The sequence below is a fragment of the Neovison vison genome, chromosome 8 (genome assembly GCF_020171115.1).
Source record: "Neovison vison isolate M4711 chromosome 8, ASM_NN_V1, whole genome shotgun sequence".
Taxonomy (NCBI): domain Eukaryota; kingdom Metazoa; phylum Chordata; class Mammalia; order Carnivora; family Mustelidae; genus Neogale; species Neogale vison.
Genome location: NC_058098.1, coordinates 26434 through 87381, shown reverse-complemented (window position 1 = coordinate 87381; position 60948 = coordinate 26434). Strand labels below are relative to the sequence as shown.

Below are 60948 nucleotides of genomic sequence, written 5' to 3'. Positions count from 1 at the left end.
CTAGCACCTTGGCTCGAACGTCCCTTCCGTGTCACCCAAGCCAGAGAGCCACCGCCGAGAGTTACTGTCCATCACACAGTTTTTTTCTTTCTTTCTCACCTGTTGGCCCTTCCTCCCTGGGTCCCGGCTCTGCTGGTGCGTGGAAGTCATAACGCTGGCCTGCAGCTGTTCTCGGATCGCTCCCGCTCCAACACCCGGGAAGCGTGCGGGGCCTCCCACGCGCCTCGCGGACGGTCCGCGCCGGGGCCCACCGGCCGCGCCGTCGCCCCTTTAAGAGCCAGACTCGGGCGCACGCGCAGTCGGGCCGTTGCGCGCACAGGCGCAGTGGGGCGGCGGGTGTTTACGGCGGCGGCGGTCGGGAGGCGCAGCCGGGCTGCGGACGGGCGAGGGGCGCCGGAGGAGCTGCAGGTCGCGGCCTAGGCAGCCCGATCTCGCGGGCCGGCCGAGCCCGGAGGTAGAGCCGCCCTCGCCGCCGCCCTCGGCCCGGCCTGTGGCGGGCGGCGGCGTCGCTCCCCCCCACCCCTCCCTCCTCTCCGTCCTCCTCCCCTCCCCCGGTCCCGAGCGCCGGGACCCCTCCTCCGGGGGCCGTCCCCTCCGTTCCGGCGCCCCCCCGGCCTCTCCCCGCCTCCCCCCAGTTCGCGGACGTCTAGCTCCCCTCCCCCCACCGGCGTTCCCCAGCCTCCCCCGCGTCTGCCCTCCCCGTCCCCGGGTTCCCCCTCCTGCGTGTCCCCACGTCCCCCAACCCTCCCGGGGCGCGTGTCCTCTGGAGCGCGGCCCCGTCCCATGCGGCGCTCCGGGGGTGTGTCGGTGGGGGGGGCGTCCTGCTAACCCTCGGGCTCCCCGGGGCCCCCGCGGCCTCTCCCGGGGCCCCTCGCTGGCGCCTCTGGACGGGCGGGAGAGACGCGCGGCCCGCGCCGGGCGCGCCGAGCGGGAGACGTTTGCGGGGAGTCGCGCGGCGCGTGCAGGCGGGTCCGCGTTCGGAACAAATGACCTCGGACCTTTTCCGAAGCGACAGTCTGGGTGCACCCGCGGGCGCACCGGTGGAAGCTGCCCCTGTCGGTCTTGGGTTGCGAGTTCGGGGCCCGTCTTGGGTGTAGGGAGGACGGAACTTCCACTCTCCAGGGCAGAACCATAGGGGCAGTTGTTGCCCTTCCGACTGAGAAGTGGCTCAGAACCCCGGGACTCCAGGCCCCTGGAGAAGGTGGGTGGTTGGGGAAGGAGAGCTTGGCTGGCCTTGGTGCCGGCGCTTCGGGTTTTTCCGTGCCGACGTGTGCTCCAGCGTTGCCCCTCGGAAAAGTGACCCAGATCTCTGCCCGTCCCCTTTGTTCATCACTAGCCTGTCGTGGTTTTCTTCTTTCTTTCCGGCAGGGCAGTGGTCGAAGTCAACGGCTGCGGTTTGGGCGTCGAGTAGACAGTCAAGAATCGGTGCAGTCAGGTTCCTGCAGACAGCCCAGAACTTGGGGCTGTGCTCGGGTCAAGTAGAGCTTTAGAGGTGGAATGAGAGGGGGCCTCTGAGGGGATGGGGTCCGAGCGTAGGCCTCCTGGCCCCCACCTCAGCTTGTACCTAACCTGGGCCATCCCTGGGGGAGACAGGCTGTGGAGGTTCTAAGAACAGGTCAGTATTTGGAATTCTAGTTGTTAGAAAGCTTTTCTGTGTCGAGTAGAAATAATCTTCATCTAACGTGTTCCACGGATCCAGCTTCTGTCAGCTCCAGGAATGGTGTATACAAGGCAGCCTTTCTAGTGTTTGAAGAAAATCCCTCTCTATGAGTTCTGGTTTTCACGGCAAGTCTCTGTTTCTTTTAATTCTTCTGCCAGCAGGAGGTGTGGCTTTGGTTCTGTTTTCTGCTGGTCTCAGCGACCTGCGCCAGCCCCTGCAGTGACTGTAATCCAAGACAGCTTTCAGCAACAGCCGGCAGGAAACGGAAAGAAGAGTAGCGGGTTGTTACCTACAGAACCGGGAAAGCTGACAGCATACCTGGGGTCCCACAGTGAGGTGGGGGCCGTGAAGAGAGTTAGGGCTAGTTTCTGCTTGCATCGGGGTTGAGGGTGGAGCCTAGAGCTTCTCAGGCTTCCTTTTTACTGGGGAATATAAGACAAAAGAGGGAATGTGAAGCATGAGAAGAGAAAAATGAGAAGAGAAAAGACAAGTGGCCGGAAAGGTCTGTTATGGAAACCAGTTAAGAGCCGATTTCAGACCGAGGCCTGGCTCTTCATGGTGGCAGAGGTAAAGTGTTGATTCCTCAGCAATCACAGCTTAGGTCGGGTCCTTGCATTACAAAAAAGGCAAACTTTTCAGGGCTTGCAGGACAGGGTCCTTCCCCCCCAGCTCATTTTCCACATGAAATTACCTCGTCCGTATTTCCCTGAAGGAGTGACACGCGGGGTGGGCCGTGGCCCTCCATGTGTCATCTGACAAACGCAGTGTTGACTGGAACCGCAAACCCCCATGAGCGTGGCTTCAGGCTGGTTGACCTGGCTTTAGCCTCCTTGGCTGTCAGGCCTGGGACCTTCCCATTGCTGCTGCTGCTGCTGCTCACCTGTCTTCCCCACTGCCCTTTGGCAGTTGGTTTTGGAAGGAGCAGGGTGAGAATAAGGTTGTCCTGTTGGCCAGTTACCCCAGAGGAGTGAATTATACTGAGGATTGCGAAGTATAATCAAGTACAGCATCCAGAAATTACTTCTCATTACTTCCAACAGTTGGATTTGACTAGATGGTAGAGCCATTATTTGGTTGGGCAAGGGTATCTTTGAATCTGTTGTTGGTGTTTTGGGGTGGTCAGGAGTAAGCGTGATTGTACGCAGTGTGAAGAGAGGTAGAAGAGCAGGCAAAGTTAGTACTCTCAGACCCTGCCGATGGTCACACGCTTCCCACCAGCGGCAACAGAGAGGGCTCCCGCATCGTCACAGAGTCTGTCATTTGGGGCAAAGATTACCAACATGTTATGTGTTAAAGAATGTTTTTTTCTTTGAGAATTTGAGAATGTAGGCCTTCGGCTAGACGGTCGTGGGTTTGAATTCTAGTCTCTTCATGCACTGGTCTGTAATCAGGAGTAAAATGACTGCTCGGTCCCAATTTGCCTCAGTGTCTTGTGAAGCTAACCAGACCCCTGGGACTGGTGGGTGGTGTCTTTTTTTCCTAAAAAAAAGCTGAGTAAACTTTCAAAGTGAGGTGAAGTGGGAAGTAAGTGATAGATTAACAGTAGAAAAAATCAAGTGTACCCAGTATAGAGTTAGTGCTTGCTTTCTGAAGGTAGAATGAGGGCACTGACACAGGGCGGTAGGACATGGCGTGGAGAGTTCGATGCACCATGGAAGATGCATGGTCGCCAGGCCTTTTCCCACATAGACATTTGGGCAGCAAGCGCAACTTCACTTTTAGCAGTGACCTAAATTTTAAGATGACTGTCCTAGACTAGGGATGTAGACTATAGCCTCAGAAGTAAGTAGCTTATCGAAGATTAAGCTTGACCTCATTAGCAGTCCGTCCAGTTGGCTAAGTTAACTGGCCATGGACCCTAACGTAGCAAGGGCTCCAGAACATCTTGAAATGGGGTGAAAATCTAATAATTGGGCCATCCTGGTGATTTGGAAAGCTTCATGTTCAGGTCTAAAATTTTGATGATGAAGATGAGCTGTTCCAACCGTGAAATGTTAGAGCATTTATACTAAGCCCTAGGTTTCACATATTTTGTGTATTTGTTGTGAGAAGGTGAAGATTTATCATGAGTTCATTTATTTTTATTCCTGGGAAAACCTCTCCCGCCACAATTGCCAGTAGTGTGCAAGGGGTATGTGTATGGAAGCTGTTCCCCCAGTTTTTATGCTTCTTGTTCTGCTGTTAGAAATCCAGAGGATTGTGAGGGGGAAAGCAAAGATAAACTTTGTAATAATAAATTATAGTATGTTATTATGGAAGTGAATTAGAAAATGTGTCTTTGTGAAGTCTGGTGTTTTCTGTTTTGCCCAACAGTTTACATCAGGTGTTTTGTAAAATGTTACCATTTTATGTGAAGTAAAATAATTCTTTCAGAAAGAGTTACATGGGGGTACCTATAAAATTGGAGAAGATATTTTTATGGTGACGGTCCCTGTGAGTTAGATGGAGGCACATTGTATGTTAGCAGGTGGCTAAGAAGGGATCACACTGTTGCTTTTTCTTCTTGAAGGCAGTTGGGAAGAAGGTAAGCAGTGGACCTTCTGTTAAAGAGGTAGAGGTTGCATTACATACACTTCCAAAGGGGGTGTAGGGGTCCTTGGAGCAGTTGTAGCTTGAAAACAGATTTTGTATTTGTTAAAATAAAGTATCACCATTCATCCTGTAGTATTTTTGCCTGGAGTTTGTACATCCGAATATCCAAATGAACAGATTGAGTGGATTCCTTGACTTGATGTGTATGTGGGGGTGTAGAGGTGTCGGGTAAAATTTAGGACACCAGTTAAATTCGAATTTCAAATAAACAGTAACTTTATAGTATTTGTTGTTTACCTTTATTTCCTTTTTTTGCTTTTAAAGATTTATTTATCCCAAGTGATCTGTAGTACTTGAAGTATTCAAAGAGAGGTTGGTAGTGGGACTTTTGTAGACATATCTATATTCTTTTTATGCTTATCATTGACTCTGCCATATGTGAATATATCCCTTTTAAGGCAGATCCCTAGTCAAGATAATTTTAACCCTAAATACCTGACTTGTAAAATATCAAGTTCTTTCTTAAATGCTGTTTGCAGCTGTTGGATATGTGTTAGGTACCTCCAGTTCATTTGAATGCATTTGAAATTGTAAATTACAAGCTTCCGGATGGTTATCATGGAATTTCTTTCTGAATTTGGAGGGGGTGGGGTGGGTTAGGCAGTTGCTGATCGAATATATTCCATCTGTGATATTTTCAGAATTCAGAACTTGAGACTGGCATGTGACTAGAACCCTAACTGGTGTGCGCTGGCCTTCCACGCAGAGAGCCCTGCAGAAACGTTTGTATTTGTAGCGTTGCCCCCGCGCGCGATCTGGAAGATGGGGGGCGCGGTGAGCGCCGGCGAGGACAACGACGAGCTGGTGGACAACCTGAAGGAGGCGCAGTACATCCGGACCGCGCCGGTGGAGCAGGCTTTCCGGGCCATCGATCGCGCAGACTATTACCTTGAAGAGTTTAAGGAAAACGCTTACAAAGACTTGGCGTGGAAGCACGGCAACATCCACCTCTCGGCTCCGTGCATCTATTCGGAAGTGATGGAGGCCCTGGACCTGCAGCCGGGTCTCTCCTTCTTGAACCTGGGCAGTGGCACAGGCTACCTCAGCTCCATGGTGGGGCTCATTCTCGGTGAGTCTGGGCAGAGTGCGCGGAGCACCGTCTGTCTCCTGGTGCCGGGGAAGGGAGCCCGCCCGCAGCGTCTCTGCAGGGCCCTCGGCGGCGCGCCTTCTGAGCAGTCTTCTGCTCCGCTTTACGCACAGTCGTTGGGGGGCTGGTGACAGGGAGGCTCTGGGTTTTCTGGAGGGACCCCTCCTGTTCCCTTCCCCCTCCACCTGTGCCTCCCCTGTCTGTTCAGCACAGCAGAGGACCATGAGAATTGTGTAAATCAGGACCTTACGGTGATTTTTCGTTTTACGATACAGTCACGCAGCCTGCTTTGTCACTCTGTAAACAGAGACCAAGTTTAAAGTTCCCTGGAAGTTAAAGTTCTTCCAAGAAGTTTTGTTTTGTTTTGTTTTAATGCTCAAAAAGTTAGTACCTGTAAGGTGTTGTTTGTCAGTAAATTCCAGGGATGGGAAGGACTTCACAGGTTTTGCCTCTCTCCCCAAGTAAGTTGTGAGACTCCCCGTGGCGATGGGTGTTGTTTTTTTTTTTTTTTTTTTTTTAAGATTTTATGTATTTATTTGACAGATATCACAAGTAGATGGAGAGGCAGGCAGAGAGAGAGAGAGGGAAGCAGGCTCCCCGCTGAGCAGAGAGCCCGATGCGGGACTCGATCCCAGGACCCTGAGATCATGACCCGAGCCGAAGGCAGCGGCTTAACCCACTGAGCCACCCAGGCGCTTTTGTTCTTGAAGCGACAGTGCTCAGTAATTGAGGGTTTAGGTGTCTGTTTTTACTCTGAGATAGAACGGTTTTGCCAGAGGAGTAATGGGGGCTGACCTGCCCTTGGAAAGATTTCTGTGCGCAGGAGGCGGGGCTGGGGCTGCTGCGGCACTGGCGAGGGAGCAGAGTGTCTCAGCAGGGACAGTTGATTTTGTGCGTATGGAATGAAATTTTGGGTTCTTTATATGTTCATAGACTTTGGAATTTGATGAAGTTTTGAGACTGACCCTTTGACTTTAGGCCACAGGTTGCTGTCCTCAAATTTTTAAGTTTGTTTTTTGAAGCGATATGCTTTTTGAACTTAATTTGTCTTGGATTAAGACTGCTTTGTGAAGAGCCCAGGTGATGTATCCTTCTGGAATTAGTGAAAGGTCATTCAGTTCAGCTGAGAAACTGGGGGAGCTAAGGGTGAGATGCTGTTTGGTGGAGAGTGGGACGGGGCATCCAAGGGACTAGGTTAGAGATGCTCTGGGAAGGAACTGAGATGCTCGGTGCTTGCAGTAAGCCAGACGCGGCCTGTTGCCCTTGACATGCCCCGGAACTTCTCAACGGCTTCTCCTCTGTGAGCCCCCTGTTTGCTGGGAATGGGATCAGATGTTGGGTGGGGAGAGCTCTAAAGGAAGGGAGGCTTCTTGGGGGTCGCAGTGGGTACTCCGTGCTGCTGTGATGCATGTGAAGGAGGCGACTGGGCGTTTGCTTTCCCGGGTTGACACCTTGCACTGGCACGGCCGATGCCTCTGTGTGGACCCCGCGGGTTCTGGTCAGCTCAGCCCAGTGTTGCACACCACTTCAGGGCCGAAGACCGTGGTGGCCTCCTGGTGCCCGCAGCCATGAGGTCTGGAGTCTTTCATCCGACTCTTCTCTGGGTCCGGCTGCCTTCCCGCCTGGCCCTGAGCTTCATCCCTTTGCTGCTGCACTTGTGTGCAGGGGGCCTGAAGGTGCTGTGTGATGAGGGAGTGGGAAGCCCTCCTGCAGGGGTGGGAGGGCTTGGGGCCGGCTTCAGTGCCATGCCCTTGATGTCTCAGTCCTTACTCCTTCTGTGCCCTCCGTCCCCTCAGTCAGCGTTTTATTGGGCTGAGTCGGGGGCTCCGTGTTACTGCTCTCTTTGGTGTTAAGCTCCTTGGGGTTAGGAACTATGTCCTATGTCTGTTATGAGAATTAAGTGCTTAACAGGTTTTGATAAAGGATGGGGGCTAATGTAACTATGAAGAGTGGGAAGGTAAAGGTTTTCTTGGTTTCTGGCGCGTGCTCCTCGCCAGAGGGCGGTGGGGAGGGACGTCCGTGATTTGGCAGAGGGGCTTGAGATTGGACAATTTGAATTTGAGGTAATTCTTGAAAATGCTTCTCAGGTAGGGTGTGTTTCAGTGAGAATCATTCAGCAGCAGCTGTGCATTTGACAGACATTGGGAGAAGAGAGCCCCAGGTGAGCTGTCCAGGTAGAGGAGAAGGAGGCCTTGGCTTGGGGTGGGTGTTGTGCTGTCAGGGGACCAGGAGAGCCCAAGTGGCAGAATGTCAAGATACGGGTGCACAGATGGTTGCTCATTTTTCAGTATTTCTGTTGGGCCGTAGGGTTAAGTGCTGCACTGTGACTTGGGTATGTCCGCCCAGTAAATAAAGTTCTTCATGCCGTGTTGATTTTCCCATGGAGATATTTAAAAATGGCTGTGTAAGTTGACCTACAGTAAATGAACACGTGTGAGGTGTGGAGCTTGGTGACTTTTTGTGTACGTGTTCAACTTCATGCAGCTACTACCCAGAACAAGGTATGGAGTAGGACCAGCGCCCCAGAAGCTCTCCGGCTGTCCCTCCCCACGCAGAGAGGAGAGAGGACCCTTTTGTCCTCCGTCATCATAAATAAGTGTTGCCTGTTTTTGACCTTCGTATACGTGAATTCCCAAAACAGAGACTCACCCAAGCTGTCTGTATCAGGAGATCTCACCTAGAGGCAGTTTTATACAGAGGGAATAATACCTTTATTGTTAAGTGGGCTTATAACCTTTCTCACAGCTTTATTTCCAATTACTGATAAAATTCCTTTGATATAAAAAATGTTTCATTGTGGCTTGGTTATAGTTTATTTAAAAAAGATTTTGTTTATTCGTTTAAGAGAGTGAGAATGTGTACGTACACGAGTGGGGGAAGGGGCAGGGGAGTGGGAGAGAGCGTTTCTGCAGCAGACTCCGCACTGAGCACAGAGCCTGACATGGGGCTCAGTCCCAGGACCCTGAGATCATAACCTGAGCTGAAATCAAGAGTTGGACATTCAACCGACAGAGCCACTCAGGTGCCCCTGTTACAGTTTTATTTCAATGATGATCAAAAGCTGTTTGTGCCCATGTCTGGGTAGTTGGGGCAACCTCTAGTGGAACACAGTTCTGAGTCCAGTGTCATTTGGAAATAATGTCTTTCTTCTTTAATTCATTAGTAAGATCTTGAATTCTTGGTTGCAGATCTTGGCTCTTTTACATCTTCAAATAATTCTTCAAAGGTTTGAGAACAGAGCAACCCAGGCTTTGGAAAGCTGTGGCGTCGGTAATGTCAAAGAAACAAGTATTTACAGTTATTAATATTTACAGTGTGGTGAGCATAGTCTACCCTGCGTACTTAAAGATTTAGTTTGGGTGATTTAGGCCTGGTAATGTGGTAAGACCTCTAAACCTTGCGAATTTCTTCATGTAATTATACATGCTGAATCTGGTGCATTGCAGTGGGTAAAACAGAAATAAAGAGTAAGAGTTCTTGCCTTAGTTCTAAAAATTTTTTTATTCTGGAACATTTTAGGTCCTTTTGGTGTGAACCACGGGGTTGAACTCCATTCGGATGTAATAGAATATGCAAAGCAGAAGCTGGACTTCTTCATTAGAACCAGCGACAGCTTTGACAAGTAAGATCAAATACTACCCTTGGGTTGCTGTGTGAATTATAATTTAAACTTGATTAGACGGGAGAGAAAAGTTTATTAGTGTTCATATAACATGATTCAGTTTTGGCAGGAGAATTAGGTGTATGCAAAGCTGTTCTAATTATTTTCTTTTTTAAAAAAAAATTAAAAAAAAAAGATTTTATTTATTTATTTATTTGACACAGAGAGAGAGAGATCACAAGTAGGCAGAGAGGCAGGCAGGGAGAGAGGGGGAAGCAGGCTTCCCACTGAGCAGAGAGCCCGATGCAGGGCTCGATCCCAGGACCCTGGGATCATGACCTGAGCTGAAGGCAGAGGCTTCACCCCTAGAGCCCCCCAGGCGCCCCTCTAAGTATTTTCTTAAATATTTTGTGCTTTTGAGGGCTTTAGGTTTTTTAAGTATGACGCCAGGGTAAGGTAATTTTTCTCCAGTGTAATAGGAGAGGGAAATAGAATGTTTATTTTGCCCGATTTTCACGTTTCCAGCACAGATAATAATTTATCTCCTAATTCTTAAATAGAATTATTGCATTTGTATTTGGACAGTATATATAACTACCTCTTGCCATTTTTAAATAAGGCATTAAAGTTTTTATTTTAGGATTTAACATTTTTAGAAACACCAAATGTAGTTTTCTTTCATTTTATTGGTTTTTATGTTTTATTTTTTTAAAGATTCATTTATCTGAGAGGGAGGGAGAGAGAGCGAGCGAGTGCATACTTAGGCACATAAGTGCGGGGGCGGAGGGGATCTCACATGGACCCCACGCTGCGTGTGGAACCCGAAGCAAATGGGGCTCCATCTCAGAACCCTGAGATCGTGCCTTGAGCTGAAACCAAGAGTCGGACACTTAACCGACTGAACCACCCAGGTGCCCCTCATTTTGCTTGTTTTTCTTAGATCTTGAATAAGGTGATGATTTATAAAAACAGAGCAAAGACAGTGGTGATAGAAGTCTGTTATGTTTGTGGCGCTCACTTTCATAATATTTTGTTTGGGATTTCTAGGGTTCGGTTTATTAATGATACAATTATTTTGGGGGTCTGACTTGCAGTTTCTAACTCTGTCAGTGGTATTATGTGCAAGGAAAACGTAACCTGTGGGTAGTATAGATTTACTGTAGAGACTTGCTACAATGTGATATATTCAGTTACGGAAAACATTTTTTGCTTTTAGATTTGACTTCTGTGAACCTTCCTTTGTTACTGGCAATTGCCTGGAGATTTCTCCAGATTGTTCTCAGTACGATCGTGTGTACTGTGGGGCTGGTGTGCAGAAAGAGCATGAAGAGTACATGAAGAGTCTTCTCAAAGTAGGGGGCATCCTTGTCATGCCACTGGAAGAGAAGGTCAGATCCCTCTCATAACCGACACGCTTAACTGTTGGCCAAGGTCTGTTCCAAGAAGTCTCCGTGTGTTTTTCCCTGTTTGCTTCATGACAGCTCCCTCCGTTTCACAGATGAGGGCACGGGCAGGGACAGGTCATAAAGACAGCCCAGCTTGGGCCAGGGCCTGACGCAGGTAGGCGGCCTGGAGCCTGCGCTGTGAGCCTCACCTGTGAGCCTCACCTGCCTCGTCTGTCCTCTCTCCCTTCCCCCCGCCCCCGCCCCCCGCCCCGCCCGCAGCTGCTCCAGTGCGCCTATTCTGGTGTTAGGATGGTGTGCAAACGTCCCTCGGGTCCTTCGGGTCTAATTGCTAGGTTCTGTGACAGCGAGTATTATCCAGGAGTCTCTTCCTTCGGAGGAGTCTTGTCTCCGTCTGCTGTTGGGTCGTGTCTGTGTCTGTCTGTCGTCGCTGTTGCGCTTCTTTGAGAAAAACAAGTTCTCACGAACAAGCAGATTAATCAAAACTGAATTGGTCATCAGGGAGAATGTCTCAGTTACAAAGAACTAAGGAAAAATGGAAATGATAAAAATTAGGAGATTGTGTATTTTTGTGGCATTTTCTGCAATTTAAAAATGTTAGCATTTAATTTATTTTGTTTAAAAAGGAATCATTCATTGCTGAACATCCAGAACATACAAAAAAGAAGAAAAATCGCTCACAACCTTACCTTAAGCCCTGTTAGGGTCTGATGCTCGTAGTCAGTACCTTTCTAAGGAATCCTTGCGCGTACTGTTTAGAAGTTAGGATGTTTTCCTTAATTGATGAGATAATTTTAAGCCATTTAATATTCTGTGTCATCATGTTGCTTGTATTGTAATCTGTGGAATTGTTGACCATAGTGTTCTCTGGCTCCTGGAATTGCCCACGGGGCTGTCTGTATAACATTCTGTTATTTACTATTATATACAGACTGCAGTGACTATTGCTAAGTAAAACAAAATTTTTATCCATAAATATTTCAAAGTGTATTTATAAAAGATAAGTACTGTTTTTAAGGATATCACAAAACTGGTATCAACATAAAAAATCACCAGTAATTTCTTAGTATTTCAAAATTGCCAGCTAGTGTTCAGATTTTTCTAATTATCTCAGAATTTGCTTGAATAGTTTATTTGAATGGATCTCCATTTAAGATTTTCTTAAAAGTTTTATCTATTTATTTGAGAGAGAGAGAGAGAGAGAGAGAGAGTGGAGAGGTCCGAGGTGGTCTCCGTGCCGAGGAGGGAGCCCGGTGCAGGATTCGATTCCGGGACAGGATCCTGGCACTCCAGGATCATGACCTGAGCCAAAGGCAGTTGCTCCACCCACTGAGCCCCCCAGGCGCCCCTCCATTTAAGATTTATATCTTCTATTTGGTTGATCTCTCTTTCTTTCTCCTTTTGTTTGTTGGAAGATTTTATTTTTGAGTGATCTTTGCACCCAGCGTGGGGCTTAAACTCGCGACCCAAGAGCAAGAGTTGCTCCGCTCACCGAGCGAGCCAGCCCGGCACCCCGGCTGGTACAGCTCCTCAGTGTTTCATGTCCAGAGCGCCTCTTCCTTTCTTTGCGTCCCCCCGGCTCCTTTTTCTTTGAAATCAAGCGGTTTGTCTTACAGTTTCCTGTAGTCTAGATTTGGAGACTACCTACCTCTGGGGTGATGTTTAACATCTCTTTCTGCTCCTCATTTCACTAGGCGTTGTTAGTGGGACCCAGAGCCTCGCTTAGTTTCCCGCTGAGGGTGCGGGAGCCCTTGCCGGCGTCACAGAGCGCGCGCCTGCTGTCTCGGTCTCCGACGTGGGCAGTGCGGCTCTAACCTCAGTAGGGGCTGCGGGACAGTGCATGCTGATCCCGTCGCGTCTCTTCAGCTGCTGCCTTTAGCCCTGGTCCGCTCTTTAAGCTGATCGCAGCGTAGTTAGCGTGGGGTGTTCCGCGCGGCAGATGTGCGTGGCGCCGCCCAGGCTCAGCACCGCACGTTCACTCTTGGTCTCCTTCCCCTGTGTCCCCATCCTCTCTGGTGACCCTGTTTGTTCCTTAGGAGTGCTTCTCGGTTTGTCTCTTTTTACCCTTTGGTCAGTTCCTGTGTTCCCTAAGCCCCACATATGGGTGAAGGTCTGTGGAATTGGTCTTTCTCTGGCTTATTCTGCTTAGCATGATGTGCTCTGCTGCGTCCTGTCATGGGAATGGCCAGATGTCGTTCTTCTGGATGCCAAGTAACAGTCCGTCGTGTGTGTCTGGGCCTTATCTTTGTCTGTCGCCTGTCCGTGGACACCGGGGCTGCTGCGGATCACGCTTCAGGAAACAGGAGGGTGCGGTGTCCCTTTGAATTAGGGTTTTCGTATTCTTTGGGGAAATACTTAGTAGTGCAGGGCTGGCTTGTAGGGCAGCTCTGTTTTGAACTTTCTGAGGAGCCGCCGTCCTGTTTCCAGAGCGGCTGCACCGGTTTGCGTCCCACCCGTGGACAAGGAGGGCTCTTTCTTCTCGTGTCCTCACCAGTGCTTGTTTCCTGTGTTGACTCTCACCTTTCTGACAGGGCTGAGGTGGTGTCTCACTGTGGTATTTTTTTTTTTTTTTAAGATTTATTTATTTTAGAAAGAGAGAGAGCGTGAGTAGGAGGGACAGAGGAGAGGAAGAGAGAATCTCACGCAGACTCTGTGCTGGGTGTGGAGCCTGACGCGGGGCTCGATCTCACGACCCCGAGACTGTGACCTGAGCGGAGACCAAGAGTTGGGTGCTCAACCAGCTGAGCCACCCAGGCGCCCCTCATCCTGCGTGTGAGCTGCTTTCCCGGATGAGGAGTGAGGTGGAGCGTCTTCCCGTGTCTGTGGGCCATGTGTACGTCTTCTTTGGAGAAGCATCTGTTCGTGTCTTCTGCCCACTTTTAAATTGGATTATTTGGGTTTCGGGTGTTGAGTTGTGTAAGTTCTTTATGTAATTTAGATACTAACCTTCTGTGGGATGAGTCACTGCAAATATCTTCTCCCGTTCATACGTTGGCTTTTAGTTTGCTGGTTGTTTCCTCGGCTGTGCAGAAGCTTTCTCTTCTAATCCTGGCAGTTGATTTTTGCTTTTGTCTCCCTTGCCTGAAGGGACCGTCTAGAAAGTGTCACCACGACCACTGTGGAGACGTTACTGCCTATGCACTCTTCTAGGGTTTTTACGCATTTAGGTGTCACATTCAGGTCCCCAGTCCGTTTTGTGTCTTTGTGTCATCTTCAGTTTCTTTCATCAGTGTTTTATAAATTTCAGAGTAGAGATGTTTCACCTCTTTTTTAAGTTTATTTCTAGATATTTCATTATTTTTGGAGCAGTTATAAATGGGATTGTTTTCTTAATTTCTCTTTCTGCTGCATCATTAGCGTATAGAAATGCAATAGATTTCTGCACATTGATTTTGTATCTTGCGACTTTATAGTACCTGGAATACTTACATGAAGAGAAACACTCCTCCCAGTTACTTGGTTACCCTACGTACATGTTATAAGGAGAAGCTGGATAAATTCTGATTCTTAAGCTTTGTCTATCGGTTTCCTCAGTAATCTGGTTCTCTAGCATTTGTTGAAAGTGGTGACTAGTAAGATTTTATTTGGTTTCTAATGGCGGTGTGAATTCACGGATATAGATGTACTTAAAATTTTAATCATCGTATGATTCTTATTGAAACTTAAAATGTCCTGGCCAATAGGCACCTCTCCAGGTTGGCTCTTGGGCTCTGATACACCCTCATTAGTCTTTGATGGTTTTGTTACTTTCTGGTAAGAAAAGATACTCCACACTCATTTTTTGTATTTTTTACCATAAAGTTGGATTTAACTGTTTCTGAGGATCTCTGTTAATTTTAAGTTCATTGGGAATTGATGTTTAGAGAACACAGGGGGGCCCTTTGTCAGAATCTCTGATACCGGGTTGGTTTTCTTCAGTGGTGTTCTGGAGCCAAGAAGTCCCTTCCCCCCATACGTACTTGTGTTTCTGTTGGTTTGGCTTTTGGACACCAGAACACACCATGGGTTTATACTGGTGCTTCCTGCTCAAAGTCAGGACCAGAGGGTTTTCCTGACTTCTGCGCAGGTGCTGTGTCCCATGCTGGAGGCTCCCTGACGGCTGAGTTTGCCCTTCTCCTGGGGATGTACAAACAAACATATTTGAAAGTCCCTGGCGATAACGCTTCCCTGTGTGGTTGTGCTTCTAGCCCGACTTAGAGCTCATTTGTTTGTTTTAGGGATTGTATTTTAGGGTGTATAACCTCGTAAAATATTTATGGGGTTTCAAGATCGAAATAATGAATACTCACAGAATCTTTTTTCCATGTATGTTCTCTCCACTTCACCTGTAGGTAACCACTTTGTTTGTTCTTAGTTTATCTGTGTCCTCAAAAAATATACAAGCAAACGTACTTTTTCCATGACTTGACTTCAGTGAAGAAAGGCACATCTTTTCCATTCCGTATATTCATCCAGACATAAGAAATAGGAGCGGATAGTTTTAGGTTTTATACGTTGCTTATTGTTCATTTTATGGGTTTGGTATTTGGTGTAAGTGGAAATTCTTTTCTGTCCCTGTGTTGTTTATTCAAAAATATTCTTTCCTGGTGTATGAAAACGTGTTTTTCTTTTTTTCTTTTTTTTTTTAAAGAAATCTTTCTTTTTTTTTTTTTTTTTTTTTAAGATTTTATTTATTTATTTGACAGACAGAGATCACAAGCAGGCAGAGAGGCAGGCAGAGAGAGAGGAGGAAGCAGGCTCCCCACTGAGCAGAGAGCCCGATGCGGGCCTCGATCCCAGGACCCTGAGATCATGACCTGAGCCGAAGGCAGCGGCTTAACCCACTGAGCCACCCAGGCGCCCTGAAAACGTGTTTTTCTGATGGGCACTTGGGTTCTTTCCACCCTTTTGCTGTTGGCAAGCACTGCTGCTGTGCAGAGGCTGTGCAGGTGAATCTCTGGCTTAATCTTCCACTGCATGAAGATTATACACTGTACTTCAGGTGTAGTCTCAAGAGCAGAAGTGTTGGATCCGAGACTCCGTATTTTAACTTTGGCCCCTGCCTTAAAGGAGAGGAGCCTCCCATGCCCTTGCTGACGGCCGCCCGCTTGCTGCTGTCGTCACTGTGGGCGGCAGGTGACGTGTCCCCATTTTTGCTCTTCTTTCTCCGAATATTGTTTTAAATATTTGTTTTTATTTATAAAGATTTTATTTATTTATTTTATCAGACAGAGATCCCAAGTAGGCAGAGCAGCAGGCGGGGGAAGCAGGCTCCCCACTGAGCAGAGACCTCCCCCCCCCATGCTGGGCTCGATCCCAGGACCCTGAGATCATGACCTGAGCCGAAGGCAGCGGCTTAACCCACTGAGCCACCCAGGCGCCCCCAAATACATCTTTATTTAAATTGCTATTATTTCTTAAAAATATTAGAGAGAGAGAGAGTGCTCGTGCAGGGGCGGGGGGGTGAGGGGGACTGAGAGGGGGCGGCTGCTGGAGCAGACCCCCTGCTGAACATGCCCGACCCAGGCTCTCGGTCCCACAACCTGAGCTGAAATCAAGAGTCGGCTCCTTAACCGGCTGAGCCCCCCAGGCTCCCCTTTATTTAAAATTACTTGAGTAATCTTTGTTGTATCAGAAAAACACGTCAGTCCTTTTATTGGGATTGTGTTATCTGTGTACTGACTTGAGGATTGTAGCGGATTTTCACTATCCGTCTCCGTGTCTGGACCATGGAATATGGATTTATAGTTTTCCTGAATGGTTCACACATTATTTATCGATTGTATTTAGATATTTGATGTTCATTATAACTGGAACTTCTCCTTTAAGAAAATGTTTTTAAAAAGAAGTTTTTGCTTGTACGTAAGAGCGTGAGTGACTTACTGATGTTTACCTAGTACGTGCCTACTTAATGCTTTCACTTCCAAGGTTCATGATATAGAATCTTAGTTTTTAAGAGGATTTGCTGGCTTGGATATTTTTAGAGAAGAGAGTATATAATCTTAGCATGTCAGAGCTGAGCAGAAGATAGCTCTGTGACCTGAATAGGCCTTTCAGAAACAGGCACCATCACACAGAGCACACAGGAGGGCTGTGTTGTCTAATCAGGCTCTTCTGCAGGTCTGTGTGTGGTGGCGGTGACGTCACTCAGAAACTCAGTGCTGGAGCAAGGAGAAGCTCGGACAGAGGTGGCCGTGAGCCTGCAGCACTAGCTGCTCTTTGGTGTGTGGTCACGGTCACACAAGAAGGTCACGGTCGCCAGTTGTTCATGGTTTCTGTCCTCTGGAACAAACAGCCTGGGGTCCGGTCTAGACTGAAGCATCACTGCGGGTTGTCGTGAATGTCTTTAATGACTCAGACTTGAGAATGTCCGTGCCTCCTGCCTGCCCCTTACTAAGCATCACCCTCAGCCCTGGCTCTTGTGGGGGAGCCCAGGGAAGTGGTCTCGTCTGACGGACTCTTCTTGGTATTCTTTGACTTCTTTTCTCTAACGCACGTATTTCTCGTAAACAGGAATTAGGTCTGGAGGCTTTGAACATACCCAGGCAAAACACCCTTGCGACAATATTAATACTTCCTGGGTGCTTCATGTCACATCATGTTAGGGGCCTCTGTGCTCAGGTTATTTCATTATCAGTATCTCTGCGGGTTTGTTTTTTGTTTTTTTTTTAGTTTATGTGGAGGAATGATTAAATATAAACCGACAGTAGCCACATCTTGTGAATATTCTCATTTTCTCTTTGGGGCAGTTGACTAAGATAACGCGAACTGGCCCTTCTGCTTGGGAGACCAAAAAGATTCTGGCAGTTTCTTTTGCTCCTCTGGTCCAGCCCTGTCATTCGGAGTCTGGAAAATCAAGACTTGTCCAGTTACGTAAGTATAAAAATCCTTACTTATCTTTTGGATCTTTAAAAAAATCTCATTGGAATTTGAAGAGAGAGACAAGTTGTAAGGAGCCTTTTAATATTTAGGAACATTTTTCTACCCACTGAAACCTTACAATGTTACAAATGATTTTTAGATATTAAAAAAAGTAATCTGTTTTCAGTCCATTTTAGGTTGTTTTTGCCTTCTTTTAAATCTCCAGGAATTCTTTTTTGTTTGTTTGTTTTAAAGATTTTGTTTATTTATTTGACAGACAGACATTACATGTAGGCAGAGAGGCAGGCAGAGAGAGGCGGGGGGAAGCAGGCTCCCTGCTGAGCAGAGAGCCCGATGCGGGGCTCGATCCCAGGACCCCGAGATCATGACCTGAGCCGAAGGCAGAGGCTTAACCCACTGAGCCACCGAGGTGCCCCTCTCCGGGAATTCTTGCTGGCCATGCCATTGAAGGCGGGAGGCTCTCTTGAGAGGGAGTTAGTTCTGCTCTGTGGCGAAGTCTCACAGAGATATGTTGCCAGCACCGCTGGGCCAGGGGCTCTTGCAGAGTCACGGGACCTCTCCCTCCTCGGGGCTGCCTCGTGGGCACACGCTTCAGGTGGTGGGAGGCTTGCCATGGAGATTCATTTGGCTAGCCCTCTGTCTTCAACTCCTTCAGGATGGGGAATCAAAGAGCTGACATCAGGGCCAGCATTATCCATATACTGTTTTATAATTTACACAGAAATTTACACAGCAATGAGAATCCTAGTGATTTTATTGAAAATAAAACCATTCAGCATGGATTCTGCATTCTGATCATTTAGAAAATTTGGAAAATGCACAAAAAAAGGGAAAAAAATAACTGTAATCTCAAATCCAAAGATGATACATGTTAGCAAATTCCTTCCAGAAATTTTTTTTTTTCTTAAATTTGTGAGGAAACATTTATCAGATAGTCATGCACTGCCTCGGTCCCTGCTAAGTGGAGGTCACCTGCCACAGACATGGTCCTTGAAATGTGGCAGTGAGCAGTGGTACGATACAGAAAGGGGCTGAGAGGGGCCAGGGAGGGTTTGATAGAGGGTGGGACCTTTTGGGTGAAAGTGAATTCTCTGAGGAGCGGAGAAAGGGAGAAAAAGCAAGAGCAGAGGCTGCTGGGGACTTTCTACGTGCATGCCCTTCGGCATGGTCCGAGTGGGAGAAACGAGTCCACTGTGTGAGTTAGACTTGTCCTGGAGGCCGTGGGAGCCACCGTGTGTGTGAACTCAAAGATGGGGTGCTTCTGTCTTCTCGACGACCCTGTGGCCCGGCGAAGGCTGAGTTAGTCGTGTGCGTGCGCCCTGGGACTCTCCCCCGGAGAGGCTGGCGTTACAGGCAGGGCACGGCCTTCCGCAGCGCTGCCCGAGCGTCGGAAGGTGAGGCCTCGTCGATGCGTCTGCGAGGCTGCTCGGGGGTTTGGCTGAAGACAGGTCTCGTAGTGTGAGGGCTTGACCGGGTCTGGATAAGAACTGCTACAGCACGGAGGGCACCCCAAGAGGTTGGTTTTGAGACCAGAGCTCTGGAGCGAACGCTGGCTGATCAGTAGCCCGGTGATGTTGTTTCGGGCTCCCGAAGTGGACAGTTAATTGCAACTTTGTCTTCCTGGGCCAGAGTTTTCTAAAGTAGCGAAGGTGTTTCCATGGCGACGGTGGTCTCTGAAGCCGAAGGGATTCCGGGGCAGGCACATAGGCTGTTTCTGAGGGAGGACGTGGGCCTTGAGGGTTAGGGTTAGGGTATCTCTTGTGGATGTGGGTCTGGGGGGGTGCTCGGGACCCCGGCCAGGAATGGAGCAGAGCCCTGGGAGCCGCTGCCCAGTCTTTGTTCCTTGCACCATAGCATGGATGTCAAAGCAGGGATCGATGGGCACATAGAGTGGGGGAAATGGTAGAAATCAGCCCCTGAGGGAACACTGCTGGCTGTGGTGGAGAAGGGGCGGGCAGGAGAGACTTGGGCTAAGTTGGTTCCCTTCAAGCGGGACTTTGGGGTGAGCTAGAGAAGGAGCCCGTTCAGCGGACTGAAGGGAAAGGCAAGGAAAGGTGGGTGTATTGAGCAGAAAGTCCTGATTACGGTGTTGCGTAGCGGGGCCCATGCTGGAATCCATCCTGGACAACGGGGAGGAGACTTGAGCGGGAGAGGAGGCCTGGCATGGACACAGGGAGGAAGGTGCTGAGAGCCTGGGGCTAGGGGCTTCCCCGGGGTGCCGTGGAGCGGGCATTCACGGGATTCTGCGCAGGCCGCTCTGATTTGGGTAATAAATATTACAGACAACCTAAGAACCTTCCCTGTATTGTAGATCGTCACCTTTTTGGGAAGAATTTAGGTCTTGGAATCCCGCATCTTCCTCGCTTGCTCCCCTGCTGTGATCTCTTTCTCTGTCAAATAAATAAATAAAATCTTAAAAAGAAGGAGTTAGGTCCTGGAGGGGAAGAAGTGGTAGTGGCTCTCAGTGTAAGGTGCCTGAACGCACAGCCCTTAATTCCTCCCCTTTAAGAGAAAAGCTCTCCTGTTGCCATACGCGTGCATTAACCTGAGCTGGACTTGGATTACCAGATTCTGTGTCTCCTCGGTGTGCGCTGGAGTTCTTGTACCTACTTAGATTTGCTTTTCTCTATTAAAAAAGGAACAAATACTCAATTTGTAAAGTACCGTGGAAATGTACAGATAGATGAAAGAATTCTGGAGCCCCACATTCACCGGGTTCCCCTGGTGAGACAGAACCGGGAATGCATACCGTCAACCGAGTCACGAACCCAGGTTCGTCCTCTGCTCCCACTGACGACACAGACGCCCGTGCATCCTTCACTTACAGGAGCCCGGGGTAGCGCGTTTGAAAGCACCGTTTGAGACGGACACACGCGTGCGCCTTCGAGCCGCCCCTGTGTGCGGGACAGCGGGACAGCGGGCGTGCATGGCCGCGAGGGACGGTTTTCCAGAGGGAGGCTCCGTGCCGTCTGGTCCCTCACGGACGAGGCTGACACGTCTCCTTCTTTGCCCGCAGCGCCGCTGGCCGTGCGGAGCCTCCAGGACCTGGCTCGAATCGCCATCCGCGGGGCCATCAAAAAGGTCATCCGTCAGGAGACCGGGAGCGGCAGCGGAACCGGACTGAAGAACACGCCCCGGGCCAAGAGGCGGAGAGTGCGCCGTCGCCGCACGGACACGGTCGTCTTTTTGGACAAGGAGGTGTTTGCCAGTCGGATCTCCAGCCCCTCCGACGACACCAGCTGCGAGGACTTGGAAGAGGAGCCGCGGCGGGAGGAGGGCAGAGCCTCGCCGGAGGTGAAGCCGGCCCCGCCGGTGAACTTCCTGCGCGAGAAGGTCCTGAGCCTCCCTCTGCCAGACCCCCTGAAATACTACCTGCTCTATTACCGGGAGAAGTAAGTCTGTGGGCGCCGCATGAGGTGCCGCCGAGGCCGCCCTCCCACCCCCACCCGGGCCCCCGCGGGGTCGCCGGGCACACGCCGAGGGGAAGGAGAGTGCGGTCCCCTCCACGTTTGTGTGTTCAGTGTGTTCTTGGGTTTCCTCTAGAATTCCATTCGTCGGTATCATTTCAGTAGACGTAGTCTTTGACAAGCAAAGTGCGTAGGGGAATGTTTTCTCAAAAGGGAGAGAATCTCCTGGAGAAGGGTGTTTGCTTTCTGCTCTGGTGAAACTCGGACATCTGCACGCAGAGACCCACCCGAGACACACGTGTGTGCGTTGCCCGTGAAGCAGGGAAGTTGAAATGAACCCGCGTTGCTCCTAAAATGTGTGAAAGAAAGCACAAGGTTGCGAGTGTGTAACCTCCTTCCCAGACATGAGGCACCTGTGTCCAAGTTAGAGCTTGATGGAACCAGCCCGTGGAGCACTGGCGCTCAGCTCCACTAACCCTTGTAGTTTTCTGGAGGGGACCGTTACTGAAAAGCTCTCCCTTATTTTAAATAAATGTGATTAAATCTTATGTGAGTTGTCGATTGTGATTTTAAAGGAGGGAAATTGTCATGGGGGAGGAAGAGTAAAAGTGTCAACCTCCTAGATGTCTGTCCGGAATCCCAAAGTGATTTGGAGTGTTTTCCTGACACCTTTTCTTACCTTCAGAAGAATGAGCGTCAGATGATCCCTTAGGGGAGACTCAAGAATGAAGCAGGTGTTGTGTATAGTGAGCTGCATTACTTTTACCCCAAGGGTAGGGATGACCGTTGACCCAACCTTCACTATGCTAGTGGGTGTCTAAGGCATGGACGTGCTCAGTCCTCAAAACAGGGAAGTGTTTAAGCTGCAGGAAGTACAGTGGGGACAGTGTTACCGACAGCCTCTGCTTTTCCTTTTTTTTAACATCAGTTGGCTATTTGTCTGTAGTCATACAGGGTTTGTCTTTTATAACTCTGGGGAAAAAGACGTGTCAGTTTTCTAATTTTTCTTAATAACAAATATGTGTATTTTAGTAGCTCCATTGCAGTAAAGGAATGGTCTGAGCACCAGTGACTTGTGCAGTCTGCCTTCTCCAGGCCCTTTGGGTTGAGCGCTTTCTGTCGTTACCAAGTTCTGAGTCTAGAAGAGAAGGCCATCCTGTCAGATGGTAGAATGTTTTCAAGTTATTGGTCATTCCAAAGCATTGGTTCTTTTCAAACTTATTTTTGTTCTGAAAGAAAAGAATGGTATAAAATGTTAGCAAGAGACCCGAACTCAGAGTGCTGATGTTGGATGAGTCTTCTGGAGTCAATGCCTAGTTTTACCCCTGAGCTTCTTGGGGGTCAGAAACCTCTTTGTGGTTTCACCGGCTGAACCGAGTTCTGGTAGTTTGTTTCTTTATTTAATTTCTTCTTCTTCTTCTTCTTCTTTTTTTTTAAACTTTTCTTCCTTTTTAAGTAACTGTCATTTTTTTCCAGAGGATACTGTGTGCATGCATAGCTGGGAAACATGTCTGTTGCCCTAGATTTGAAAATGGAACCCTTTGTAAAGACAGTTATTTCATAGTCGTTTTTAACCTGGCATTTAACTGAAGGTCAGGCATCCTCGTCTCAGAGGCGTGTGGTTTATGTTCACTTGCGGTCACTTCCTAGCGTGCACATCTCTGCTGACATCATTCTAATCGATACGTGGCAGTCTCTGCAAGCGTGGACATTTGAAGCATAATGTCACATACACGGTATTTGTGGAATCTGTTACACCAGGTGGCTTGACTAAGGTTTTTAATTGTATGTGATTTTATTTTTTTACCACATTTTCCTTTCCACTGTAAAAACTTCATAATGCATAAGCCACGTTTTCCCCTACATATGTCAAACCTTTCTTAACATTGTGTTTGTATTTACATGTTGTCAGTTTGTGATGTTTAAACCAGAATTTGGTTAAAAGTATATGTAGATATATGTGAGATAGTTGGGTGTTTATCTTACACACCTAGAGAAGAACTGTAAATGGGTTTTCCTGGGCTAAAGTGTTCCTCACTGGAGCCCACAATGATGCAGTCCTACTGTCTGCTTCCCGACGGATGGAGTGTGCGTTACCTGTAGCCTCTGTACTGTAACCGCATTCTAGACAACTGTTGACTTGTATGTTTTGAGGAATGTGTATTTCTGTATGTGATTTTCGTCTTGAAAGTAGGAAAGCCATAGACATGTGCACAGGAAATAGCAAATGTACTAATACCGAGTAGGTAATGTAAACACCAACTGTGTGTGTAACGGTGCTTCCGTAAGTCTGGACCTTTCAGGGAATAAATGCCAGAAACTTGTAACAAAAATTTTAGTGAGCGGATATACATTGGGTGAACACAGAGGATATCAATAAATATAGTTATGGCACTTGGGCCTCTTAGCATGGCTTGTGTTTCCTGCGTGGGATTGAAATTCTTGAGTACATATTTTCCAAAAATCTTCAAAAATAAACTTTTTCTTTATTACAAACGAGTGTTTTCTCTCACTGTGTTATTACCTCATTCTGTACCATGCTAATACACTTCGGGAACACATCGTTATTTGTTTTTAAAGATTTATGTATTAGAGCTCGGGAACGAGCACAGGTCGGGGGAAAGGCAGACGGAGAGGGAGAGAGTCCCTCAGACTGTGCGCGGAGCGTGGAGCCTGACACGGGGCTGGACTCCACAACCACAAGATCACAAGCCCAGCCAACACCCAGAGTCGGGGCTTAACCGGTTGCATCTACCCAGTTGACATTATTTTTAGCTAAAGACAGTTAGTTTGGCAAAACAGAAAACGGGTAGCTCAGGCTCCAGGAGAGAACATGTGTCTGTCGTTAGTTTTTGGGACAGTTTTTCCATTTCGTGATAATTGGGTAACGGATAAGAGTTCGGTTTCAGGTTGGGTTTGGGCAGTCAGGGACCAGGTGCCAGGGTAAGGGTTAGGGTTAGGGTATGGGTTAGGGTTAGGGAACGGGTTAGGGTACGGGTAGGGTTAGGGTACGGGTTAGGGTTAGAGTACGGGTTAGGGTTAGGGTTAGGGTACGGGTTAGGGTTAGGGGTTAGGGTTAGGGTTAGAGGGTTAGGGTTAGGGTTAGGGTAGGGTAAGGGTTAGGGTTAGGGTTTAGGGTTAGGGTTAGGTTCAGGGTCAGGGTTAAGGTTAGGATTAGGGCTCGGGGTTAGGGTTAGGGTTGGGGTTAGGGTAGGGTTAGACAGGGTGAGGGTCAGGGTTAGGGTTATGTAGTGATTTGGGTTAGGTTTAGAATCAGGGTTAGGTTTAGGGTCAGGGTCCGTGTTAGGGCCAGGGTCAGGGTTAGGTTTAGGGTCAGCGTCGTGGTCAGTGTTATGGTCAGGGTTAGGGTCAGGGCCAGGGTCAGTGTTAGGGTAAGTTTTAGGGTTAGGATCAGGGTTAGGGTCAGGGTCAGGGTTAGGAATAGGGTTATTGTTAGGGTCAGGGTTAGGTTTAGGGACTGGGTTAGCTTCAGGGTCAGTGTTCTGGTCAGGTTCAGGGTTAGGTTTTTGGTCAGAGTCAGGGTTCAGTTCAGGTTCCAGCTTAGGGTCAGGGTTAGGGTTAGGTTCAGGGTCACCATCAGGGTCTACCCCGTGAGGGTAGGGTCTGGTGTTAGGGTTAGCGTTAGTGTTAGGGTGGGGTTAGGGTAGGTTTAGACAGGGTTAGGGTCAGGGTTTGGGTTAGAGTAGGGGTTAGGGTTTGGCCTAGATTCAGGGTTAGGTTTAGGGTCAGGGTCCGTGTTAGGGTCAGGGTCAGGGTTAGGTTTAGGGTCAGCGTCTTTGGTGTTACGGTCAGGGCTAGGGTCAGGCTCACGCTCAGGGTCAGGGTTAGGTTTAGGGTCAGGTCAGGGATTGGGTCAGTGTTAGGGTCAGGGTTTGTGTCTCGTTTAGGGTCAGGTTCAGCATCAGGGTATGGTTAGGGTTAGGGCCAGGCTCACTGTCAGGGTCTGGGTCAGGGTTAGGCGTTAGTGTTAGGGTTAGGGTAGGGTTCGGGTTTGGCTTCAGGTTTAGGATTTGAGGTTAGGATTTGGGTTCGTGTTGAGCTTTGGTGTTAGGGTTATGGGTTAGGGTTCGGGTTCCGGTTCAGATTTGGCTTAGTATTAGGGTTCTGGTTCGGGTTAGGATCAGGCCCTGAATGGTGGCTCTGGGCTGGCCCATCTGTCCTCCCAGTGCTGACCTTCCTTCTCCTTGGCCCTCTGTCATCCTGGATCCTCTCCACGTCCTCCTTAAACTATTATGAATGTCCCCAGGAGTAGGGTGGCAGGAGTGGGGTTCAGGAGGGCCTGCCGTGGTCCTGTGCCCCAGGCAACACTGAGAAAGGAGCCCCAGGACATTGTGTCATGAGGACTGGGATGAGGATCCCCTCCATCTCCTTGGGCATGAACACTGTTCCATTCCCTGCTGTCTCACAGCAGGAGCTGTGCCCAATACTACTGAAAACACGTCCGTGGCCAACCGAGCCAGAGTTTCTGGGGGTGAGTCCCAGGCTGAGCCCTCCTAGGTCATAGGTGGACCTGTGGCCCGGGATGGGTGCCGCTCTCTGGTATCTCAGATAGGGGTGCCTGTCCGCCTTCTCTCCAGGGGCCCTGCATTGGACTTCTGCTTCCTCACGTTCTCCCCAGGGCTGCTGGTCCCCAGACCAGACACCTGCCAGTCTGAGGGTGACCAGCACTGCCTCCCCAGGGTTTCCTTTGCCTGAGTCCTTCCCCGGGAGCTCCTGCATCTCCTGACACATTGTGCCTGTGTGCCTCTCCTCCCCCTTGATCTTGCACGTGTTTAGTCTCTGTCCCTGTCTCTGTCCCTGTGGGACCCAGTGACTTGGAGCATGGATTGGAGCAGACCCATGGGAGACCTTTCTCTAGCCTAGGGTTGGGAGCGACGCTTTTGCCCTCTGCGGTGTGTCTTCCAGCTTTCTGCATTTCCCTGGTTTCTGTGTGGGCCACAGGAGGAAACAGCCGTGTCCTGTCTGGGGACCGACTGTGGTGTCCCAGCAGGAACAGGGGCCTTGGCCCCAAGATTGTGCCCAGAATTCCTAAAGGGGTCCCTAGGAGGACATCTCCTCTGTAATCCATTGGGCATCTCAACAACCAATAAGGGAAATTCTATGTCAAACGGAGAGAAGAAACAAAAACCAAACCAAACCAAACCAAACCCCAAACAAGGGCCCTTTGAAAATAGGTGCAGACACAAAGGCACCTATTGAGGGATTCCACTTCCAGAAACCTCCAGAACACGTGCAGGACCAGAAAGAGAAAGCAGCTTAGGGCTTGCGAGGGGCCAGGCTGGGGGAACAATGGGCAGGAGGGCTTGGGCTCAGGGTCTCCTTTGGGGAAGGAGATATCCTGCAACGATGTTCCGTGGCGTGGTGGCCCAGCGTTGGGAATGCACTTCATGCTCAAGGCGTGTTCAAGGGAAAACAAGAACTTTTATTTAAAATAAATAATACACGGCATACAGGAGATGGACGGCGACGATAACGGTGACTCCATACAGGAGAGGAAGAACACAAGGGGAGGGGATGAGAGATTCTGGGGGGATGTCAAGGTCAGGGGATGGAACTGACGGTATTTTTCTGGGGAGATCTCCCCGCAGAGTTGTGGGCTCTGGATGCGGGTCTGGGAGTCCCGCAGGAAAAGGTGTAGGGGCAGGGGTTGGGCTAGGGGCGGGGACAGGGTCAGCAGTAGCAGCCATTGCAGGATCCAGAGCAGGAGCTGGGTCAGAGACAGGAACAGGAGCACAGGCAAGGGCAGGGAAAGGAGCAGGAGCAAATGATAGGGACTGGGTCTGGGGCAGGAACAGGGGCCTAGGCAGGGCCAAGGGAAGGGGCAGTGTTCCTGGCAGGGCCAGGGGAAGGGATGGCGGCAGTTGAAGGGGATGACGTAGGGGCAGGGGCTGGGTCTGGGGCAGGAACAGGGGTGCAGGCAGGGAAAGTGGAGGCCTTCCTGGCAGGGGCAGGGGCAAGACCAGGGGTAGGACCTGGGTCTGGGGCAGGTGCAGGGGCAGTGGCCCTGGCAAGGAAAAGAGAAAGGACAGGGGCAGGGGCAGGGGCAGACGCAGGGGCAGGGGAAGGGGCAGGAGCAGGAACTGGGGCAAGTGCATTGGTGATGACTGGTTCAGGGTCAAGGGCAGGAGCTGGGTCTGGGGCGGGAACAGGGGCCTAGGCAGGGCCAGGGGAAGGGATGGCAGCAGTTGAAGGGAAAGATGCAGGGACAGGGCCTGGGTCTGGGGCAGGAACAGGGGCACAGGCAGGGAAAGTGGAGGCCTTCCTGGCAGGGGCAGGGGCAGGGGCAGACGCAGGGGCAGGGGCAGGGCCTGGGCCAAGACCAGGGGTAGGACCTGGGTCTGGGGCAGGTGCAGGGGCCGTGGCCCTGTCAGGGAAAGGAGAAAGGATAGGAGCAGGGGAATGGGCATGGGCAGGACCTGGGGCAAGGGCAGGGGTGATGGCCTGTGCCAGGTCAAGGGCAGGAGCTGGGCCTGGGGCGGGAACAGGGGCCTAGGCAGGGCCAGGGGAAGGGGCAGTGTTCCTGGCAGGGCCAGGGGAAGAGATGGCGGCAGTTGAAGGGGAAGACGCAGGGACAGGGCCTGGGTCTGGGGCAGGAACAGGGGCACAGGCAGGGAAAGTGGAGGCCTTCCTGGCAGGGGCAGGGGCAAGGGCAGACGTAGGGGCAGGGGCAGGGCCAGGGGCAAGAACAGGGGTAGGACCTGGGTCTGGGGCAAGTGCAGGGGCAGTGGCCCTGGCAGGGAAAAGAGAAAGGACAGGGGCAGGGGCAGACGCAGGGGCAGGGGAAGGGGCAGGAGCAGGAACTGAGGCAAGTGCATTGGTGATGACTGGTGCAGGGTCAAGGGCAGGAGCTGGGTCTGGGGCAGGAACAGGGCCACCGACAGGGAAAGTGGAGGCCTTCCTGGCAGGGGCACGGGAAGGGGCAAGGGAAAGGGCAGGAACAGGGTTAGGACCTGGGTCTGGGGCAGGTGCAGGGGCAGGTGCCGGGGCAGTGGCCCTGGCAGGGAAAGGCGAAGGGATAGGGGCAGGAGCTGGGGCAAGGGCAGGGGTGATGGCCTGGGTGAGGTCAAGGGCTGGAGCTGGGTCTGGGGCAGGAACAGGGGCCCAGGGAGGGGTCGGGGAAGGGGTGGGCCCAAGGGAGGATCTGGGTCAAGGGCCAGAACAGGAGCACAGGCAGGTGCAGGGGCAGTGGGAGTCGCTCTGGCAGGGGCAGGGGCAGGGGGAGCGGCAGGAGCAGGGGTGGGGGCAGGAGCAGGAGCCAGCTCTCCCTGGACAGCATCAGCATCTCCGTGGGCAGGCGCCCGGGCACCTGTGGGCTCCCGGTCTCCCGCCGAAGTGACTCCAGGCACCATCTGCCCCTCCCGAGTTGCTGAAGTTGGGAGTGGGTCTAGCTCCTCCGCTGGAGAAGCTGGGAGAGGAGAGAAGGTCACCCGCGGGCCTGCCTCTCCCTGTGGCTTTGCAGAGACCGAGCACAGCCCGGGGTCTCCCGGAGAAGCCACAGCCACGAAGGAACCCTCCCCGGGACGTCTCCCCGACTGCAGTCCACCCCCTGGGTGCTCCGAGCCAAGTCGGGGCTCCCGGCCCCACACCAGCCTGTGGGGGCTTCTCCCTGTGGGGCCCAGCAGCGACCCCTCCCCACACAGCCACAGGCACCCCATCCCAGCCTTCTCACCCTCGGACTTGGCCTCCGTGCGCTCCGTGTCCAGGACCGCAGTCCAGTGGAGTCCCGCGGGCAGTGGTCTGGGAGGTAGCGGAGGCCTTCCCAGGACCGGGGACTCCGGGGTCGGGGAGGAGTGCGTGTCTTCCCGCCTCCTTCCTCGTTCATCCGTGGCCTGCCAAGGCAGAGACGGGGAGTGTGCAAGAGGCGTCAGAGCCCTGCCCGGCCGTACCCACCGTGCTGCTGCCCAGTGCCCCTGCTTCTCCCAGATCCCACGCAGCAGACCTGTGTGTGCACAGCCCCGCACCTGGGTCGGTGACCCGTCCCTGCAGGGTCTCAGGATCAACCCTGGGCAGAAGGGTGCAGCCCCCACACCCCGTCCCACCTCGCCGGCCTTAACCTGGGGTGAGAACATGACCTGCCCACCAGGCATCTGACCCCTCATCAGCCTGCTCCTGCTCGGGACGTCTCCACCCCCGATGAGCTCTCTTCACACACACACACACACACACACACACACGCACACACACGGGGAGGAGACCTAGGCCTACACGGGTCGGTCAGAAGGTGTGGGGCTGTCTGACTCGGAGCCTCCCGGGGTCACCTTTCGATTCTTTTTGCCAAAGGGCCAGAGTCGTCGGGGAAGCCTGACACGACCCGCCCAGTGAGGGGACGTGTCGGGCGGGCGAGCTCTCCTCTGCCTGCATCCTCTGGGCTTCGGTAGGCAGCAGCAGAACATGTCGCTTCCTTCAGGATCTGCCCATTAAGGAGCTGGGCAGGGGGCTTTGCTCTGGAATGTGGGTGCCTGGATACGTGGGTTCCAATTCCGTTGGGCTCTGTCGTCAGGGAAGTGAGGTCACCACTGCCTGGGGGCTCCTTACCGGACTTCCTGCTCCCACCAGAGCTCCCTGAGGGCGCCCCTCCCCCAGCTGCTCAAGGCTCCCCCTCCACCCCATGCCCTGTCCATCCAGGGACCCCCACACAGCCTCCCCACAGCCCCTGGGAGGCCTGGGTGCAGCTGTTGTCCCCGCTGGGGGGGCACAGAGCTGGGTTCAGACCGGGCTCCTGCTCCTGCCCAGGACTGTGAGCCCGCACACACCCTGCGGCTCTCAGGGCCTCCCCAGTCTCCACGTCTGCACACTGGGGTTGTTCTGGCTTCTCCTTCTAGGGATGCCTTCAGGGGTAGGACCTTTCCATTCGTTCCATCCCCGCTCTCCCAGGAGGCTGGTGCACACACTTGGCCAGGCACGGGTGAGCCAGGGGCTGGGCGGGGGCATGGAACACAGCCCAGAGGGGCCTGGATCTGCTCTGGGATCCAGGCAAAGCCACCCTCCTCTTGCCTGTATCCCATCCCCCGTGGCAAGTGCAGAGCATGGCTTCTGACCTTGGTGACACAGACTTCCCGGGGCTCCCATTAGGTTGAGGTCCAAGGGCCTTGACTGCGCCCATGTGCTGGCCAGCCCCCACAGGGGACCCTGGGCATTCCTGAATCCGTCCTCCCAGGGTGGATGGCCTGTGGGACTGAGAAGGGGACACAATGCTTGGCTGTCATTTCCCAGCCGATGGAGGAAAGTCTGGGACTTCTCCTGGTTTCCTCTCTCCTGTGTTCAGTGTCTGTCTCTGTCTTTGTCTTTGTCTCTGTGTCTGCGTCTGTCTCTGTTCGTGTGTGTCTCCCAGGAGCAGGATCTGTGGGCTCCAGGGTGGATGGGAGAAACCTCCGAAGTCTCCCTTGTCCCTGTTTCCCTCTCCTGGGCTGGTGCTTGGTTCATTGCTAAGTAAGGCCTTCTCACCCTGAGCAGGGCACTGACTCTGGAACCTCTTCCCAGTGGGGACCCTGAGGCTGCAACAAGGAGGGTCCTGCCCTTGCTCCCCAGTCCAGGGGTCTAGTGCTCTGCCACATTCGGCAAGCCCACAGTGTCAGCCCCCCGATCCCCCAGGCTGTCTTCTGCTCAGAAGGACCTCGAGGGAGTCCAAAGCATTTTCCCAAGACTGGGAGCACAGTGGGTCTCGGATAGAGATTCAAGGCCAACAGGCTCTTCTATAAGCCTGTGGGAGACTAGGGACACCCTGTCTCTATGGCCCCATTGATAGAAGAGTAAGGGGAGGCCTTCAGTGTTGTAGCCCTGTCCACACGGGGAGGGGGTACCTTTTCCTACTTGCAGTAGTCCAGGGTGGTGATGGACACCAGGCCCCAGACCCTGTCCCCACCCAGTGCCCTGGCAAAGCCCCTGGGCCCCTTGGGCCTCTTGACCATCAACCCTTCCTGTCTCCCCTCTCCATGTTATGGATCTCGGTTTTTGCCAGGAGTCCTGATGCCCCTGACCCCATGGCCCAGCTGTTTCCAACCTCTTTCTTCTTTCCCCCTTGTTACCCACCATTTTCCCAGGGTGTCTCCCCCTCTGACCCCTAGCTGGGCAGTGTGGTGTGTGTGTGCGTGTGCACGTGCACTCATGGGCGCGCTCAAACACATATGCCTCTAGCTGTCTGGAGATGCCCGAGGTCATGTCCCCACATGGGATGGAGTGGGTAGCTCTCCCCAAGGATCTGAGGAGCTCTCACCCTCCAAGCAAACCTCATGAGAGGGTCAGGGCTTGCCTAGGACTGGAGGGAAGCTCTGCTCCTTGGACTCTGTACCCGTCTTTTGTCCTGGGACAGTCCCTGCCTCTCTTGAGCCCAGGTTCCCAACTATCCCTGAGGATTGGTCATGGAAATGCTTGAACTTGGCCGTTGCTCCAGGGGTAGGCGGAGGTGGTGGAAAGGTGCACCAGGTACACAGACCTCCATTCTGAGAGGGCCAGGTGTGCACAGGAGACCTGCACGCAGCACTTGTACCATGACCCAGCCTTGCAGTGGATGTGTACGCGACCCATGGCTCTGTACCTGAGTGGTCCCTCATGTGCCCTCATCACTGCCAAGTGCTCTGTGACTTCAAAGTCTGCTGAGCATCAGAACCGTGCCTACCCTGGGAAGCAAGGCTCAGGGTGCAAGGCCAGGTCGGTTGGACATCTGGGGATGCAAAAGTCACTGATTTCCCCCCACCTAGCTGGTCTGGAATTCAGACTCCATTACAGGGCCCAGCTAAATGCGGGGTTGAGCCAGAGGACTTGGCGACATCAGTGGAGGCCTAGTCAGGGCAGGGCGAAGATCAGTCTACCCCTTCCAGTTCTCCTCCCCTCCTTCTGCTTGTCTTCCTGGCTGTGCCCTGGGACAGAGTTCTAGCCTGTCCCTGGATTCAGCCCTGGCTAGAGTCAGAGGGGTGGGAAGGAGGGCAGGAAGGAGGGGGTCACCACCAGGATGCCCAAGTGTGAGGGTGTTGTTACCGTAATGAGGGACCCTGTGGACACTCATGGATTTCAGCCCTTTTTAGCCATGAGCAGTGGCCCCAGGACTCGGCCCCTGCCCCATCCTTCACCCTCCATGAGGTCCCGCATTTCCCCCAGCCCAGTCCTTGTCTGCAGCCAGCCCTCCCTCCAGCCCCAGGAAATTCTGCTGCTCCAGGAGGCTTTAAACTCATTACAAGTTGGAGCCGCACCAGCCCTATGGGGCCTGATTTTAGGTCCTGGAGTCCCACAGTGAGGAGAGGTTATGTGGCACAGGAGCAGGGAGAGGGCAGAATGGACTCTCCCTGGGGGCCGTGGCTCCCTGGTCTGCACAGACCCTGTTGTGTGCTGGCCCCTAGGGCACCCATACTCCAGCTCCCAGGCAGGCTCTGGGAGGGAAACCAGAGTGTGGCTTGTGCTAGCTCAGACTGTCACTCTGTCCTTTAACTATAGCCTGTCCTGCCAGCGGGACTCCCTCTCCCAGTTGGTCAGCAACACCCTCAGAGCCAAGAACAGCCCATCATCCAGCTCAGGGGCCAGTGTGTGGCCGGGCAGGCAGGGGAGAGCTCACCCTGGGCTCAGGGAATCCCTGGCTGGGCTAATGGTGGCTCGGGAGGGCTGGCCTTCCAGCCCCTCTGCTGAGCAGCCCTGTGACTGGAGTCATTTGCCTCCCCTCTCTGGGCCTCACTCTCTGCCTCTGTGCAATGCAGTGATCCTGAGTGATTGATCACTCCTGTGGCAGGAACATATGGGATGCTGGTGATTGACCTATTGTGGGCACAGAGTCTGGATTGCAGAGTGCTGCGGGGGATGGTGCACAGTGTTGCCAGTGAGCACCCCTCCTCCCCAAGCCATTCAGCCCTTCCACGCAGCTGCCAGGCCCCTGGGAGGCCACACTCCTGACACCAGGTCCCTATGTGTGGCTCTTCCTCAGCAGTGGGACAGGGTGGGACCCTGGAACACGGGGTCATCTCCTCATTCTGAGGGCAGGAGAGCAAGGAAGACTTCCCTTGGGGTCCCCCAAGGCCATGTAAGAGGGGAGGTGGCTGCCCCCAAGCAGAACATTGAAAATCTGCTTCTGTTAGAGCCTGAGAACTGGGGTTTGGTTCTTTCACTTGCTGGGCTGACAAGACACACACGCTCTCCATGCCTCCTCCTTGAATGAAGAGCTCTCGCAGGGTCCTGGGCGTCCTGGACTTGGGAAGGGGGAGGACCAGTCCTCTCTCTGGCTCCTGAAGGAGACCTGTCGTCTCAAAGACAGGATTGTTTCTCGTCATGGTCCTGGGCCAGAATGGGAGACAGCCCCTTACGGCTCCTGACTCTGGGGCTGAGGGGGCCTTTCTCAGGTGCAGCAATGCCCACTGAAAGTGGGGGTTTCAGGAAGAACATATGCCTGGACCAGGTCCTGCCCCAGGGTGGTCGTTGCCTTCTCCAGGTCTGGAGAAAGAGGGACATCCTCTGTTTCTCTGGGCGTGGGGTCCTCTGACCCATGAGCAGGCACTGGAAGTTTTCCAGTCTGACTCTGGAAGTGCACCAGTGGGTCAATCACTATCCACACATGAACACGGACAACGTGCTAAGGAAGTGCCAGAGGTGATCCTGTGCAAATGGCCTGTGGTCGGCGGGCCTGGCAGCTTCAGTGCCCTCCAGTGGACCCCCTTTCCCTGGATGGGAATCCCCCTGGAGTCTCTGTCTTCAGCGCTCTCTTCCTGCTGGTTTCAGGACCAAGGGAGAGACTGGTGTGGCTTAGAAGCCTCCACCCCTGCCTCCCTCTTTTTGCACACATCACAGAAGGAAGTCCCATCTGTCCTCTGCTAGAGAAGGTGAATTCCTGGATCAGGTGGAGCTCAGGTGCCTGAGGACAGAGGGTCTCCTGCAGTTCCCCCGGAGAGAAGAGTGATGGACACCCCTGTCTGGGAGAATGGTGAGCAGCATCCTTCCTAGGCCACAGGGGCACCCGTCACCTGGCAGTGCTTATACTCCGACTCACCCCTGGAAGCTCTGGCACAGTTTTTCATAGATGTATTTTTTTAAAAGATTAATTTATTTATTTGACAGACAGATCACTAGTAGGTAGAGGGGCAGGTGGGGGGGTGGGGAGAAGTAGGCTTCCTGCTGAGCAGAGAGCCCGATAGGGGGCTTGATCCCAGGACTCTGGGACCATGACCTGAGCTGAAGGCAGAGGCTTTAACCCACTGAACCACCCAGGTGCCCCTCATAGATGTATTTTCAACAGAGTTCAACACAGCGGTGGTGGAGATAGCGGAGTAAACAACGCCAGTGCCTGTGGGGGTGGATGGTGCCTCAATTAAGCCACGGAGTCTTGATTTTGGCTCAGGCTGTGGGATCGAGCCCAGTGTAGGGTTTGTGTTCAGTGCAGTTTGGGCTCATGATTCTCCCTTCCCCCTCCTGCCTCTCCCACCACTCTCATGCCACACACTCTCTCTCTGAAATAAATGAGTGAAATATAAAAATGGCATCATACAGAATGTACTTTAAAAAAATTATAAAGAATTGAACATTGATTTTGCCATTTTAAGCATTTTCAGTATAAAGTTGGCAGTGGTAAGTGTGTTTACACTGCTGTGAAACAGATCTTGAGAGCATTTCATCGTACAATCTGAACATTATATCTTACAAATCTGAACTTCTGTTCCCATTGTTATTTGTTTTTCATGTAGAAAGCACATTTATTTATTTATTATGCTCAGTTAGCCACATATAGTACATTAGATTTCAATGTAGTGTTCAATGATTCATTAGTTGTGTATAACACCCAGGGCTCATCACAACACAGAGTGCCCTTCTTAATACCCATCACTGTGGTATCCCATTCCCCTCCCTTCTGTAAGCCTCAGTTTGGTTTCCAGAATCCAGGGTGTCTCATGGTTTTTCTCCCTCTCTGATTTCTTCCCACTCAGTTTTCCCTCCCTTGCCCTATGGTCCTCCATGTTATTCCTTACGTTCCTCATATGAGTAAAACTGTATGATAATTGTCTTTCTCTGGTTGACTTACTTCACTCAGCATAACCCCCTCCAGTTCTACCCATGTTGATGCAAATGGCGGGTATTCATCCTTTCTGATGGCTGGGTGATATTCCATCATAAATATGGACCATATATTCTTTATCCGTTCATCTGTTGAAGGGCATCTTGGCTCCTTCCACAGTTTGGCTATTGTGGACATCGCTGCTATGAACATTGGGGTGCACATGTCCCTTCTTTTCATTCCATCTATATGTTTAGGTAAATAGCCAGTAGTGCAATTGGTCGGTTGTAGGGTAGCTCTATTTTTAATGTCTGAGGTTCCTCCATACTGTTTTCTAAGGTGGCTGTACCAGCTTACACTCCCACCAGGAGTGTAAGAGGGTTCCCCTTTCTCCACATTCTTGCCAACATTTGTTGTTTCCTGTCTTGTTAATTTTTGCCATTCTAACTGGTGTTAGAATGTGGTGGCACCTCATTGTGGTTTTGACTTGAATTTCCCTGATGGCTAGTGATGTGGAGCACTTTTTCATCTGTCTTTTGGCCATTTGTATGTCTTCTTTGGAGAAGTGTCTGTTCATGTCTTCTGTCCATTTCTTGACTTCATTATTTGTTTTTTTGGTGTTGAGTTTGATAAATTCTTTATAGATCTTGGATACGAGCCCTTTATCTGTAATGCCATTTGCAAATATCTTCTCTCATTCCATGGTTGTCTCTTAGTTTTGTTGACTGTTTCCTTTGTTGTGCAGAAGCTTTTCATATTGATGATGTCCCCAAAATTTATTTCTTTTTTTGTTTCCTTTGACATGTCTTTTTCTTTTTAAGATTTTAAATTATTTATTAGACAGAGAAAGACACAGGGAGAGAGGGAACACAAGCAAGGGGAGTGGGAAAGGGGGAAGCAGGCCTCCTGCTGAACAGGGAATCTTATGTGGGGCTTGATCCCAGGAATCTGGGATCATGACCTGAGCTGAAGGCAGACGTTTAATGACCGAGCCACCCAGGTGCCCTTAGAGACGTGTCTTGAAAGAAGTTGCTGTGGCTGAGGTCAAAGAGGTTACTGCCTATGTTCTCCTCTAGGAATTTGATGGATTCCTGTCTCACATTGTGGTCTTTCATCCATTTTGAGTTTATCTTTGTGTATGGTGTAACAGAATGGTCCAGTTTCATTCTTCTGCATGTGGATGTCCAATTTTCCCAGCACCGTTTGTTTAAGAGACTGTTCTTTTTCCACTGGATATTCATTCCTGATTTGCCAAAGATGGGTTGCCCATAGAGTTGAGGATCCATTTTTGGGTTCTCTACTCTGTCCCATTGATTTATGTTCTGTTTTTTTTTTTTAAAGATTTTATTTATTCATTTGACAGACAGAGATCACAAGTAGGCAGAGAGGCAGGCAGAGAGAGAGAGAGAGGAGGAAGCAGGCTCCCCGCTGAGCAGAGAGCCCGATGCGGGACTCGATCCCGGGACCCCGAGATCATGACCTGAGCCGAAGGCAGCGGCTTAACCCACTGAGCCACCCAGGCGCCCTTATGTTCTGTTTTTGTGCCAATACCATGCTGTCTTGATGCTCACAGCTTTGTAATACAGCTTGAAGTCAGGCATCGTGTTGTGATGATCCCAGAGTTGGTTTTCTTTTTCAGCCTTTCCCTTGTTATGTGGAGTCTTCTCTGGTTCCTGTTTGTTCCAGCTCTTTGAAAAATGCCAATGGTGTTTTGCTAGGGATGACATTGAACTTGTAGATTGTCCTGGGCAGCATAGATATTTTGACAATGTTTATTCTTCTAACCCATGAACATGCAATATTTTTCCCATCTCTTTGTGTCTTCCTCAACACTTACTTTCATAAGTGTTCTGTAGTTTCTAGAGTATATAGCCTTTACCTCTTTGGTTAGGTTTATTCCTAGGTATCTTATGGTTTTTGGCGCTGTTGTAAATGGAATTGATTCCCTAATTTCTCTTTCTACAGTTACATTGTTAGTGTATAGAAAAGCAACTGATTTCTGTGCATTGATTTTGTATTCTGCCACATGACTGAAGGCTGTATGAGTTCTAGTAATATGGGGGTGGAGTCTTTTGGGTTTTCTACATATAGTGTCATGTCATCTGTGAAGAGAGAGAGTTTGACTTCTTTTGTCAGTTTGAATGCTTTCTATTTCTTGTTGTTTTCTGATTGCTGATGCTAGGACTTCTAGTACTATGTTGAAAAATAGTGGCAAGAATGGGGCATCTTTGTTGTGTTCCTGAGCTTAAGGGAAAAGCTCTCCGCTTTTCCTCATTGAGAATGACATGTGCCATGGACTTTTCATAGGTGTTTTTTATGAAACTGAGGAATGTTCCTCTATCCCTACACTCTGAAGAGTTTTAATTGGGAATATATATTCCATCACAAATGGGCTCATCCTAGAAGGGTGCTTTGAAGGTCTAAGAAGCACTATCCACTCCATGGGTGAGACCAGAAAATGAAGTTCTTCCCACTTGGAGCATTACTATTTGGGTCTTAAAGTTGTCTTGGAAATGTGGGAAACCTTGCATTTCCTGAAGTCCAAGCCTCAGAAGGTCTGAGAACAGCTGACCTTGTCAGGAGCCAGGCACAACTCCTCAGGAAGTGTTGGTGCAGGAAGGGAAGGGGCAAGGCTCTGAGGGTGGTCTGCAGCTAGAGGAATCCGGGGAAGGGGCCCTGCTTGTGGGGGACCCGCCCCAAACTCCGCCAATGCCTGTGCGGCCCAGCCAGCTGCAGCCAGCTGTACAGGTGGGAAGGGCCTCCAGGACCACCTGCAGTTACAGGGAGGCACCGGTGTAAGTTCTGGTGCTTGGATGCAGGCAGGAGTAGCAACCAATGGGCTTGGGGCACCACCCTCCCTGACCAGTCACCGTGTGGGGGTGGAGCTACCTCTCTGTGGGTGGGCCCGCAGCTGCCCCTGGATACAGCAGTGAGGCAGGAGAAGGCGAGATTGACCTGTGGGGGCTCCCTGGTGGGTGAGTACACGCTGGGGGCTGGGGTGGGGACCCGGGTGGTAGGTTGAGCTCCACGTGGGAAGTGGGGGTACTGGAAGGGGGCATGGAATGAGCTAATCCTGGGAACTCAGGTGAGTTCTCCTTTTTCCCTTGAAAGTCCCTTCTGCCCTATATCCGTTAATTGGCCATACCCCCCAGATCCTTGAACTCTAGGACGCCCACTCACCCCTGGTTTTGTGGGATGAGTTGTGGACATTGAGTCCACAGAGATGTCTGTGGTATTTCCCAGTGTTCCCCTGGAAGACTGCATGTAAGGATGGCACACAGTCCCCACGTCAGTGGGCGGCACCCCGGTCCCTGACACAGTGCAGGTAATGGACCTTGAGCAGCACCTCCAGATCAGCAGGGTCCCCCTGTTCAGGCACAAGTGTGGCAGCACCAAGCCTCAGAGCCATCCCCCAACTTCAGCATTGTGCCCTGTGTCCCTTGGAGATGGTGGTAATGGCCTGTAAGGATCATGCAGGTGGGTCCTCCAGGTTCCTGTCTCCCGCCCCAGGCACAGGTGTAGTGGAAACAGCCCCAGAGGCATCTCCTAATTTTAGCATTGTTCCCTGTGTCCCTCACGGATGGTGGCAATAAGCTGTCAGTATTGTGCAGGAGGGGCCTCCAGGTCCCTGTTCCCCCAGGCACAGGTGTGGTGGCAACAAACTTCAGAGTAGTCCTTCAACTTCAGCACCGTGCCTCATGCCCTGGGGTTGGTGGTCATAGCCTGTCAGGATCCTGCAGGAGCTTCCCCAGTTGGGGGCCTGGAAGCTGGATTAAAAATATATATGTATTAGACTGGTGACTAGAACAGGGTCACCCATTTAATTTTGGGTGGCTCATTGGGTTAAAGCCTCTGCCTTTGGCTCAGGTCATGATCCCAGGGTCCTGGGATCGAGCCCTACATCGGGCTCTCTGCTTGGCAGGGAGCCTGCTTCCTCCTCTTTCTCTCTGCCTACTTGTGATCTCTATCTGTCAAATAAATAAAATCTTAAAAAAAAAGATTATGATTATCTTTTTTAATGAAAGTATTGTTAAGATAAACTAGTTAAAAAACGTTAAAAGAGGAAAGGGTAAAAGTTAAAAAAATAGCAGAAGAAAAAAAAAGAAAATTTAGAAAAATTAATTAACTGCAAGACTAAATCATGGGGAGAAAGCCGTGAATTCCGTGCTTTGCTTTTTCCTCTCTGGAATTCCGCTGTTCTCCTTGGTAAGTGAGCTCGGTCTTGGCTGGATTTCTTGTCGATCTTCTGGGGAGGGGCCTGTTGCAGTGATTCCCAAGTGCCTTTGCCCGGGGCGGAATCGCACCGCCCTTACCCGGGCCGGGCTGAGGGACCGCTCGGCTTTGCTTTCAGGAGCTTTTGTTCCCGGAGTCGGTGGAGTTCCGGAGGGCGGGCATGAAGCTGGCGGCCCCGGGCTCCGGCGGAGCAGCGAGAGCCCGGCCCGCTCCCCAGTGCGCCCTCGGAGAAAAGCGCTCAAGCCCTCCCGTCCGCCTGGGCTCCGCCGCGCTCCGAGCCCTCCGAGCCTGCGGCCGGTCAAGGTGAGCCCGAGCGGCGAGCTCACGGTCGGCTCCGTCTCCGCAGCCGGCTTCCCGCTCCAGTACCCGCGAGCTGCGGCACTCAGACACCCCGATCCATCTGCGACCCCGCGGGACCTGGGGCCACGCCGACCCCGCGTGGGCTCGCCCCGGTTCAGCCTCTGGAGCGACGTCCCTCCGCGGCACCGACTTGTAAAAGTCCCGTTTTGTGCTCCGGCGCCGCCGCTCGCCGGGAGCCGCCCCTCCCCCGCGGTCTAGGTCCTGTGCTTTGGAGTCACGTGTCCGCCGGTCCTACCTGTCGAAAGCGGTCGATGTTCTGTTTCTAGAATTGTTGCTCTTCTTCTCTCCGATCTCCTGTCGGGTTTCTAGGTGTTCGCAATGGTTGGACAAGCTGTCTAGCTGGTCTCCTGCTACTGATGTTGTCTCAGCCTGTTCCTTCTCCACCATCTTGCGTGCGTGTGTGTTTTTTACAAGATCTTATTTGACACAGAGGGAGAGACGTCACAGGTAGGCAGAGCAGGAGGCAGAGAGAGGGGGAAGCAGGTTCCCTGCTGAGCAGAGAGCCCGATGCGGGGCTCGATCCCAGGATGCTGAGAGAGGACCCAAGCTTCAGCTTAGGCAGAGGCTTAACCCACTGGGACACCCAGGTGCCCCACACAGGTAGTGTTTTATTCTGTCCTTTTCCTTACTTCTCTGAAGGGAAAAGGAAGTGGTGACTGGAGCCTGGTTTCTGATTTGAAGAAATGGGAGATAAGAGATTTGGAAGAGCAGTGTTCATGCTGACACGGTCCTCAGTGCACAGTGAGCGAAGGTTTGAAGCTTGGACTTGGAAGTGTTGGTGTACAGGGAGGATGTTGTCCAAGTTTCCAGCACACAGAGTCACTTGGCTGGTCTTTCTACTCGGACCAGTTCCTGCCTTGATGAGGGCAGTGTCGCGAGCAAGCCCCTGCGTCCCGCCGGGAGGTCGCGGCTTATAAGAATGAAGAGAGATTTGGAAGATGTCACTCACTTGATATTTATTGGGACGAGGTCCGCACCGCAATCATCGCGGTTTGGCAGCTCGTCAAGTTGTCACGATGAAGGAGACGTCGCCTCACAATCTAGACAGAGAGGTGACCGCAGAAGTTGCGACTAAGAACCAGCTAGTGGTCGGCAACGAGACTGTCGGGGCGTCGGCAGCACCGGCGACGATGTTCTCCCGACAGGGAACTCGCTTCGCCTCAGTCCAACCCGATGCCTCTTTTATATGCTGTGCTAAGTCTCCTTCATGAACATATTACATCACTTGTTAACATGTTTTTGCAACATTTTTGCAACATCATTTCACTGGTCAAAATATTTACAACTTATTGCTCTACGTTAATCTGCACACACATTAGTCTTATCACTACACACACATTGGTCTAGGCGTACCTGCCATGCTTGCTATGAATGTTTTTTACCTGTTTACTTTTAGTTGGAGTAGGGGAGGCCTACTCCATTTTAATTTATTTATTTATTGCATTCATTAATTAAAGGTTCACAGTCACTACAGGCAGCTTGAAAGTGGCTTGGAACCCTAGGGCACTTGAGGAATGATCGGATGGGACACTGGGTGGGCCAGTGTAGACAAACTCAGGGAATTCCAGGGCTAATGATGAATACATTTCTGAGGCTGGAGTTTGCTTCTCTGTGAGTAGCATTGAGCCGGGGTGGAAAGCAGTCTCTGGATCTTATGACTCATCATGTGAGCAGGTCTGAGCCTGGAAGCATTGTCAGATCAGATATCTGGGAGATTGTGAGGCCATGGTGGTGGACCACCACTCTTGAGGGCAGGCCATCCTGCTCCAGGGACAGGGCTCTGCTCCCTGGCCAGCCCTACTGCTGCAGATGTACCACTATCGTTACTTTCTCTTTGGTTCTCATGCCCTCGGCTCAGCAGGGTGGTTGGTGGGAAGCAGTCCACAGGCAACTTTATTGATCCTGCCCCGGTGCCCCTTGCTTTCTCAGATGAGGTGCAGCAGGTGTCCTCTGCCTGGTGTCTATGAATTCAACCAGCAGAAGAACTTCTTCCAAAGCCACACACCTGAGAGATCCTCCGCTTTCCTGTGCTATGCGGAAGAGGCCAGTTTTCATTTGGAACTGAAATCTCAGCTCCTGCTATTCGGTTCCAAGGGCACACAGCACGCCAGTCTCCAGGAAGCTCTAGTTCCTCTTGGGGCCTGATGTGCACGACTGAGGCCAAACCTGGGAAGCCTGCTGCTGCTGCTGCTACTGCAGGTTCCTTCCGGAAAACTGTGCACCAAAGTCTGGTTTGTCATGACATCCCAGGAAAGAGGGATAGGTGCAGCACTCTGCCTGACCACAGGAGGATGCTGGATGTCGGTCACAGGTAGCTGGTGTAGGGAGGAGAGATGTCTGTTTCCCAGGACGTGGACCAGAGGGAGATTGAGGCCCTGGGATGCTTTTCTGCTCAGCTTTCTCAGGTGAGCTCATCAGGCAAGGGGAGGAAGTGTGTGTGCTCACCTGTAATCGAGGAAGGTGTCTGGTTTCAGGTTTCATGTGCAAGTGGGTTCCCCTTATGGCTCATTTCCCTGATGGTGTGGAGGGTGCATTAGGTGGACTCCTTGGCCCAGGCATCCTGACTGTGCAAGAGCTTTGGTCACCTTTTCCCCCAGGGCTCTGGAGTAGGAAATTGCAGTGAGTCAGAAGTGAAACCATCCATGTAGGCCTCTGTTTCTCCCTTTCCAAGATGGACTGGTGGTTGTGATAACTGCTCTGGAAATATAAAGCAGGAGGCAGGGCCGGGGTGATGAAAGGGAGGTGGGGTGGTGGTCGATGTTCACATGGGGGAAGGTGGTATTTCACTAGGAAGGTGATACTTGAATCAAGATCTAAAGAAGGTGACTGATATCACATCAAGAGCTTTCTAAATGGAAGGAAAAGCATGTGCAAAAGCCCTGGGACGGAGCATACCAGGTATGTCCAGGAGCAGCAAGAAGGCCCTGTGGCCACAGGAGGCAGCTTAGGACGTGACCTCCAGGAGGTGACAGTAGGGTGACAGAAAGCCATTACAGGGCTGTGACCCCATGGGGCCTTGTTTCACTGGGCCATCCTGGCTACAGTGTTGAGAACAGATGACACAGTGTTGAGGATAGACAAGGGAGGTCAATAATGAAGCTTTTCTAGGAACTCAGGCAAGAGATAGGTTCGAGTGTGGACCAGATGGGTGGCCTTGGAAGGAGTGGTTAATCCTATTCTGGGTGCATTTTGAAGACGGAGTTCACAAGATTTGCTGATGGCCTGGATATTGGGAATGGGAGAAAGGAGGAATTGAGAGAACTCCCAGCTCTTGTTGGTTGCCCCAAGTGAGGGGAAGGAGGAAGTTTCTGGGAGTAGGAGGGAGTCTGTGTTCCACATGCTGAGGAAAGTACCTTTCACAGTGGACCTGCCGATGTTCGTGTCTGGGAGAACTCTGAGCTTCTGCCCCCTCAGCAACTTTCAAGTACAAGTCTCCCCCACTTTCAAAGTTCATGGTAAGACACTTGGCTGTTTTGAAAGATCGACGTTTTCACCCAGCTTCAGTAGCAGGAAGAAACCTGAAGAGGATTTCCCTCTTATGAAAAAAGTCAAAGAGTGGACATTGCGTTCAGCACCTGTTTTGTGGGGAACCCCTACAGAGGCAGCGTGCACCCCAACCAGCTCCTTCCTGGGCAGTGCTCTCCATATCCAGCCACCAGTGCTTTGAATCGTGGCTGTGAGCATCCGTTGTGCTTTATCTCCATTTATCTTGGGTATCCATTAGGAAGTTGTGTCCTGAGTCTGAAGAAAGGCCAAGGAGAAGAAATTTTTAGAGTCCGATCATACTCACTAATTTTTCTGTACAATTTAATGGTAATTACTTCTTTACACAATTTCTGCTAGGAAAGGTTTCCTAGGAAAAATGTACTTTCAAAGAACAGGGGAACCTGGACCCCTCCCGCAGGGTTAGCTTTAGTCTCTCTGTGACACAGAACATTTCATGACTTGCAGATTTTATCACTCAAACATTGCACCTTTGACCACCTTCATCTGTTTCCCGCCCCCAACTTCCCTGAATCTGGCAACCACCAATTTGTTTTCAGTATGTATGTGTTCATTATGTTTTTGTTTCCATGTGGACTGGACATGAGAGCATCAGTTTGTCGTTCTGTGTCTACGTTCCTTAGCATAATGTTCTCAAGGTTTGTTTCCGTGACTGGTTATTGTGAACGATGCTCCAGTGAACTTGGGAGTGCATCTCTCTTTTTGAGGGAGTGTTTTTGTGTTTTCAAAAAAATATTCGATAGAGCAATTACTGGGTCTCACGGTAGTTGTGTTTATTATTTTCAGGAACCTCCCTACTGTTTGCCACTGTGGCTGCACCAATGTACATTCCCACCAACAGCCCATTGGGTCCCTCATCTACACATGCTTGACCACACCTGGTATCTGTCTCTGGGACAAATGCCGTTCCAAAAGTTGTGACAGCTAACTCCTCTTTTGACTTACAGTTCCCTGATGAAGATTAGTGATGCTGAACAACTTTTTCTGTGTCTGTTTCCCACATGTATGTTATCATTGGAAAGTATCTATTCACTTATTCTTCCCGTTTTTTATTTAGTTTTTGTTTAGATTTGTATGTGTGTTTTGTGTATTTTGGATATTAGCCTCTTCTCACATGTATGATTTACAGATGATTTTGTCACTGGGTGGGTTGCCTTTTAAGTTTTTGTTGGTTTCTTTTGCCGTGAAGATTTCAGTTTGATGTTGTTCCACTTGCTTATTTTTGCCTTTGTTGCCTTTGCTTTTGATGTCTGATCTGAAGACTTTGCCAAAACCAATGTGAAGAAACTTACTACGTGTGTTTTCTTCTTGGAGGCTTATGCATTCAGGTCTTATGTTCAAGTCATTCATCCGTTTAAAATTTCTGTGTGCGGTGTTGTGATCTAGTTACATTCTTCTGCATTCAGTGTCCAGTTTTCTCAGTTTCATTCACTGAAGAGAAAGTCCCCTCCGCATTGTACATTTTCTGCTCCTGTGTTGTAAGTTAAGACTATATACATGTGGGTTAGTTTCTGAGCTTTCTATTTTGTTCGATTCTATTCTGTGTGTGTGTGTTTATGCCAGTACCATTCGGTTTTGATGATTATAACATTGTATTCTAGTTTGAAATCTGGGAGTGCGGTGACTGCAGCTTTCTTTCCCCAGATTGCTTTGGGTATTTGGGTATATGGATTTTGTGAATCCATATGAATTTTAGAATTGTCTTCTATTTCTTTGAATAATGTCATTGGGATTCGGATAGGGATTTTATCACATCTCTAGATTGCTTTGGCTATGAGGAACATGTTAATGTCCAGTTAATGAGCATGGCATACGCTTCTGTTTATTTGTGTCATCTTCCATTTCTTTGACCCACGCATTTCTCCCCACCCCAATGCACACATGCACTTCCTTTATTTTCCACCATGTGTTCAGTGTACCAGGTCTTTCTTATTCTTGGTTACTCTTATTCCTAGGTATTTTTTCTCCATGCAATTGTAAATGGCATTGCTTTCTTAGTTTCTTTTTGTGAAAGTTTGTCTGTAGTATATAGAAACACAACAAGTTGGGGCACCTGGGTGGTTCTGTTGGTGAAGCATCTTCCTTCAGGTCAGGTCATGATTCTGGGGTCCTGGGATGGAGCTCCTTATCGGGCTCCCTGCTCAGTGGGGAGCCTGCTTTTCTCTCTCCCTCTGTTGCTCCCCCTGACTGTGCTCATGCTTCCTCTGTCAAAGAAATAAATAAAATCTTTTAAAAGAAGAAATGCAATAGGTCTCTGTATGTCAACTTTGTATCCTGCAGCTTTACTGAATTTGTTTTCTCTAACAGTTTTTTTGGTGGAATCATTAGGGATTTCTATTTGTAGTATCCTGTCATCTGCAAATAGTGACTGTTTTCTTTTCCTATTTGGATTTCATAAATTTTTTTGGTCTAAATGTTTTGTCTTGGAATTTCAGTGCTGTGTTGAATGAAAGTGGCGATCGTTGTCTTGTTCTTGGTCTTAGTGGAAAAGTTTTCAGCTTTTCACTCTTGAGTATGGTGTCAGCTATGGGCCTTTCATATAGGGCCTTTAAAAAATTACTTATTTATTTATTTAAAAAATTTTTTTTCAGTGTTCCAGAATTCATTGTTTATGTACCACACCCAGTGCTCCATGCAACATATAGAGCCTTTATTGTGTTGAGGAATGTTCCCCCAATACCCAGATTTGTGAGAACTTCTTTCTGCATCTATTGTAACAATCATATGATTTTATTTTTTATTTTGTTGAGGTGATGTACCCATTGGTAGATGTGCAGATGTGGAATCGTCCTTGCCTCACTGTGAAAAATCCCAGTGGATCATGTTGTGGGATTCTCCTGATGTATTGTTGAATTCAATTTGCTGATTAATTTCTTGAGGATTTTGACATCTATGTTCATGAGGGATATTGGCATTTCCTTTTCTTGTATGTTTCTGGAATCCTTTTCTTGAATTGTTTCGGTAGCAGGATAGTGCTTAGTTCCTAAAATGAGTTTGAATGGATGCCCTCCTCTTCTACTTTTTAAAGAGTTTGTGAAGGATTTGTATTAATTCTTCTACTGTCTGGCTGAACTCCTCAGTGAAACTTTTCGGTCTTGGACCTCTGTTTCTTGGGAGGTTTTTGATTATCAAATCAATCTTTTTTTAAAAAATTTATTTATTAGACAGCCAGAGATCACAAGTAGGCAGAGAGGCAGGCAGAGAGAGAAAGGGAAGCAGGCTCCTTGCTGAGCAGAGCCCGATGCGGGGCTCGATCCCAGGATCCTGGGATCATGACCTGAGCCAAAGGCAGAGGCTTTAACCCACTGAGCCACCCAGGTGCCCCTAAATCAATCTTTTTTACTAGTGATCAGTCTGTTCAGATTTTTTCCCTTTCATGGTTCTGTCTTTCTAGGTTGTTGGTAGGGACTTACCCATTTCTTCTAGGTTGTCCAGTGTGTTGGCCTCTACTTGCTCATAGTACTCGGATGATCTTTTGTATTTTTGTGGTATTCATCATCATGGATCATCTTTCATTCCTTTTTTAAAAGTTTCTCATTTTTAAAAATTTAAATTCAATTAGGCAAGGTATAATACATTGATATATATGTTTTAAAGATTTTATTTATTTATTTATTTGACAGACAGAGATCACAAGTAGGCAGAGAGGCAGGCAGAGAGAGAGGAAGGGAAGCAGGCTAAAGAAAGCCCTATGCGGGGCTCAATCACAGGACCCTGAGATCATGACCTGAGCCGAAGGCAGAGGCTTTAAACCACTGATCCACCCAGGTGCCCCACATTGTTAGTTTTTGATGTAGTGTTCGATGATTCATTATTCTTGATTCAATTACTTCCATGATTCACAGAGTACAACAGCCAGTGCTTATCACCACACATGCCCTCTTTCATGCCCATCACCCAGTTATCCCATCCCCCCACTCACTTCCCTTTCTGCACCCCTCAATTTGTTTCCCAGAGTCCAGAGTCTCATATGGTTTTCCTCCTCCTCAGATATCTTCCCATTCACGTTTCCCACCCTGTCCCTATGATCCTCTGTGTTATTCCTTATATTCCACATATGAGTGAAACCGTATGATAACTGTCTTTCTCTGCTTGACTTATTTCACTTAGCATAATCCCCTCCAGTTCCATCCATGTCCATGCAAATGGTAAGTATTCATCGTTTCTGAAGGTGGAGTAATATTCCATTGTATATATGAACCACATCTCCTTTTTTTATTTTAAAAAAGGATTTTATTTATTTATTTGACAGAGAGAGAGAGAGAGATCACAAGTAGGCAGAGAGCAGGCAGGGAGGGAGGGGGAAGCAGGCTCCCCACTGAGCGGAGAGCCCTATGCAGGGCTCGATCCCAGGAACCTGAGATCATGACCTGAGCCGAAGGCAGAGGCTTAACCCATTGAGTCACCCAGGCTCCCAGCTCTTATTTTCATTGATCTTTTGTCTTTTTAGTCTCCATTGAATTATTTCCACATTCCTTTTTGTTATTTTCTTATTCCTACTGATTTGGGGATTTGCTTTTCTCCCCCCTCCTTTTTTCCCATGGAAGTGTATTGGAGAGCCTTTTTCTGGATTGACAGGGATCTGAATTTCTATGAATTTCCCCCTTAGAACTACTTTTATTGCATCTCATAAGTTTTTGTAGGTTCTCCTTTTTGTCTCAGGGTACCTCTAAAATTTCTTGATTTCTTCTTTGACAGTTGGTTGTTTAGTAGCATGTTGTTAAATCTCCCCATATTCTTGACAGTCCCATTTTCTTTTTGTGAATGATGGCCAGTTTCATATCGTTGTGATTGGACAAGATCTGAATTAGAAGGTGAAGGGGGACCATTCATATTAAATGTTTGTTTCCTGTTTTTTTTTTTTTTGGCTGAGGGAAGAGCATGAGTTCTGTGGGGACAGAGGGAGGTTTTGTGAGACTGGAGTCGGAAGTACTGACTACCATGCAGGCTGTATACCACTGTTCACACTTTAGTCCTGATGGACGTGTACTTCATTAGAAGCATTTTATATGAGGTGCAGGGGTGCCTTTCTCTAACAGAAAGGTGCCATGTGAGTTCGTGGCATGGCCCCAGGTCAGCGACCAGGATGTATGGTATTGTGGGGGATTCGAACTAGGCTTTCTGTTGAAAGTGACTGAAACAGGGCATGGTGCGCTTCATGACAATAGCTGAGGTCCTGAGTGACCCACTGGGTGTTGGTGGTGGGTGGGGTAGCAGGGCCTGTGGATCTGTCTCATCATGTCCTGTGGAAATCAGGGACACCCTCCTGTCTATTGAGTTGTGTGGAGTCAGGTAGACAGCAGTCCCTGGCCAGGCACAGGGTCACACTAGAGTACCACTAGAAGGGCAGTGTGTGGGGAGAGCCACTATTTGACTTCCATGAAAGCTGATCGGGATCTGGCGACTGTGATTCCTATGAGGAACATGGGGAGAGGAGGGATGTGGTGGTGCCTACTTCCCGGGGTGGTGGTCAGGACTAATCTGGAGCTCACGAGGTCAGTCATGCCTGGCCAGAGACACCCAGTCACTGAAGCTGTGGACACTGTGCCCATGGTACTTTTGTGCCAGTGGGCTCCCATGCTGTTGCTTCCCACTCTTTATCATCTTCATGGTCATGAGCCTCTATTCTTGCTCTCTTGTCCATGACCTCTGGGGTGTTGCTTTCCCTCCATCTGGTCCTCCTCTTCTGCTCTGTGAAACCCGATGCCAGGGTAGCCTTCTAAAGAGGTAGCCCTGTCAGTACCCTGACGGAACACTTCTATGGATCCCCTGTGAGGTGAGGACAATACCTTGCCCTGGAAGGGGGCTGCAGGTCCCCAATCAAGAGATCCATCTCCCTTTTCAGCCTGGCCTGCCCTCCCCTCAGTCCTCCTCAGGGACTCTCTCCCCACTTCCTGAGCTTACAGCTCTAAACTTAAAAAATGAATATTGTTTTCAATTTCTCATGACCCTGGTTTGTCCATGCCATGTCTTTCGAACCTGTTAGTGGGTTTTCAGCAGTCCTGTAGGGCTGTCTGTTCAAGGAGGGGATGACCTCAGAGGGTAAGCCTTCCTTCTCAATTCCCTCAGCATATCCCTGAGCCCTGGAGCCAGCTGTCCCCCTGATGGTTGCAGGACTTGAGCCAGCCCATCCTGAGACCAGGATGTGCCCTCTGTGTAGACTGATGTGGCCGGGAGGGTGGGCAGCTGGCGTGGGCCAGGACAGGGGCAGATAATTTCTCTTTATCACTCTTTACCCCCTCTTCCTCCCAGAGTTAGCTCAGAGCAGCCTCCAAGCCCTGTATCTCAAGATCCCTTGATCTGTACTCCTGCCTTCAGTTGGTGACCTTGGTGTTTTCACATTGCTTCTGCCTCCTATACCCGCACCCATGGCATTTACTCAATCAGGGGAGGGATTGTACCCTGGTCTGTACTTGGTCTTCTTCCTGTCCTGCACCGAGCCCATCCACATTTGTATCTTCCATGTATGTGCTTGGAAGCAAACCCATCCACGGGGAAACTATTAGCCAAATGGATCCAGGTGAAGATCACTGAATTAGATATCCAGGATGTATAACAGACCTTCTCTGAAACCTGTCCCACACTCTGTGACTATCTCATCCTAAACCAGTAACAGTATTAGCCTTTTGGATTATGAAGTGGCATCTGTCTCTACTTATACTCTTGAATGCATAGGTGCTGAGACTGGACAGAAAGGGACTATGGCTCCCATGGACTAGGGTTAACAGGCAAAGTAGAAGAATTCAAACGACAATCAAGTCAAAAAATGGGCAGAAGACATGAACAGACACTTCTCTAAAGAAGATATACAAATGGCTAACAGACACATTAGCCATCAGGGAGATTCAAATCAAAACCACTTTGAGATACCACTTTATACCAATTAGAATGGCCAAAATTAACAAGACAGTAAACAACAAGTGTTGGAGAGGATGCGGAGAAAGGGGAACCCTCTTACACTGTTGGTGGGAATGCAAGTCTGTGCAGTCACTTTGGAAATAAGTGTTCAGATTCGTTAAGAAATTAAAAATAGAGCTACCCCGTGACCTTGCAACTGTACTAGTGTGTATTTACCTCAAAGATACAGATGTAGTAAACAGAAGGGCCATCTGTACCCCAATGTTCATAGCAACAACGGCCACAGTCGCCAATCTGTGGAAAAAGCCAAGATGCCCTTCAACAGCTTGATGGATACAGAAGATATGGTCCATACATACAACGGAATGTTATGCCTCCACCAGAAAAGACAAATACTCAACTTTTGTATTAACGTGGATGGGACTGGAGGACATTAAGCTGAGTGAAATAAGCCAAGAAGAGAGAGTCGATTATGTGGTTTCACTTACTTGTGGAGGATAGGGAATAATATGGAGGCCTTTAGGAGAAGGAAAGGAAAAGTGAGTTGGGGGAAATCGGAGGGGGAGATGAACCATGCGAGACTGTGGACTCTGAGAAACAAACTGAGGGTTTTGGAAGGGAAGTGGTGGGGGGTTAGGTGAGCCTGGTGATGGGTATTAAGGAGGGCACGTATTGCATGGAACACTGGGTGTGGTGCATAAACAACGAATCTTGGAATACTGAAAAAATAAAATAAAAAATCGTATAAGAATTCAGTGAAATTTGAATTCCAGGCATAGCGCAAGTAATTATTGTAGAGTAAATACTCCCAAGTAGGGCTTATGAACATTATGTAGCGACAGGTCTTTCAAATAGGTTATTGGAAGAAAAATCTTTTTAAAAAAATTATTTATTTTAATTCCAGTTGAGCTAACCCAGTGTTGTATTAGTTTCAGGTGTACAGTCGTGTGATTCAGCAATTCCATATATGACTCAGTGCTCATCAGGAGAAGTGTACTCTCTGTCCCCTTCCTCTGTTTCACTCATCCCTCCAGTAATCTCCCATCTGGTAACCATCAGTTTTTACTCTATTGTTAAGAATCTGTTTTTGGTTTTTTCTCTTCTTTCTCCTTTGTTTATGTATGTTTATTTCCTAAATTCTAGACAAGAGGGACATCCTATGGTATTGTCTTTCTCTGACTGACTGATTTCACTTAGGATAATACTTTCTAGCTCCACCCATGTGGCTGCAAATGGCAAGATTTTATTCTTTTTGTGGCTGAATAATATTCTACTGTCTGTGTGTGTATGTGTGTAAGCATCTATCATCTCATTTATCGCTTTATCAACAGACACTTGGGTTGCTTTCATATTGTGATCTTGTAAATAATGTTGCAAGAAACATAGGGGTGCATGCATCCTTTTGAGTTACTGTTTGCATATTCGTGGTAGTGTGATTGCTGGATCCTAGGGTAGCTCTGTTTTTAACATCTTGTGGAACCTCCATACTGTTTTCCAGAGGGGCTGCGCTAGGTTCATTCCCACCAACAGAGCATGAGAGTTCCCCTTTCTTCACATCCTCCCAACATCTGCTGTTTCTTGTGCTGTATGTGAGCCATTCTGACAGTAGGAGGTAATATCTTACTGTACTTTTGGTTTGCATCTTCTTGATGATGGGTGGTGGTGAACATCTTTTCTGTCGGCCATCTGTATTCCTTGGAGACATGTCTGTTTGTATCTTCTGCCCATTTTTCAACTGGACAATTTGGTTTTTTGGGTGTTGAACAGTATCAGTTTTATATATTTTAGACAGTATCTCTTTATTGCATAGGATATCTTCTCCTTTTCCATAGGTCATCTTTTTTTTTTCCAATTTATTTATTTTCAGAAAAACAGTATTCATTATTTTTTCACCACACCCAGTGCTCCATGCAAGCTGTGCCCTCTATAATACCCACCACCTGGTACCCCAACCTCCCACCCCTCCGCCACTTCAAACCCCTCAGATTGTTTTTCAGAGTCCATAGTCTCTCATGGTTCATCCATAGGTCATCTTATTATTACTTTTTCATTGTTTTACCACCATGTGGAAAATTTTCATTTTAATATAGTCCCAATGGTTTATTCTTTCTTTTGTTTCCTTTGCTTCAGGAGACAGTTGATAAAAATATTGCTATGGTCCATGTCAAGAAGTTACTGTCTGTGCTGTCTTGTAGGATTTCTATGGTTTCAGGTCTCCCACTGAGGTCATGAAACTGTTTTGAGTTTATTTGTCTGTATGGTGTCAGAAAGTGGTCTGATTTCATTCTCTTGCTCATAGATGTCCAGTTTCTCCAACACTATTTGTTACAGAGACTGTCCTTTTCCCTTTTGATATTCTTACCTGCTTTGTGGAAGATTAATTGGCCTCATAATTGTGGGTTTATGTCTGAGCTTCTATCCCATTCCCTTGGTTATTGTATTTTTGTGCCAGTACCACACTGTTAGGATGACTATAGCTTTGTAGTATAAATTGAAATCTGGAATCGTGACTCTTCCAGCTTTCTTCTTATTTTCAACATTGTGTTAGCTATTCAGTATCATTTGTGGTTCCATACAAATTTTTATTTGAGCTCTGTCTGTTTAATTTAAATTCAATTAGCCAACTTACAGTACATCATTCGTTTCCGTTGTAGTGGTCAATAATACATCAGTTGTGTATAACACCCGGTGCACATTGCATCCTAAGCTCTCCTTCCTGCCCATCACCCAGTGATCTCCTCCAGCAACCCTCAGCTTGTCTCTGTAGTTAAGAGTCTCTCATGGTTTTCCTCCCTCTCCGATAACTTCCCATTCAGTTTTTCCTCCCTTCCCCTATGATCCTCTGTGCTGTTTTTTTATAGTTCATATAAGAGTGAAACCATATAATAATTGTCTTTCTCTGATAGACTTATTCCCCTCAGCATAATTCCGTCTAGTTCCATCCAGGTCGATGTGATGGTAAGTATTCATCCTCTCTGATGGCTGAATACTATTCTATTGTAGATATGAACCACATCTTCTTGATGCTTTCATCTGCCCGTGAACATCTGGGCTCTTTCTGTAGTTTGGCTATAGTGGATATTTCTGCTAGAAACCTTGGTGAGAAGGTGTAACCGCTTTTCACTAAATCTGTATCTTCAGGGTAAATACCTAGTAGTGCAATCGCTAGATCATAGAGTAGCTCTATTTTTAACTTCTTCAGGAAACTCAATACCATTTTACAGAGTGGCTGTATGAGCTTGCATTCCCACCAAAGTGTAAGAGGGTTACTCTTTCACTGCATCCTTGCCAACATTTGTTGCTCCCTGTCTTGATATATTTCACCATGCCGAAAGTTGTAAGGTGGTATCTAATTGTGGCTTTGATTTGCGATTCCTCATGGTCACTGATGTGGAGTACTTTTCCGTGTGTCTGTCGGTCACTCGAATGTCCTTTTTGTGGAAAGGTGTGTTCATGTATATACCCATGTCTTAAGCTAGGATGGCGGTAAACCCAGTAGCATGGAAGGTGTGATCTGCTTAGGTACGGAGGCCTTCACAAGCTCTGAGTAGAGGTGTAGAGATAAGGAGGGTATGAGTCTCCATATTATGGTCAGTACGGTATTAAAGTATAAATAAGTAGGGATTAGTTTAAGATTTCATTCAGATTTCTCCTGCTCTAAATCCTTTCTCTGAAAAGGCATGATTTTGACCTTGCTGTGGGGTGAGTCCTCTGCTTTCCGCAGGTGGCCTATTCCCTGGGATTTAGAGCCAGACCAGTGGGAGTGGTTCTTTAAAAAGCCAACCCAAGGTTAAGGTTAGGGTCTAGTGGCATGGTATGGCCCATCTTCTATCAGTATGGTGAACTTCCCAGGGGGCTGAATTGAGGGCATGGGTCAGGGGGAGTGTCAGGCTTAGGGTTTGTGTCCAGAGGGCCGCTCAATAGGGTGGTGGATTCAAGGGGTCATGCAGATAACTCCTACTCTGAATCCATTGCTGAGTTCGAAGCGGCACGGTCTCCTTCTGGGCGGCATGCTGAGTCCTCTGGCACGGCTCAGATGTTCCAGGCTTTGGGGATTTGGAGCCAGGACTCTCGGGGAGGGAAGCCTTAGAATCCAACCTAGAGTTAGGGTTAGGGCCTAGGGGCATGGCAGGCCTGATTTGCCAGTGCTGAGGTGACACTCCCGAGGGCTTGAGTTGAAGGCAAGGGTTAGGCTGAGTATCAGTCTCCACGTGTCCAGAGGAGGACGCTGAAGGTGGTGCGGGTTAAGTGGGCATACATATTTCCCCTCTCTGAATCTTTTCTCGAACAACAAATGGCATGGACGCCTTCTGGGTGGCAGGAGGAGGCCACTGGTATCGCTCACGCATATGCAGTCTCTGGGTATTGGGAGTCAGGTCTCTGGGGACAGACCCCGAAGAACATCACAGACTGTTAGGGTCTGCTGGCACTGAGGCGAGCACCCTAGGGGCTTGAGTTGAGGGCGTGGATCAGGCTGAATGTCAGTCTCCAGGTTCGTACTCAGGTTCCAGTGAAGGTGGGGGTGGCCTCTGGTGGGCATGTTGACTTCTCCTGCTATGAAGTTTTTGCCAGCGTTCCAAATGGCACGGTTAGCTGCTGGGTGGCGGGCGGATGCCACGGCAATGACACAAGTGTCCCCAGTCTGGAGGGCTTGAGGGCCAGGACTCTGTGGACAGAAGCCTGAAAACCCAAGCTAGAGAAAGGGTTAGGGTGTAGGGGCACAAAGGTCAGATCTTCCTGCGCTGAGGCAAGGGCCCTGGGGGGCTGAGGGTGTGAGTCAGGCTGAGGGTCAGACTCCAGGACTGTGTCCATGAGGCGGCTGAAGGTGGATGGTGGTCTCATGTGGGTATGTGGATTTCTTCTGCTCTGAAGCCTTTATGGAGTTGCAAATGACACAGTTCTTTCTGGGCGGCAAGCAGAATCCTCTGGTATGGTTCAGGTGTCCCAATTTGCAGGGATTGGGGGCAGGCCTGTGGGGATGGAAGAATCAAAACTTAACATAGGGTCAGGGTTAGGGCCTAGGGCCCTGGCAGGCCTGATCTGTCATCACTGAGGCAAGATCCCTGGGTGGCCAAGTTGAGGTCAGGGGTCAAGCAGAGTGTCAGGATGAGGCTTTTCTTCTAGGGGGGCGCTGGATGTGGGGGTGATCTCAGGGGGCATGTACGAGTCTCCTACTTGGAGGGATTTGCACAGTTCCAAATAGAACCGTTTCCTCCTGGGGAATGGGTGGAGTCCTGTGGTTTGGCTCAGGGTTCCCCAGTCTGGAGGGCTTGGGGGCCACACCTCTGGTGACGGAACCTAAAAACACAACCTAGGGTTAGGGTTAGGGCCTAAGGGCCTTGAAGGCCTGATCTGCCAGCGCTGAGATGACCTTTTCAGGGGGCTGAGTAGAGGGCAGGGGTCGCCAGTGTTCTGGGGTGATTCAGGCCAGCAAGTGCCTGTTGTTGAGAGTACTTTTTCAGAAGGTTCAGGCTGTGACCCCTGGGACCACCGTCTAGACCCAGTCGGCTCCCCTGAGGGCTCCTAGTGCCAGAAGCGAGTTTGCCGGGGGGTTTCTTGCCAATTCTCACGAGGTTTCTGTCCAAGTCCATATCAATTTGTGCAGAAAGATGAAGAGAATTGGCTGACATTGTGTAGTGATTCGGGGTGTGCGTGTGTGGTGTTTGGAGCACTTTCTTGCCAAGGGCATGTTGCGACCATCTGGAACCAAGGGCTAGACCCACAGGACTTGCCTGAGGGTCCTTGCTGAGACTTGCTCCCCAGGGGCAGAGTTTAGGGAAGGGGTCAGGCTGGGCATCAGGCTTTGGCTTTGTGGTCTGTGGGGGGCACAAAGTGGGTGGTCTCAGGGGTCATGCAGTTTTCTCCCGCTCTGAGATCTCTGTGCAGTTCTGAGCAGCATGGTTTCCGCCTGTAGGGAAGGTGGAGTCCTAGGGTGTGCTCAGGGGTACCCAATGTGGAGGGCTTGGGGGCCAGGCCTCTGGGGCAGGAGCATGAAAACCCAACCTAGGGTTATGGTGAGGGCCTAGGGGCATGGTAGGGCTGATCTGCCCACGCTGAAGTGAGATTTCCGGGGGACTGAGTTGAGGATGGGGGTCAGGCGGCACCTCAGGCCCCGGGTTTGTGGCCAGGGGAGCTGCCGAATGTGCTGGCAGTCTCCGGGGTGTATGCAGGTTTCTCATACTCTGAGGGTTCTACGCTGCTCTAAACGCCATGGTTTCCACCTGGGTGGCAGGCGGAATCCTGGGGTGTGGCTCAGGGTTCACTAACCTGGAGGGATTGGGGGCCAGGTCTCTGGGGACACAATTCTGAAAACCAAAGTAGGGTTTGGTCCTAGGGGTATGGTAGACCCAATCTGATGGCTCTTAGGTGGGATCCCAGGGGTGCTGAGTAGAGGACGGGGGTCAGGCAGTGTGTCAGACTCTGGTTTCTGTGGCCAGGGGTGGCCGCCAGAGGTGGGGTTAGCTTTAGGGAGGCATGGGGATTTCTCACGGTCTGAGGGTACTGCACAGGTCCAAATAGCACGGTTTGCTCTTGGGTGGCAGGTGGACTCCTGGGGTGTGGCTCTGGGGTCCCCAATATGGAGGGCTCTGGGGACAGACCCCTGGGGATGGAAGCCTGAAACCCCAACCGAGGCTTAGGGCAATGGCCTAGAGGCATCGCAGACCTGATATGCCAGTGCCAGGGCGCACACCCCAGGGGTTGAGTAGCAGGAGTGGTTGGCATCACGTGCACCTGCCTCACAGAGGGCTTTCTAGCAGGGTTTGGACCACAACTACTTGGGACCCCGTGCCAGGCTCAGGCAGTGGCCCTGCCAGCCTGTGCCGCCAAATGCAAGTTTGCTGGGTTTTTCTGGCTAAATCTGACATTTTTTTCTGCCCAAATTGATATATCGGTTTGGGCAGAAAGCTGTGAGAATTGGTCAGCATTGGGTGGTGATTCAGGCCATGCTGGCGCATGCAGTCTAGAGCTCTTTCTTTCTCGGTGTGTGTTGTGGCCATCCAGGAACATGGGTTGGGCCCATGCAGCTCCCCTGCTCCACAGGCAGAGTTGAGGGAGGGGGTCCAGCTGAGCACCAGCCTGCATGTTTGTGGTCTGGTGGGGAGCCATATGTGGGGGTGGCCTCAGGAGGGGTATGCAGGTTTCTCCCACTCTGAGGGTTTTGCACAGCTCCAAGCAGCATGGTTCCTTCCTGGGTGGCAGGTGGAGTCCTGGGCTGTGGCTCAGAGGTCCACAGTCTGGAGGGATCGGTGGCTAGTTCTACGGGGACAGAAGCCTGAGAACCCACCCTAGGGTTACTGTTAGGGCCTAGGGGTATGACAGGCCTAATATGCCCACACTGAAGCAGGATCCCCAGGTACCTGAGTCGAGGACAGGGGTCCAGCAGTGCATCAGGCTCTTGGTTTTGTGGCCGGGTGGGCTGCCTGTGGTGGGGGTGGTCTCAGGGAAGCATGAGGGTTTGTTCTTTTCTGAGGGTTCTGCGTGGGTGCGGTCTCCTCCCGAGGGGCAGGTGGACTGCTGGGGTGTGGCTCCGGGGTCCCCAATCTAGAGGGTTTGGGGGATAGGCCCTTGGGGATGGAAGCCTGAAAATCCAACCTAGGGTTAGGGCCAGGGCCTAGGGTCATGGCATGCTTGATCTGCCAGTGCCGGGGTGGGCACCCCAAGGGGCTTAGTAGCAGGAGGTATTGGCCTTGCATGTGTCTGCTTCATAGAGCACTTTCTTCCAGCCTTAGGGCCGTGAGCACTTGGGACTGGGGGCCAGGCCAGGCAGTGGTCCTGCGGGGCTGCACCCCTAGGAGCAAGTTCACCGGGTGTTTTCCGGCTAATTCTCACGAGCTTTCTGCCCAAATCGACATCAGTTTGGGCAGAAAGCTTGTGAGAACTGGCCGTTGCTGGGTGGCGATTCGGGCCGCACTGGTTCCTGCCGTCTAGATCGCTGTCTCATTAGGAGCATGTTGCGGCCATCAGGGAACTTGGGCTGGGCCGACATGGATCCCCCGAGGGCTCCGGTGCAGGGGAGCTTTCTGGAGTCAGATTGGATGGAGGGGGCCGTCTGAACGTCACCCTCCGTTTTTGCGGCTTGGTGGAGTGTTGAAGGTGGGGGAGGCTTCCGTGGGGGCATTCAGGTTGTTCCCTCTCGGAGGGTTTTTCGCAGCCCCGAAGGGCATGGTTTCCTTCTGGGTGGCAGACAGAGTTCTGGGCTGTGGCTCCAGGATCCTCCATCTGGAGGGCTCAGGGGACAGGCCCTGGGGGTGGAAGCCTGAAAACCCAACTGAGGAGCAGGGCTAGGGCCTAGGGGCACGGCAGACCTGATTCGCCAGCCATTGGGCAGGCACCCCAGGGGCCTGAGTAATGGGAGGCATTTATCTTGCATGTACCTGCCTTGTAGAGGGCTTTCTTGTAGGGTTTGGGCCGCGGCCCCTCAGGACCTGAGGCTAGGCCCAGGCGGAAGTCCTGCAGACATGCGCCGCAGGAAGCGAGTTCAACGGGGTTTCCTTGTCAACTCTTAGGAGCTCTAGACACAAATTGATATCCATCTGGGAAGAAAGCTCATGAGAATGGGCCGGTGTTGGGTAGTGATTAGGGTCACACTGGAGCCCACGGTCTAGAGCGCTTTCTCAGTAGGTGTGTGTCACGGCCATCAGGGAACATGGGCTGGGCCCAAGTGGCTCCCCCCAGGGCCACCGTGCAGGGGAGCTTTCTGGGAGCAGAGTCGACGGAGGGTGTCCGGCCGAGTGTCAGCCTCCATGTTTGTGGCCCAGTGGGCAACGAAGGTGGGGTTAGCCTCTGGGGGACATGAAGGTTACTTCCACTCGGAAGGTTTTGCATAGCTCCGAATGGTACGGTTTCCTCCTGGGTGGCAGGCAGAGTCCTGGGGTGTGGCTCAGGGGTCCCCAATCTGGAGGGCTTGGGAACCAGGTATCTGGGGACAGAAGCCTGAAAAGCCAACCTGGGGTTAGGGTTAGGGTTTAGGGTCATGGCAGGACCGATCTGCTGGTGCCGTGGCAGGATCCCTGGGTGGCTGAGTTGAGGATGGGGGTCCATTGGCACATCAGGCTCTGGTTTTTTTGGTCAGGCTGGGGGGTGCCAGAGGTAGGGGTGGCTTCAGGGCAGCATGCAGATTTGTTCCGTTCTGAGGATTCTGGGAAGATGCGGATGGCACTGTTTCCTCCTTGGTGGCAGGTGGACTCCCGGGGTGCGGCTCTGGGGTCAACAATCTGGAGGGCTTGGGGGGCAGGCCCCTGAGACTGGAAGCCTGAAAACCCAACTAAAAGTTATAGCCAGGGACTATGGGCATGGCGGGTCCAATTTGCTCGTTTCGGTGCAGGCACCCCAGAGGGCTGAGTAGCAGGAGGCATCGGCTTCATGTGCACCTGCCTTGTAGAGCAGGATGGGCCCAGGTGGAGGCCCTGCAGCCGTGCACCCCAGGAAGCGAGTTCGCTGGGGGTTTTCCGGCCGATTCTCATGAGCTATCTGCCCAAATCAATATCAGTTTGGACAGAAAGCTCATGAGAATGGTGGCATTGGGCAGCAACTCAGGCTGCACAGGCGCCTGGGATCTAGAGCGCTTTTTCGCTAAGTGCATGTCACAGCCATCAGAGACCATGGGTCGGGCCCAGGCAGCTCCCTCAAGGGACCCTGCACAGTGGAGGTTTGCAGGGTTAGAATTGAGGGGCGGGTTCCTGCTGAGCCTCGGCCTCCGAGTTTGCGGCCTGGTGGGGCGCCAAAGGTGCCGTTGGCCTCAGCGAGGGTATGCAGGTTTCTACAGCTCTGAGGGTTTTGCGCAGCTATGAAGGCATGGTTTCCTCCTCGGTGTGAGGCGGAGTCATGGGGTGTGGCTCAGGATTCCCCTATCTGGAGGACTCGAGGTACATGGCCCTGGGGACAGAAGTCTGAAAACCCAACAGAGGGTTAGGCTCAAGGCCTAGGGTCATGTCAGGCCTGATCTGCCAGCGCCAGGGCGGGCATCCGAGGGGCTTGAGTAGTGGAAGGCATCGATATCCCGCGGGTCTGGCTCATAGAGGGCTTTCTCACAGGATTAGGTCTGGGACCACTCAGGACCCCAGGCTAGGCACAGGCGCAGGCCCCGCAGACATGCAGCACAGGAAGCGAGTTCGCCCGGGGTTTCCCAGCCAAGACTCAGGAGCTTCCTGCCCAAATCAATATCTTTTTGGGCAGAAAGTTTATGATAATTGGCTGGTGTTGGGTGGCGATTCAGGCAGCGCTGGTGCCCTTGGTCTACATTGTTTTCTCAGTAGGTGCGTATTGTAGCCATCTGGGAACAAGGGCAGGGCTTAATGGGTCCCCCTTGGCCCCCACACAGGGGAGCTTTCCCAGGGTCCGAGTTAAGGAGGAGGGGGTGTAGCTGGGCATCAACCTTCATGTTTGGGGCCTGGTAGTGGACTGAAGGTGGGGGGTGGCCTCATGGGGCCGTGCAAGTTAATCCCACTCTGAGGGTTTTGCGCAGGTCCGAATGGCACAGTTTCTACCTGGATTGCAGGTTGAGTCATGGGTTTTAGATCAGGGGTCCCCAATCTGGAGGACTCGAGGGACAGACCCCAGGGGACAGAAGCCCAAAAACCCAACAGAGGGCTAGGGCTAGGGCCTAGGGGCACAGCAGGCCAGATCTTCCAGTGCTTGGTTGTGCATCCCATAGGGCTGAGTAGCAGGAGGCCTTGGCCTCCCGTGCGCCTAGATCATAGAGGGCTTTCTTGCAGGGCTGGGGACTCGACCACTCGGGACCACAGGATAGGCCCAGGCAGAGGTCCTGTAGACATGCGTTGCAGGAAGCAAGTTCGCTGGGGTTTTCCCGGCCAGTTCTCAAGAGCCTTCTGCCTAAATCGATATTGATTTGTGCAGAAAGCTCATGAGAATTTGCTGGCGTTGGGTGGCCTTTCGGGCCGCACTGGTCCCCGCAGTCTAGAGCGCTTTCTCGCTAGGTGTGTGACGTGGCCATCTGGGAACATGAGCCGGGCCCACGTGGCTCCCCCGAGGGTCCCGGCGCCGGGAGCTTTCCAGGAGCAGAGTTAAGCAGGGGGTACGACTGGGCGTCAATCTCTGTGTTTCTGGCCCAGTGTTGAGTTGAATGTGGATGGACTCACGGGGGACATGTCCTTTTCTCTTGCTCTGAGGGTTGTTCGCAGCTCCAAATTGCATGTTTTCTGTCTGGGTGGCAGGCAGAGTCATGGGGTGTGCGTCAGGGGTCCCCTATCTGGAGGACTCGAGGGACAGGCCCTTGGGAACAGAAGACTGAAAACCCAAATGCATGTTAGGGTGAGGGCCTAGGGGCATGGCAGGTTTGATCCCCTAGTGCCGGTTCGGACACCCCAGGGGTCTGAGTAGTCGGAGGCATTGACCTCACGTGTGCCCGGGGTCCTCGAGGGCTTTCTCGCAGGGTTCT

At 50.7% G+C, this 60948-nt stretch overlaps 1 protein-coding gene across 8 annotated transcripts; it reads left to right on the top strand.

Moving 5' to 3' along the window:
- Positions 1-351: 351 nt before the first annotated feature.
- Positions 352-23107, top strand: PCMTD2 (protein-L-isoaspartate (D-aspartate) O-methyltransferase domain containing 2). Of its 8 annotated transcripts, none has more exons than XM_044262595.1 (7): positions 352-454; positions 1822-2227; positions 4894-5321; positions 8859-8961; positions 10157-10328; positions 17072-17195; positions 20221-23107. In XM_044262595.1, the coding sequence occupies exons 3-7, from the start codon at positions 5015-5017 to the stop codon at positions 20598-20600; spliced, it is 1086 nt and encodes a 361-aa protein (XP_044118530.1). In that variant the 5' UTR covers positions 352-454; positions 1822-2227; positions 4894-5014; the 3' UTR covers positions 20601-23107. The 8 variants fall into 8 exon arrangements, with proteins under 8 accessions (XP_044118530.1, XP_044118529.1, XP_044118533.1 ...); XM_044262594.1 differs by having other exon boundaries at positions 1819-2227; XM_044262596.1 differs by lacking the exon at positions 352-454 and adding an exon at positions 710-1201.
- The last annotated feature ends 37841 nt before the right edge of the window (positions 23108-60948 follow it).

Bases quoted from the DNA above. Each gene is read 5' to 3' on its own strand.
- PCMTD2 (XM_044262598.1), top strand. From the start codon at position 5,015: ATGGGGGGCGCGGTGAGCGCCGGCGAGGACAACGACGAGCTGGTGGAC. The intron at 10,329-17,071 runs GTCAGATCCCTC...TCTTTGGGGCAG, and splicing joins TCATGCCACTGGAAGAGAAG to TTGACTAAGATAACGCGAAC. The intron at 17,196-20,220 runs GTAAGTATAAAA...CTTTGCCCGCAG, and splicing joins ATCAAGACTTGTCCAGTTAC to CGCCGCTGGCCGTGCGGAGC.